This window comes from Mus pahari, chromosome 12 (genome assembly GCF_900095145.1).
Source record: "Mus pahari chromosome 12, PAHARI_EIJ_v1.1, whole genome shotgun sequence".
Lineage (NCBI taxonomy): Eukaryota > Metazoa > Chordata > Mammalia > Rodentia > Muridae > Mus > Mus pahari.
This window is the reverse complement of record NC_034601.1, coordinates 1,089,646-1,155,595: the sequence shown is the minus strand read 5'-3', so window position 1 is coordinate 1,155,595 and position 65,950 is coordinate 1,089,646. Positions and strand designations below refer to the sequence as shown.

The 65,950-nt window shown below is 49.1% G+C and overlaps 3 protein-coding genes across 10 annotated transcripts in view; 1 reads left to right on the top strand and 2 right to left on the bottom strand.

Moving 5' to 3' along the window:
• Mgrn1 (mahogunin ring finger 1) overlaps window positions 1–11,544 on the bottom strand; it is a 51,316-nt gene extending 39,772 nt beyond the window's left edge. For all 8 annotated transcript variants that reach the window (XM_029544305.1, XM_029544303.1, XM_021208871.2 and 5 more), the window contains exon 1: window positions 11,344–11,544. In XM_029544305.1, the coding sequence (XP_029400165.1) occupies window positions 11,344–11,431 (88 nt within the window). In that variant the 5' untranslated portion in view covers window positions 11,432–11,544. The remainder of the gene's footprint in view (window positions 1–11,343) is intronic.
• A 5,754-nt stretch (window positions 11,545–17,298) lies between these two features.
• On the top strand, window positions 17,299–22,816 carry Ubald1 (UBA like domain containing 1). The gene is made up of 3 exons (XM_021209573.2): window positions 17,299–17,948; window positions 21,199–21,258; window positions 21,740–22,816. The coding sequence occupies exons 1-3, from the start codon at window positions 17,829–17,831 to the stop codon at window positions 22,088–22,090; spliced, it is 531 nt and encodes a 176-aa protein (XP_021065232.1). The 5' UTR covers window positions 17,299–17,828; the 3' UTR covers window positions 22,091–22,816.
• A 6,382-nt stretch (window positions 22,817–29,198) lies between these two features.
• Window positions 29,199–60,276, bottom strand: C12H16orf96 (chromosome 12 C16orf96 homolog). The gene is made up of 16 exons (XM_021208852.2): window positions 59,857–60,276; window positions 46,114–46,218; window positions 44,397–44,477; window positions 44,119–44,205; window positions 42,622–44,047; window positions 41,782–41,867; window positions 41,374–41,484; window positions 39,478–39,552; window positions 38,506–38,670; window positions 35,092–35,210; window positions 34,578–34,640; window positions 33,339–33,431; window positions 32,112–32,283; window positions 31,838–31,931; window positions 30,184–30,264; window positions 29,199–29,415 (listed from the first exon to the last, which is right to left on the bottom strand). Exons 1-16 carry the CDS (start codon window positions 60,274–60,276, stop codon window positions 29,237–29,239), a joined length of 3,357 nt encoding a protein of 1,118 aa, XP_021064511.1. The 3' UTR covers window positions 29,199–29,236.
• Between the last annotated feature and the right edge of the window lie 5,674 nt (window positions 60,277–65,950).

Here is a 65,950-nt window from a genome sequence, read left to right as displayed (position 1 = left end):
TGAGTTTGAGGCCAGCCTGGTCTACAAAGTGAGTTCCAGGACAGCCAGGGCTACACAGAGAAACCCTGTCTCGAAAAACCAAAAAAAAAAAAAAAGTAATGAAAAATAAGGTGCTCACCACCACTGCCTGGTGTGTGGGGGTGGCAAGCACCTTAAATCTCGGCATTCAGGGTGCAAAGGCCGGAGGGTCTCTCTGAGTTTGAAGCAAGTCTGCTCTACAGAGTGAGGTTCCAGGATAACCAGAGCTACACAGAGAAACCCTGTCTGGGGGTGGGAGGAAACCTTAAACTTTTTTTTAAAAGAACAAAAGAGTGAGAATGAGGGGCAAAGCCTGGAGTACCAGCAGGGGTTAGGGCAGATTATTGAGCAACATCCACTCAGAGACAAGGAAGGAAAGGAAAGACCAATTTGCAGGGAGCTAAGGACAAAGATCTGGAAGGGTCCGCAGGAAACCTGTTGACAAACCTCGGAGGAAGTCACAGGAGCATGGAGGTGTAAGACAGAAGAGCCCCATGCGTTTTGCAAAGCCAACTGTACTGCTAACTCTCATCCACTCTCATGGTTTTATCTAACTTATCAGAGAGAATCTGGGATTAGGGAGGAGGTTCCTGGTCTAGACCCATGGTTCTCAGCCTTGCAACGCAGCTCTCCATGTTATGGTGACCACAAACATAAAAATATTTTTGTGGCTACTTCAAAACTGTAATGTAAATATTTAATCTGCAGGATGCCTAATATTCGGACCCCTGTAAAAGAACATTCAACACACAAAGGGATTAAGACCCACTGATTTGAGAACTGCTGGTCTAAACCCTTTTAAGCATTTGCAATCAAACCAATAAGCCCCTTGATCAGACTGGGTTGAAGTCACTTGTCAGAAAGGCCTTTCCCAGCACCCTCAACATTTTCTCCTGAGCGTGAGGACAGAGGCCCTGCATCTGGGGGTGAGGTCCTCTCATCTTCATTTACTCTAGACCTACATGTCCCAGGAATGCAGGCTCCTGAGCCAAAGGGTCCAACCAGTTTAATTCCCTCTTCCTTATACTCCAGGCACCCCCAGTGCAACAAATATCACTGAGCCTGGCCCTACGCACCCCCTCCCACCCATTGACTTTGCCCTCCTCCTGCCCAACAGACTGTGCCTGCTTTGGACTCCCAAGTGAGGTCAACCTCAACCACCTAGAGGCTGCTTACTGTCAAGGCCTTCCTGCACAGCTCTGACTCACAGCATGATGGCCTATGCAGTTAGAGGCCAGCACACACCAAATAAGGGAAGGCAGAGGGTGTGTGTCCAGTGTTTGACTACAGAGGAAACTGAGCACACAGGGAGGTCGTACACTCAGGTCATACACCCAGGTCATACAGTGATGGAACGCCCTTCCTAGCCACCTGTGCCCTTGTCCTTCAACCACACCAAGCAAAATGCTGTGACAAAGCCACTTAGTGTACATACCCTAAGAAACAGAGCAACTCCTCAGGAACATGAGGGAATGTAAGCTTGCTAGGTTTCCATCATTACCTCACTCCAAGGAAGGAGCAAGAACTGCAGAAAGAAGGTGGCTGTCATCCATGAGAAATTCCACTGACCGTGCCAGTGTGCTGACACACTGCCCCTAAACCTATGATGCAACTGGGGCAACCTGCAAGATCAGAACATCATAAGCCCTAAAGAATGCTGCTCTCAGGAACGCTCCCCAGGCCCCAGACTTCCTGCCAAGTGGGAGGCAGTGAAGGCAGCTGCCCCACCCACCACTTGCCCAGTCATCTGTTCTCTGAACACTGGACTGTGCCTATCTATACACATGCACAGACCAGCATTTCTCTATGCTCCGCATGGAGCGTCCCAGGCTCTAGGGTGCAAACTCTTATGTAACCTGGCACAACAGGATGGGGTACTGATTGGGCTGGTGCCACAAGGGAAGTCACCCCTAGCTGAAATCTTGACTCATCTGCAGACCCAGATAGCACCTTGCCTCACTCAGGACACCCAAGGACTAGCAAGTGAAGACACGTGTGGCAATGTTTCTCAGCCTGTTTGCTGGATGGACAGCCTGTAGCTCCCCACTAGCAGCATGGAGGAGGGAAAGCAATGGTAAATCAAGCACAGGAGTGATTAAGAAAGATTCTAATTCTAGCTGCTGTGTCTCCACAAGCTTAGCCTAGATAGCTCTTATCTAGTGAAGGTTTCCATCACATGCAGGATGTTCCCAACTGCTGGCACTGGAGGTGGCTGAGGGCACAGCATGTGCTGGGGTAGCTGGCAAGTGGGTAATTCTTCAGTTTTCTATGCAAAGGTCCGTAGGATAATACAGCAAGAATATGAAGGTAAACAACGTCCCCAAGTAACAAAACAAGCCAGAAGCAAGTGTCAGGTCCCAAAGAAACTCAGAACAGGTGATTCTCACCCTCTTCTCCCACCCTAAAAACCTTGGTAGGAAACCTCAGTAAGCCCTCAGCTCTGTTTGCCTTTCCCTACCTTCTGACTCCTATAGAACCAAGCTATTTGGTCTGGTTTTCTAGGTCCTCTGTTCTGGCTTCTGATCTTCTCTCCTCTCTCTCTCTCTCTCTCTCCCATTTCAGTTCAGTCTAGATCTTTCCAGATGCCTCTGGCTGAATTCTCCTTATATGTACAGTAAAAATCTCCTCAATCATACCTCTATCAGTCATGTTTTCATTTTCAATTATCTGGTACCAAAACCTAGGAAAGGGATGTCTGAGTCTCCCTCTATCCTCTTTGTCTAAATAGTGTTTCCCACAACATCTATCTCTCCATCACTCTGGCTTCTACACCTTCATGGGCATCTCTCTACTAAGACACCCAGGATAGAAATAAGAGCCTGGTTTCCATTGCAGTTATGGAAACGCAGGCCCAGAGAGAAGCAGAAACTTAGACACAACGGCAGCAGCTCACCCCAGGCAGTTTGTCTGCACAGACTGAGTCGGGCCAGGTCCCTAGTGACCTCTAAGTAATGTACTCTCAGTCTTAACTACCTTAGCAAGAGAGGTGAGCAGAGCCCTTTAGGCAAGAGCAGAATTCACCACTGGGGAAAGGTCCCTTTTCTATTTATTTGAGAAGTCTCAATATGTTGTCCAAGTTGATCTCATTTTGTGGGCTCAAACCTCCTGCTCAGCCACTCAAGGAGCTAGGTTACACTTTGCTTTTATACTTTTGCAGGTAGGTGGGGATGAAACCAAGGCCTCACACAAGAGCCTCCCACTGGACTACATACATTCCCACACAACAGGGCAGAGTTCTTGGCTTCTGCCTCTTACAGAGGCCTCAACCTCATCTAAGACAAGGTGGATTTGGCTCTGCCACATACATGAGGAAAGAGGAACACCTTCTCCAGGTAAATGGAGACAGGGAAAGAGAGCGTGGCTACCCATACCATGGAGGGTTTCTCAGCCACAGAGATGAATGGAACTCACACACCACCAGAAGTAAGGTGACCCCCTAACCCCTCTTCCACAGGTTCTTTTTTGAGTGACCTGGTATGTTTTGTTTTCTTAGGGCAAGGGAGTCAGCACCACATGCCAGTCATTTAAGTCTGCGCTTAGTGACTTCACGCCTGCTTTGGCCCTTGGCTGTGTGAGGAAATGAGCAAGGGCTGTGCCTCTGCATCCACAGGAGTGAGACAGGGCTTGATGAGCAAGCTGTTAGACTCTGAGTAGGCAGGTCCTGAACTCAGGACATCCTCACAGCTGCTGTCACCACGTGGACCTAAGGACTGGGGTTCCACAAAAGCCAGAAGGGAAACCTGTGATAAAACCAGATCCCTGTGTCCCAAAGACCCCACACTTCCCATTTAAGCATAAAAGTTCCCAGACTTGGGCTCCCCTCAGCCCAGTTCCTGTCTGATTCACTTCCTGAAAGGAAGGGCGAGTGGGCATCCCCAGAGACACACACAGGACTGTTATGTCACCCCACTCTCTTCCCCCACAGCAGAAAGGGCACACCGCAGGAGGAATCTTCAGAAAGTTCGCAGCTCTACGAACCTGACCTGGTCACTTTGTATACAAAATGCCAAATCAGAGGGACCCTACGGAAAAGAGCTGCAGTGCCTAAGGCTGATGTGTTGTGGCTACCGAGTCCCTTACAAGCAGGCTGTACTGGTTAGTTTTATGTCAACCTGACACAAATGAAAGTCATCTGAGAGGGGGAACCTCAATGAAGAAAATAACTTCACAAGATCAGGTTGTAGGCAAGTCTATGCAGCATTTTCTTAATTAGTGACTTATAGGGGAAGGCTAGCCCATTGTGTGTGGTACCATTCCTGGGATTGTGGTCCCGGGTTCTATAGGAAAGCAGGCTGAGAAGGTCAGTAAGCAGCACCCCTCCACTGCCTCTGGGTCAGCCCCTGCTCTCAAGGTCTGGCCCTGTGTGAGTTTCTGTCCCGGCCTACTTCAATGTCAGGCTATGGAAGTGTAAGCCAAATAAACTCTTTCCTCCTCATCTCGCTTTTGGTCATGGTGTTTTAACACAACAACACTAACCGTAAGACACAGGCCATAGGGGCAAGAAGGCATAACCAGGACGGGGAGTCAAGGGATCATGGCACGTGATCCTGACTGAATCACTTCTACTTCTGGGCCTCAGTGTCCTCAGACAATGTGACCATGTGACAGTGACATTATTCCCCAAGCTGAAAACATTGTATGATTAACTTGTAAGTAAAGGGGCTTTTATCATCCCTGGACCAGAGAAGCAAATACCACTTACTTTTAAAGTTACCTTTTAAAAAAAAAGGGGGGGGGGACAAATTGGTAAGATTTTCAAGGGGTGGGAAAGGAAACAGGGTCTTACCAAGTAACTCAGGCTAGCCTGAAACTCACTCTGTAACCCAGGCTGACCCCAAACTTGTGACAATCCCCCTGCCTCAGCCTCCAGAGTATTAGAATTACAGCCATGGATTACCATACCTGGCCCCTGCTGAGAAGACTTAAAGATTTAAATAGATGTAGAGCCAGACCAGCAGAACATGTCTATAATCTTGGAAAGCTAAGGCAAGAGGATAATGAATTTGAGCCCAACCTGTGTTGCAGGGCCTATCTCAGGGATAAAATACACATACATTACAAAAGAGCGAGATCCATCATGTTCATGGGTATAAGCAATCAGTGTAGAGATGGCAATTTTCCCTAAATTGATGCAAAATTCCTACCCAAATCCAACTGTTTTGTTTTTGTTTTTGTAGAAACTGACAAGCTATAAAATTTCTATGGACTTATGTAAAAGTAACTTTGATTCTCCTATTGTAATTATTGTCTCTGCAGCTTCCTGCCTCAGTCTGTTGACCTAGTCCCGGAAGCTTCTAGCCCTCCGTACAATCTTATTTAGGCCTAGAACATTTTCAGCCTCTGAGACTTACTGCTGAATATATATACTCACCCTTTCTAGTTCTTTCTGAGCTCTGGCCAGTTCAACTCAGCTGTTCTGGCTCAAAACTCCTCTCCATGCTAACTAATTCAATCTGGCTTCTCTCGGCTTCTCCTGAATTGCTAAAATTGGCCACAAACTGCCTTTGGCAATATGTTCTAATCTTCTGGCTCCTTCTCAGTCTCTGGCTTGTTCTATCTTCACCCGTGTCTAGCTTGTTCTCTCTTCAACCTGTTTCTGTAAAACTCTCCTGATGGTAAAACCACCTTCTTCTCCTTTCCTCCCTCTGCATCCTCTTAAGTAGCTTTCCTTTCCTCTCTATTCTTATGAGAGTTGGGCAGATCCTGGTCTGTCGAATCTTTCTCTGATTCGTCACTTTGCCTGTCACTCAATTAGACATGACTTTCAGACATGGGTGCTTCCTTCTACAAACTAACTTTACCTTATTGGTTGGGATTAAAGGTATCTATTAAGGGTAAGTCTGTATTCTAGCCAGAAGGATTAAAAGTGTCTGAAACACACCACAACTAGAAACAGGTTCTTTTCAGTAAATAACACAATCCTGGGATTCACAATGTGATCAAATATCCTGCAACAGGCATATAAAGGATCCCAAGTAACTTTAAGAGAGAATCACAATAGAGACCTTGTGCTCTTACCCAGCCTCTACTAATCACGCGCTGTTGGCAGTGTTAGGTAGATGAGGCTTTCCCAGCCTTAGCACGTAGGGCTCACTGGACCCTCCAAATTCTGTTTTGGGGAGTGTCCTGTGAGTGTATCCATTAGATAAATAACACATACACACCCTGAGCTGTGACAAACTATCTCTAGGCACTGACAAATACAAGCCCCAGGAAGTGTAGGGGTATGGGGGTGTGAGGACAAACTTGTCTCAGTTGAGAAACACTGGGAAAGAGTTACACAGCAAAGGAAGAGAATGCCATCCAGAAATAAATCCCTTCACATTTATGGTTAGCTGCATTTTGAGAAAGACACAGAGGCACTTTGAAGAAAAGAGGGTGGGCTTTATGTGAAATGGCACTGGCAACATGGCTCAACTTGCCACCATGTCTGATGACCTGAGTTTAATCCCCAGGACCTACACAGTGTAAGTAAAAAACCAACAACAGCATATTATTCTCTGATGTCACACTTAAACTAGAAAAAATAGGAGAAGACTGGAAAATGGCCCAGTGGATCAAGGGTTTGCGTGGCACATGTGATGATCAGAGCATGGATCCCAGCCTCCACATAAATGCTGGGTGAGCGTAGTGACCCATCTGCATCTCCAACCTCAGAAGGTTTAGGGTACGTAAGAGCAAACTGAAAAGCTAAAATCATCAAATCTGGCCAGCTCTGGGTTCAAGTGAGAGCTCCTGCCTCAACCAATATACAAGGCAGGGAGCAGATGAGGAAGGGAGGGTGGGAAAGGAGCCTCCACACACTCTATAAGCACACACACTGCCTCACACCAACCCTCACCACCAATCCCCAAAAGAGAGAATCTGTGAACTTAGGCTAGGCAAAGAGTTCTTAATTATTACTCCAAAAGGGGTTAGTATTCACATTAAAAACTGTTAAACTGAGCCAAATGTGGTGGGTCCTGTCTGTCACCCCAGCATCAGGGAAGTTGAAGCCAGAGGATGTTCATGAGAGAGGCCTCGAGGGCAACACATTTAGTACCAAGCCAGATGGTCTCCAAAGCAACTCTGCTGGAAATCAAAAACAAAATTCCAAACCAAAGAGCTCGAGAGATAGTCCAGCAGTTGATAGGGCTTGCTGCTCTTACAAAGGACCTCATAGTGGCTCCCGATAATCTCTAACTCCAGTTCGAAAAGGTCACACGCATTCTGACTTCAAAGGGCACCGGGGGACTCGTGGTTTATACACACATGTAAGCAAAACACTTATTCACATAAACAAATCAATTTTAAACATTTTTTTAAAGTACTTAAGAGCTGGCTGCTCTTCTAGAAGACTTCCAGGGAATTTGCCACCCTCTCCTGGCCTCCACAGGTACCAGACAGGCATGTGGTACACAGACATGTATGTGGACAAAACACTCATAAATATAAAATTAAATTAATTCCAGAACCTAGGAAGCAAAGGCAGGCAGGTCTCGGTGAGTTTCAAAGCCAGCCTGGTCTACATAGGCGTCAAGGCCAGTGAAGGGGACATAGTTGTAGGTGGCATGGATATCTTTGTGCTACAGATATGCACTAGGGAACCCAGAATGTTAACCATTTCAACATTCCCTTGAATGTTCCCGCTTCAAGGGAAGGGATCCCAGAAACTGAGACTGAGAAGCTAGATCCTGAGTCCTAGTGAGCACAGGCTACATGGAAGATTCCAAGCTAACTTGATGAGTATAGTCTCCAAAAACTAAAAGCATTAAGTGAAAGAAGCCAGCCACACATACAACAGCTCTGGATTGTATGATTCCATTTATGTGAAATATCCAGAAAAGAAAAATTGCAAAGACAGAAAGCTGAACACTGACCACGCTACTACACTGACTCCAAACCATACAAAGGAACCTCGGGGAGAGAAAGAACCTCTGGGAGAGAAGGATCCCAAGTGTGGTTGCACAACCCTACCACTTACTAAACTCCACTCATGTTTACAATGGGTCACTAACATGCTGCACAAATTATACATCAACAAAGCTGTTAAGTGTAAAATAAATGGGATGGGAGCAAAGCAGGTATTATTGAATTCAAGGTCTCATTGTTGACAGCACATGATAAAACTCCTTAAGGAAGAAAACTGGACAGCATGAGGTGCTCAACTTTACTTGGGGGAACTGGAGAGATAGTGGTTAAAGACATCTGCTTTTACAGAGGACCGGGGTTCAACTCCTAGCACCACATGGTAGTTCCCTCCAGTTCCAAGAGATCAGATACTCTCTTCTAGCCTATATGGGCACCAAGCATTCATACAGTGCATACACACATACACACACACAGAGAGAGAGACAGACAGACAGACAGACAGACAGACAAAACATTCACATGTAAAATAAAAACTGAATGCATCTAATAAAAATTTGTTTAAAAAAATTGCTTGGGTTTTAACAATGGCTCAGCAGTTATGAGTACTTCTTGCTCTTGTAACTGACCCAAGTTCAGTTCCTGGTACTAACATGGCAAATAACAAGTGTCCATCCAAAGGATCCGATACCCTCCCACAAGTACCACATGCACAGGACACATGGATACAACATAAAATAAAAGCAACACTTTTTTTTTTTTTTTTTTTTTTACATAGGATCTCTCACTATTCAGCCCTGTAGACTAGGCTGGTCTAAAACTCACAGAGATCCTCCTACCTCTGTCTCCCAAGAGCTAGGACTAAAGGAGTTCACCACCTAAATAAAAGTAGCTTTAAAGAAAACAACAACAAAAATTAGCACACTTTTCCTTGAAATTCAAATAAAGAAAACCAGCAGAAGGCTGAAAATACAATTTTGTACAGATGAACAGTTCATGGGAGTACCCTTCAAGTGTTCCTCACATTCCTCTCATCCCCAGATTCTGCACAAGATCTTTTTTTGTTTGTTTGTTTTGTTTTGTTTTGTTTTTTTGGTTTTTTCGAGACAGGGTTTCTCTGTGTAGCCCTGGCTGTCCTGGAACTCACTCTATAGACCAGGCTGGCCTTGAACTCGGAAATCTGCCTGCCTCTGCCTCCCAAGGGCTGGGATTAAAGGCGTGCGCCACCATGCCCAGCTCCTGCACAAAATCTTTAGGACCCCATGGTAAGTAAAAGACTAGGACAGAAGAACAAGACACAGCCGGGCGTGGTGGTGCATGCACTTTGGAGGCAGAGGCAGGCAGATTTCTGAGTTTGAGGCCAGCCTGGTCTATAGAGTGAGTTCCAGGACAGCCAAGGCTACAGAGAAACCCTGTCTCGAAAACAAAACAAAACAAACAAAAAAACAAAAACAAACAAAAACAAAAAAAGAAAAAGAAAAACACACATTGTTCATATTGTTATCCAGGAGGGTATGAAACAGAGGACTCTCTAGGTGCCATTGCCAGCACCTAACACATTCGGCACAAACAAAACTCAGCAATGTATGAATGGCAGCCCAGGTGGGCCATGGAGCCCACCTGCTGTGCCAGTAACCCCATCCAGGTTAGAGGAACATCTGAACAAGCGGAAATGCCTGCTTCTGTGGATTTGTGGTGTGTGCACAGGCCATGCATTGCTGTTTTATGCAACTGCCTAAGTGAAGGGGCATTAATAGTACTCAGGCACCAGGTGAGGGAAGCTAGCTTTCCAGTATCTGCCACATCACTGCCAAATACAGGTATTGTCTGGACCAATTGCCTAGCTACCTCTGAAGCAGTTATAGTAGCCAACATTTACAGAAGAACTCTTATGTGCCTGGAGGAGTTCTAAGCACCGGTTTCAGAGAAGAGGAAACTGAGATGCAAATAAGCAAACTTAACCAAGGTCACTCGGCAGAAGACAAACTAGGACAACCTCAGCGAAGGGTTAGCAACAACTGTTGTCTCAGATGTGCAGACACTAGTCCTTCACGTCTCCAAGGGAACCTCTGGAGCTGCAGCCTGTACTAGCAATGCACAAAGGCAAGGAGGTCTCCCTACACTGACATGTGATTCCATCCCATTCACTTAAAAGGGTCACTAAATAGTGCCAGTTTCCTGTTCTTTCATCCTGGGAGTTCCCAGATCTTCACACTAACAGAATATTATCTCAAACTTGAGTGGGCATCAAACACACCGAAGAAAATTAGCTTAAAATGCAGATCCTTAGGGCAAAGCAAATCTTGAAGCACAGCCTGAAACGTTTAATAAGCTGTCCAACTAATGGGAGCAGATTCTTCTCAGTCACACAGGAAATCTGGCCGGCTTGGTCTGAAAACACCTCAGGACCAAACATCACACTCAACCCTTAGAAGACTGGATCTAAAGGCCCAGTGTTCTACCCTGCCAAGAAATTGTGTAGAAGTAAATGTAGCTGACAAGGCACCAGGCATTGCTGCCTGTAGCAGGACACACCTGTAGTCTCAGCACCTAAGGCTGGAGAACTGAGTACCAGGCCAGCCAGAGCTATACAACAGGGCTTTTGTCTCAGAAAAAGGCCTGGTCTAAGAATGTGACTAAGTTAATATCATGCTTGACTACCATGCACAGTGCCCGGAGTTCGAGTCTTCAGCACCTTATAAAACTGGGCCAAGTGGTGCACATTTCAAATCTCAGCACTGAGAGGGTAGAGGCAGGAGGACTAATGTTTGCTCAATGTCACTCTCATAAGGAGTTTGAGCCATGTTATCCTTATTTTAAACACATATACAGAGAGAGAGAGACAGAGACTATGAATGAGAATAGGAGCAAGGCTCCTCTGGGATCCCACATCTGATGCTGGTTCTAACTCTGCCCCAATCCAGGTCCCATAATCTACCAGTGAGTCTCTGCCCTGAATGAGAGGGGAAGGACAGTAGTTCTCTCTAACCATTCCAACCATTACCCTGTCCTCCAGTGGAACCCAGCACCTCCCTTTCCATCATCTCCCTAGGCCAAACACCAGTGTCCCTCACTCGCACGGGAAGAGGAAAGCCTGGGTCCAAATTCTAATGAGTTGTCAAAATCCGGGGCCAGTCTTCATGCCTCCAAAGCCGGCGACCCCGTGGGGTGAGGCAGCCCTCACTACCAATGCAGTCTGATCCCAGAGATGCCAAGCACCGGTGCAAACACAGGCTGTGCAAAGTGAGTGGCCCAAGGTCACCAGTTAAAAAGAGGCCGCGTAAGGTGCGTCTACGGCCAGCAGGGCTAGCCAGGGCCGCAGCCACGCCTCAAACTCCACAGGTACCGGGAAGGGGCACGGAAGGAAGGTCCGCGGCAGGGCAGGGCAGGGCGCTCGCGCGTCTGGTCCCCGGGCCTCCTGGCGTCCCCAGTCCCCGTTCCAGCCCCCTTCCGCGGTGCGCGTCCTCGGAAGCTCACCGGACTTCGGAGGGTAGCGATAGGCCGAGTTGGCCTGAATGTCGATGTCCTCCACGCCCGCGATGCGGCGACTCAGGATGGAGCCCATGGTGCGCGTTTCCACCGGCCAGCCGGAGAGGAGGGGTGACGGCTGCGGCGTCCTCACACGGACATGGCCCAGAGCAGGCCGCACCGCCGCGCACCCGCCGCCGCCGCGGCACCTCTCCACAGCCCCCGCCCCCAGCCGCCCCGGCCTAGGCCCGGCGCCCCGCCCCCGCCCCCGCCCCGCAGTGGGAAATGGAGACCGCGCCGGGCCGCCAATGCGCCTGCGTACTACGCTTCCCAGCCTTGCCCCCCCCCCCTTTCACGTGAGTGGCCACAGTGGGACGAACCAAGAGGCCCGGGCTACCGGGGTTATCGCCTTCAGACGACGCTAACCTCAGCGGCCCGACTGGATACTGAAACCGGAATGCCTCAGTCCCTTCATCTTCTGCCTACGGTTAGACACTCTCAGAAGTTCGAGCGTCTCCCATGTGAACCAAGTCTGAAAGTGTCGGCATTTCTACAGTGACTCTCCCCCTCTTCCCGAGGTTCTTCTCCCGTCCTCAGCCTCAAAGGGAATACCTTTAACCTGAGGACAACTGGGTAGCTACCAAGCCTTGGAAGGAGGTAGAGCCTTGGTCAAGAAGTCAAAACATTTACAATGGACACGTAATTTTCAGAAGACAGATTTCTCCCCATTGACACATAGAGAAACTGAGGCACAAAGCAGGGCAGACCGCAAGTAATATGCTAAAAGCAAGTTCAGAAAAATCAGGATACCGACTGCAACATTACAACTTACAAGCTATGCCCTGGCTTCTCATGCACGCACAGCTTTGACGATGCCAAGGTATGATTTTATGATTCTCAGAGGAGTTGAGTTTCTTAGAAGTGCCTCCCATCTTGAACCTGCTGTTCCAGGAGAGCAGCTAGGGAGACCTGCAGATAATGAAGTAGCAGGTGGTGAATTCACCATAGTTCACACTACACTATACTACACCTGAATGTAAAGTCCTCGAAGATCCTCCCACTGTCCCTTGTAGGTAAGGTGAAGTGCATAGGCCTTAAGTGAAGACCTCAAGTGAGCAAGAAAATACCCTCGCTCGGTGGGTGCGGCCTGGTATGGGCCATGTCCATGTGAGGACACCACAGCCGGTCACCCCCACCTCTCCCGCTGGCCAGCAGAAATGCACATCATGGGCATCCTGAGTTGGCGTGGTGAACATCGACATTCAGGCCAACTCGGGCCTATCGCTACCTCCAAAGTCCAGTGAAGGCAGAGAAAAAGTATCAACAATTGATAGGCTGAGAGCTGTGTGATGAGGTGATCAAAATGGCTGAATGATGGAATAATATACGTAATTGAATATAATAATATTCAAACCATAAAGGGCTAGTGTCATTCACCAGAGACAAGACTGAGACCATGTTGTTGAGACCTAGCTGGGAACCTCCAGGACACCAGAGGTCCTCCAAAGTTCAACTAAGGAGCAGCAGAGAGGGCATCCTAAGAAGCTAGAGGAGCTACATTTCCTGGCTGGAAAAACTGTCCTCTCACACTGGAAGCAAAGATTCACAGTCTAAAGCGGAATCTGTGTGTACCGCCTGCCGTCCACCTCTACTGTGCCTCCCACCAAGGCGACCTTCCATCCCTGAAGAGTCAAGCTTTTGGCTAGTCTTTGGCTAATGCTACTCTAGAGTAGCTGTGTAAGAGATCTCTCAATTTCTTCAAACTCAAATTAGCACTATGGACCAGTTGAGAACAAAAACCATAATCTCTTCATAAACATATTTAGAATCATAAGGCTTAGCACCCACTAATGACTATTATGAAGATGTGCCTAGACTAATGGAAACAAGGCCTGATTATGGAGTTGCACAAAGGATGCAATTTCAATACATCTAGCTCACAAGCTGTGCCTGAGGGAGTGATATCTTCTTGAACTCTGCATTGAAGACAGTCACTGGAAATGACATAGCTTCAGCATTGCACCATCCTCTCTGTGACCACAGCACACACTGCAACCAACTTAAGCTGCAAAGGAACCATGACTGCCTGGCTCAAGTGTGTCAGCCACCACAAAGCTGCATAGCAACATACTCTTGACCGGCAACCTGTCTGATGCATGGGAGAAGTGAATCCACCGACAACTTGGGTCAGAGCTTGCATCTGCAGCTGTACCAGGATATCTCAATCAGAATTTCAATTTCACCAAGAATCTGGAAAGCTAAAATGAAATGACCCATATGTCACTAGGAAGCGTTCAGGTGTTGGATGTAGCCTGAGCCTATCTATCCTATAAGATCTACATTGGCGAAACAGTTCTCCCATCCCCCATAATGCCTGTCTACAGACATTATGACTCAGGCTGGCCTCTAACTCATAATTCTAAGTGCTGACTGTAAGTATGTACAACCACACCCACCTCAGGACCAAACACTTTTCATATGCTGTCATCTTGCCTGAGGGAATCTATATATTCTCTTACTTAGTACTCTGGCGTTCCATTTTCTATTTTCATCCCCAATTTACCCAAGAGGAATGTACTGCACATACAAGTAAAATGCCCCTACTCCAGTCACACAGTTGATAGATAGCTAGTGCTAATTGTCAATCTAATAGATCCTGTTCTCCTAGGCATGCTTGTGGGGACTGTCTTGTCTTCATTGATGTAGAAAGACACATCTTAACTGTGCTGAGTGGCAGCATTCCTTAAACGGGACTGTGGACAGCATAAAATAGGGAAGCTAGAACCCAGATAGTAGAAGGCAATTGACTCCACAAAGTTTTGCTTTGCACTCCACATTTACACCATGGCATTCACACACCCACATAAACACACAATAAATAAGTATAAAACTAAATAGAAAATAAGTTGAAGGTAAACTGAGCGTTGATCCCATTTTCCTGATTTTGGATGCCATGTGACCAGCTGCTTCAGCTCCTGCAACCTGACTACTCTGCCACAGCAGACCATACCCTGCAACTGTGAGGTGGGACAAACTTTTTCTACTTAAATATGTTGAACTCTTTGATCAATGAGCTTAAGACATCTGAACCTGGTATAGTCTTTAAAAATAAAAAAAGTTCTTGTGAAATCCTAACACTCTTATGCGTATTTCATGGTATATATGCTACATGAATGTTTTAACAAACACACACACACATGCACACACGCGCATGCACACACACACACATGCACACACACACACACACACACATGCAAACGTGCTCTGAATTCAGTTTACTGCCTTCCCTGATCATAGAGAGGGGAAGTCCTGAGGGCTCTGATTGTCTCAAGAAAATGGAGAACCTAGGCACAGCAGGTGTTTTGCCAAGCAGACATCTCACTAAACATTGTTCTTCAGAGTTTGAATTCAGAGCCGGGCGTGGTGGCGCACACCTTTAATCCCAGAACTCAGGAGGCAGAGGCAGGCAGATTTCTGGGTTTGAGGCTAGCCTGGTCTACAAAGAGAGTTCCAGGACAGCCAGGGCTATACAGAGAAACCCTGTCTGGGGGGTGGGCGGGAAAGAGTTTGAATTCAGGAGTTCCAAACCCCTCCAGCAATATCCTTCTGTGTTTGTCCACTATCAACATTTGAATGGATTAATTTTATTCAACCAATATTTATTGTGCAGCTACTATGTGCCAGGTGGTGGGTAAGGCAATGGAGATCAACTGACAGGAGAGAGGGGCCTGCAGACCAGCAGCAGCAGCACACCTCCACTGACTAGCTGAGAACATGCCTTTATTTCTAGGAAGCATCATGCATGTGCATTATTATAGGCAAGGCCAGCATACAAGGAGATGACAGTAAGAGGCAGCTCTGATTCCACTGTTGCCATGGAGACTGTAACAAAGCCTGAAGGAAGGTGGGTAGGTTGGTAGCCAGACAGACCTGGGTGGCATTTCTGACTGCTGTTTCTTCGAAGTTCCACTCTTGTGTGGGAACTCTCCTCACTGTGCAATGTGGAATGGATGAGCATGACGGCCCTAGCAAAAGGCCTGGTACCCTGTGGATGGGGACATTTCTGAACCCCAGGTAAGTGACGGCTGGAAATGCCCTATTCTCTCTCACATTCTCTTCTGGCCCTGTTCCCAGGCCACACCCCAGACTGCTAAAAAGTCCAAAGTCCACCGTGCAGCCAAGCAAACAGTGGCTGCAGACAGTGTTGCTCTCTTACCCTGCCACGGCTGGGGAAAACAAGCTAGCTGGGGTACAGTCACCTGGCAGGGTGACCGTCCCTTCTGTCAGCTCCATTTGTTCTGCTAGGGCAAGGCCTGCATGCAGTAGCTCTCTCTGGGCTGAGCAAGCCACTGAGGTGACTAGATAAGGTAGAGGGGGGTGTCTGTCTGTCTGTCTGTCTGTGTTCCTACATCCATGAACAAAAGATCCCCCAACCCAATACTCAGCTTCCTTTGCCAGAGAGATGTAGCTGGCTCACTGGGTGCCCGGTCTTTTCTTTTAGCTCTAAATGTCACAAGTATAAGGAAATCCACCATCAGCTTGCTTAATATAAAAATGGGAATGACACTCCCTAGAGTGGCCAAGGCAGGATTCGAAGAGAGATGCATGCCAGGTCTTACACAGGGTACCAGGCCTTTTGCTAGGGCCGTCATGCTCATCCATCCCACACTGCACAGTGAGGAGAGTTCCCACACAAGAGTGGAACTTCGAAGAAACAGCAGTCAGAAATGCCACCCAGGTCTGTCTGGCTACCAACCTACCCACCTTCCTTCAGGCTTTGTTACAGTCTCCATGGCAACAGTGGAATCAGAGCTGCCTCTTACTGTCATCTCCTTGTATGCTGGCCTTGCCTATAATAATGCACATGCATGATGCTTCCTAGAAATAAAGGCAAAAAAAGGGTACTGTTGCTTTGCAAAGAATACTGCTGAGTGATTCCCCCAAAGGCAGCAAAGAGGCTGAAATCTTACTTCCTGTGGACAGATGGGCAAGACGCCTAAGAAAGGGAGACACTCACTAGTCCCGCTGCTACCCATAAACTAAACTCGCAGCTATAACTCAGAGCCTTCCTAGCATCCCATCCTCCTTTCTTCCATACAATACTACCTAGGGACCTTTCAGTCCCTGCCCACCTCCTTTCCATCTTCCTCCAGCCACCCGATCGGAGAGCCCCTAGGAGTGAAGAAGGGCTAGAAAGAACTCCATTTCCCTAGGTATCAACTGGGCTCCACACCTTTACGACCTCAGCGGTCCTAGCGAGAACAAGGGATCAGGTGTATCAAAACGTCTCAGGAGCCGGCAGTCGGCTTCCGGGCCTGCGCCTACTTCCTCGGGGCAGTGTCGGTATAATGAATGCCCCATTTGCTCACGAGTTTTCCGACCTAACGCCCCCTCCCGGCTGGTTCTACAGAGGGCCAGGTCAAAGGAGCGCACGGCGAGGCCAGGCAACGTCTCTCAGCCGAGGGGACAACACCAACCCTCTCCTCCTCCAGCTTCTGGGCGGCTCTTCCGCTTCCGACCGACCAGTCTCCCATCCCCGACGTCAGCCGGAAGTGGCATGTGCGGGGCTGTAAACACGGCCTGCGACACCTCACACCCAGCTCCCGACCCCGCCCCCACACCACGTGACGCGCCCGCCCTCGCCGCCGCCTGATTGGGCGGCCAGCTTTGTTTACCTTATATGGCCAGGTCCTAACACCCCGTGACGGCCCATTGGTACAGTCGCGGCCTCACTCAGGTGACGTCACCGGGACAGAACGATGCAAATAAACCGGGGCATTGTGGGAATGGCAGTCTTGGCCGCTTCCGTCCGTGCTCCGCGCGGTCCTTTTGCCAGCAGGCTGCTGCAAGTTTTTCTTTGGCTTGGGAAAGTGGGAGTCGAAGGAAAGGGGACGCCAAGGCTCCAGAGCAGGGGCTGTCTTTTTTTTTTTTTTTTTTTAAAACGCTCTTCCTGCACGACGGGCCAAGAGTCAGGCAAAGATGCCTTCCGAGCTCTGGAAGGCTTCCAGGAGGTGGTGATTTCTAGCACTTGAAAGGCAGATGCTCTGCTATACCGAGCGTTTTCTAGGTCTCAGGACTTTAGGAGTGTTTCAGCCTAGGGCAGTGGAGTAGGACCAAAGCTATCAGAGAGTCCCCTAAGAGCGCGCCTATTAATATTGTGATGCTAAGCACAGCAGGACGCAGGACCTCCGGGGCCCAGTGAAAGGCAAGCTTGTGCTATGGTCCCTGGTTCCCAACTTAGCCTCCCAGCCTGGGGCAGGAGCTGCGCGCCCCACTGAGATCCGCTCGGGAGAGGGCGTCTACGCTCCTCCCCGGTCCGTTCGGCGGGGGCGTCGCGGACTACACATCCCAGCATGCTTCGCCGGCCGCCGGGCAGCGAGGCGCGGTGAGTCAGAGCGCACAGTAAATATTTGTATTAGCCGGGGCCGGCTCGCTAATGGTGGACGCGTGAGGCTAGCGCGCAGGGAGGCCGGAGCGGGCTGCGCGGCGGCGCCATGTCCGTGAACATGGACGAGCTCAAACACCAGGTCATGATCAACCAGTTCGTGCTGACGGCGGGCTGTGCGGCCGATCAGGCGAAGCAGCTGCTGCAAGCGGCCCACTGGCAGTTCGAGGTGCGTAGGGGAACCGGGGACGGGCGCGGGCGGCGTGGACACGTGCCGGGGTGCGGGATGCGGGCTTCACCGACCGCCAGGCCAGAGCCCCGGAAACCCCGCTATCAGGACGGGATACCCTTCCCCCGATCCTGGTAACGGCCGAGGACGAGACAGACCGCCGCCTGGAAGACGCCCAGGGCCAGGCCGGAGGCGGAGTCGCTGGGAGCGAGCGGTCCCAGGGTCGGTGTGCCGGGTGGGCGGCTTGCGGCAAGTGTGCACACGTACATGTGGATTTGTATTTACGCACGCACCGCGCTTGGGCGTCAGCAGGGCACATCGAAGGTTGTGGGCATGTGGGCGCGTGTGCGGACTCAAAGCCTGGCCCGAGTGCGTGTCTGATACAGGATACCCTGTGTCATGTTTGGTTGTGTGTGCAGCGTGTACATAGATAGTGGTTTGCTGATGGTAGCCGTGCTGGGTATGGTGTGTTTAGATACAGCATGGAGTGTATGGGTGGTGTGCTGGATCCTCAGAGGAAATTAGGAGAGTCTGTATATGTATAGCCCACTCCAAAGGTGTCACTGGGGCGGGATCCTTATGAAGGCCTGGGTATCGCAGGGCCTGACGAAGGAACATCCCACACCTTGGGATGGTGTACTGTATACGGTTCACTTATTTTAGGGCATTTTAGACAGAAGATGGGAAGGCCAGTCTGGCTCCCTTCTGCTCCGGGTTTCTTTTGACCTGTAGGATAATGTGCCCAGCCTTTTGTGTTACTGGGATGCCTGTGTTCCTCTAACTCAAAACCCCACTTTCACCACTTGTGGGCATCTTGAGATGAGACTAGAGGGCTTGGAGCTGTGTCCCTTACACGTGTGAGTCACAACCAGAGCCAGCCTAGTAGTCTGTGTCCAGTTGGAGTCCCCAGAGCTTGGCTTCCCAGTGGGAACCATCCCATTTTCACTAGGAAAAGCCAGGAAGTGGAGACCAAGGCTTAACTTCCTGATGCAGGATCAGAACCTCCCCAGGCCGGGAAGCCGGTAGCCCTTCCAGCTCTGTAAACCAAGCCTTTGCTCCGTTTACCTGCTCCCCGCTAGACTTCCAGGCCAACGTCCCTACGCAGGAGACTGGAGGCTCCTTCCTCTAGCCTGGATTTCCTTACCCCTGGAGTTAGCAGTGCCTCTGAGGCCTGAAAGCTCTGCCCTCTGTCCCCTCCCCCTGCAGCCCCACCCCAGGGAAGTGCCTTACTGCTCAGCTCTGCAACAGTCTTAATCTGCCCTGTTGTCTCTGGGGTTGGATGTGGTAAAACTTGTAAAACCACATTCATGGCAGTTGCTGGAGCCCAGTGGCTCTGCTTGCAGGTCCTTGCCTGAGGCTGGGCAGGCAGGTGTCTCGTGGGAAATGGGCTGTGTGGAAGACTCAGCCCATCGCTCTGTGGGACAGGCTGGAGGGGATGGACTGAAATATATGGCTACCAAGATTAGGGGAAACTGTCCCCAAGAGGAGCGGGGACTTCCTGCAGCCTGGGGACAGGCTGACTGACGTGGGTGGGTTCTCTGCGCTCTGGGCTTGCAGAGTCTCCCTGTCACCAGGTACAAAATGAAGAATAAGCTGTGAGCTCCCCTTGACCTGAGGCATCTGCCTAGGCGTGAGGGGTTCCTCATGGTTAGCCCTCCCCCACCCTCCAGGTTGGTAGCATACTCTAGGCAGTGTTTCTGGGTCACATTCTCAGATTCAGGTGCTAATGGGGGCAGAGGCGGGGGGGGGGGGGGGTGGGGGGTGGGGACACCTCTGTGTAGTTGGCCAGATTCTTCTCCGTGGAGAACTCAGTGCCCTTTGGAGGACAGTACCAGGTGTGTCATGTTGGGGTGCTGGGCTAGGGGAGCAGCTGCCCCTGCTAGGAGGTCTTGAGTGACCCCAGGTTCATCCCCACTCCACTGTTTGAGAACACTGGTGTTGGGCACCACCAGCAGGGTATTCCCAGAATAATTCATTGGAATATACTGGAAAAATAAGAGAGCAAGCCCAGTCTCAGCCTGGGTCTCTGGTGTGACATCAGAGGCAAGGGGCTCCCAGTCCTGCTGGCTGTCCTGACCTCCTGCTGCTCTGGGTTGGAGTGAGGAGTGGTACTGCCTCGGCTGTGGCTTAGTGGGATCCAGAGGACCCCTCACCCACTTGACAGCCATGCTCACCCAGCACTTTCACAACAGCATCCAGTTTCCTCTTTTCCTGAATCTGGCCAAGGCAGGATACGGTCAGTACAGACACCATCCTTTGGGTTCCCTGAGGCCACCCTGGAGCTCCCTTCCCCAGTGACACAGGCTTTTACCCTAAGTCCTCTTTCACCACACTTTTTGGCCAGTCCTGTGTGTTAGCCTAGAGTCCCAGTTCAGGGTTCTGTTCCTATTCCCACCTTGTGCTAGCCCAGGGTCTTAAGCCACTTCATCCTCAGTTTTCCTGTCTGTAAAATGGAGGACACCGGGGGCTGGTGAGATGGCTCAGCGGGTAAGAGCACCCGACTGCTCTTCCAAAGGTCCTGAGTTCAAATCCCAGCAACCACATGGTGGCTCACAACCATCCATAAGGAGATCTGACTCCCTCTTCTGGAGAGTCTGAAGACAGCTACAATGTACTTACATATAATAAATTAAAAAAAAAAAAATGGAGGACACCAATTCTAGCCTCTAGGTTTGATGGTATGCCCCTATTTTGATAGAGCTCTGCTTGGAGAAGCTGTAGCTCAAAACAACAGGTGGCTAAGGAGCTGTCCCAAAAGCTGTCATGGGAGCAGTCTTTAGTTTCTGGGTCACCCGCTACCTGTTCATGTTAGGGACATCCCTCCAGAGATGAAAGTTATGCTAAGAAGTCTCCACCCTCTACACTGAGATTCACTCTTTGAGAGTCCCCCAGTACATATATGATACAGAGACTCAAAGAAAGGTGGGGATTTTTGACACACACACACACACACACACACACACACACACACACACACCCAGTTGAGGTGACAGACCCAGGCCACAGTAGAGTCCAGAAAAGCCACAGTGACAATGTTAGGGTGTGGGGCAAGGGTTCATGAGGCCCCAGCTACCTGACTGGTGGGAAGCAATATCGTAAGCGTCTTTACTTCCCATCCAGCCTGCTGGGAGTCCCATGAGACCTCCTTGTGTGGTGGTCACAGACACACTGCTGGACCTCAGTTCGCCCTGTCCCTTGGGGATGGTTGGACAGGCCTTGGAGGGTAAGCACAGCCTTTCTCTCTCTGCAGACAGCCCTCAGCGCCTTTTTCCAGGAGACCAACATCCCCTACAGCCACCACCACCAGATGGTAAGTGTCCCCTAGAAACCCAAAGTGGCAATGCTGGTGGCTCCCAGTCCAGGCAGGGGGAGGCAGAACTTACTGGCTATACCTAGGGAGGTGGAGGAGGGTGGTCACTGGAATGAAGGCGGTCTTCGAGTGAAGTAGGATCGTGTGGGCAACTCGGGCCCTGCAGAACCTGGAGAACACTGGCTCTTGGAGCTCCGCTCCCACCAGGCAGTCTGCCAGGACTGCCATACTGACCACGGGCTGGAAAGCCTCAGGGCCGAGGCAGTGGGCTCTGTGCCAGGTGGTGTGGTCTCCCTGAAGCCAGGCTAACCCTCTGTCTAGATGCCTTCTCCTGTGAACTCTTCCCTGGGTGGTGGGCCAACTGGGGCCAGATGCAGCCCAAGTGACTCCCAGTAACTTCTGGGCACGTCTCCTTTGTAGAGGCAGCAAAGGCCCCACCAGAAGGGTGCTCAATCCTCCGTCTGTGCTTTCTCCCCAACAGATGTGCACTCCCGCCAACACCCCTGCCACGCCCCCCAACTTCCCTGATGCCCTCACCATGTTCTCCCGTCTCAAGGCCTCTGAAAGCTTCCACGGGGGTGGCGGCAGCGGCAGCCCAATGGCCACGTCGGCCACGTCACCCCCACCGCACTTCCCCCATGCCACTGGCAGCTTTGCAACACCCAGCTGGCCAACTGCAGCCTCACCCCCAGGAGGCCCACAGCACCACCAGCCGCAGCTGCCCCTGTGGACTCCAGCACCCCCTTCCCCGACTTCACACTGGCCTCCCCTGGCTCCTCAACAGGCCACCTCAGAACCAAGGGCCCACCCTGCCATGGAGGCAGAGAGATAAGGGAGGCCCCTCCCCCCTCCCGGAGGCCAGAACCCCGTGGGGTGGGGGAGAGGATGTCTCCGTGGGCCCCTTCACCCCTCCTCTGTCTACACCCCTATACCCCAGAGCCCTGGAGGGGAGAGACTGGACTCTAGTCAGGCAGTCTTGTGCCAGCACGCACAACTGCACGCACGTACGCAAGTTCCCAGTGCGGGCACCCCCAGCTCACATGGATCTGACTCCAAGTGGTGTGGGTGCCTGGCGGGCAGCACCTTGGAGACCATGCAGCCATCCCAGCAAAGACTTACCTGGCAGGCCCCACCGCCTGGAGTGCTTCAGAGAATCACTTGGTGGCAGGCACATGGCTGACTCCTGTCTTGGGCCGTACCCTTGAGAATGAAGAGCCTTCTCCGCATGTGTGGGTGCAGCTGTGTCTTATGTATTTATATGTATGTCGCTCTTCAAAAGCAACCTAGTTTATGGGGCAGCTGGACTTTGCATGTTAGAGTGAGCCCCAAGCCCCTTGGCCCGCCACCCCATTGTCTGAAGGGCTCTGCCTCACTCCACCTCCTTATCTGCCAGCATTGCTGTTTCCTGCAAAGGATTATGGGAAACTCCAGGACTCTTCTACCCAGCTCCTGCCTGCAAGGGTTCCCTGCATGCCTCTTCCCCAGAGCCCAGGGGTACCTGATCCCCATTTCCTACTCCTCTTTTAACAAAAGAGAAAAGAATTCCAAACCACCACCAGGCTCTGTAGTCTTGCCTCATATATCCTGAGTGTTGCTGGCTGGCTCTAGAAGGGGGTGCTAAGCTGAATAGGACACCCCATTCTCTCCTAGCTCCACACTCCTGTCTGGCTGTCCTGTCTACATGGTCTGAAATCATCTTGCCTACCAGAACCTCTCTCTGCTAAGTTTCCTAGCTTTTGTTTCCAAAATTTCACCTCTTAACCCCTTTCCTGATGAAATGGAGGGGTCTTAGTCCTGGACCTTTGGCCTAGCCACCAACTGTAAGGCCTGGTGAGGCTCCTTTATCAACCTGGATTCCTACCTATCTGGAGATAGAGAATGAGACGGGAAGGAGGACGGTGTGTTTGGCCCAAGTCTTACTCTACAGCTTCCCCACAGGGATGGTAGGAAACTCTTCCTAGGGGATCTGATCCTAGTGCCACCTGCCATGTAGGGTGGCCCTGTGGGCTATGTTTGATGTAGTGCATGAACTAATGTCAGCTTTGAAATGCCCAGCAGCCCCTGTGTGGCCTGTGGTGGATCATGCCAGCCCTGCTTAAAATGCTGTCTCATGGCAAAGTGGAAAACAAAACCCTAGACCTTGCTTTGTACATAAAATCTCAGTGTGCAGCCCACCCCCAACTCAGAATCGAGCAGGAGCCCCTGCTACTAAATACACAGTGAAGCTTTTTGCCACTGCTCTCCCACCCCCAACAAGGTCTCTGTGTAGCCCTGGCTGTCCTGGAACTCACTGTAGACCAGGCTGGCCTCGAACCCAGAGATTCACTTGCCTCTGCCTCCCAAGTGCTGAGATTAAAGGTGTGTACCACCACCTGGCTGTCATTGAAGTTTTAAGAAGTACCCTTGAGATATCTAACATGCTGGAACGGAGGCCGCCATTGAGCCTAGCTGTTTGAGGAGGCTCCTGAGAGTTGGGCCTGGTGATCTCAAGTGGTTACACACATGAAGGCAGAAGGGACTTTTTATCCTTAGCACTGTTAACATCTGAGCACATAGTATCCTTACAGTAAAGGCCTTCCTATATACAGTGTGATGCCCAGTGTTCTAGAAGCCTGCCCAACAGATGAGGTAGCACCATCAGGTAGTGGTGATCAAAGCCCACTGTAGACACTGCTGACATCCTCTCTGGAGATGGCCATGCTAGTCACATACATGGCTCACATGCCTAGCTGCCCAGCCTGAACAGATGCCAGGTCTCCACACCCATCTGCACCAGTGCTGGGAAGGGTAGCAGGTCAGCAACAGTGACCCCTCTGCCCACAGTAACAGCCATTCACTCACACTTGGAAAAGGTCAGCTTTCTGGTGTGTCAATTCTACTTAAAAGCTGTTACTAAAAATAAACAGGTCCCACTACCAGGTGGTCCTGATGCAGCCACTAAGCACACAGCCACCAGTCTCCCTATCTCCAAACTCGGAGAAGATAAGGGTATTTTGAGTGCTGCAGGGGGTTTTGTTTTGATGCAGGGTCTTAATGTGTGGTTCAGGCGAGCTTTGAACTCCCCTCCTAAAGGCTGGAATCACGGATGTGAGTCATTTTAACCATTTTTAAGTGCTTGCCAAACATCCTAGCTTCCAACCTTTTAAGAACCACCTGGGATGCAGGTCTTAGATACTTGAGTTTGTAGGATGCTGGAGCCCTGCTGGTAGGACACAGGGCTGGAGCACTAGTCTGAACAACTCAGAATCAGGACTAACTTGGGAGAATCAGATGTGACTAGTGACAGTAACACAAACCCTGGGCCATCTTAGAGCTTAACAACCAGGAAGCTGAGAAGCAAAAAGGAAAGATAAACAACGGTCTGTGTTCAGAGAAGGTTGGCTACAGAACAAAGGACAACTCTGGTAAGCCATCCATAGCAGCACTTCATCTCATACCTCAGCAGCCTGGGCAACAAAAGCTCACCAGCTCAGTTTAGGATGGGCTGAGGTGGGAGTGCTTGCCTAGCATAGAGGAGGCCAGCGTTGTGATCTCTGCCGCTGCGTAAACCAGCAAGGCATGAGAGCATACAGCTGGAGCTTCTCAACTCTAGAATGTGGAGGCAGGAGCCTCAGAAATTCAGGGTCATCCTCAGATATATATTTAGTTGAAAGCAAGCCTGAGATACAGGAGACCCTGTCTCAGAATAACAACCAAAACCATCCTGTTAGAGTTGATCATGTCCTACATGCCCAAATGACTGGTGTCTAAGTGATTTTTCAAAATTCCACTCTTAAAATGCTATTTGCATCTATGAGGTTGCTTTAAAGAATGTTTCAAGCTTTGTGACTGATTCCCAAAGGACATTGTGACATACAGAAATAAGGGAAAACATGGCTTTGACAGTTGGTGGCTGTACCCTCCCTATGACTGGAGGAAGACAGTTATCTCAAGGGCTTAAGAACTTGTCACATGCTCACACTGGTGCCTGGTTTGCTAACTGTGTCAGCATTTTTAAAGTCAAGAGGTTTGATGTAAGAATTCTCACGTCTGACTTACCCTGGAAAACCCACAAGTGGCAGGAGCTGGCCAGCACACTAGGGACATGGCCTGGCCCACTTCTGCCGGGTTAGTCCCCTCCATTTCATTGGCTAAATACATTTCCGGCTGCTGTCCTGAGACTAGCCAGCCTCTGTCAGGGGCCTTGCTTTTCAAACTCGGCAACTGCAGAGTAAAAGCCTGCCACAGATGGGTGGAGGGCACCGACCAATGAACCCAAGTCTAAGCTCCCTTCTGTAGCTGCCAGGACTCCTCAAACAGCCTCTGAGAAAGACTTGTTCTTTGAGAATCTTAGATGTGGGGCCACACCTAAGACTGTTCGGCCTCCCCAGGGTCTGTCAAGTGGCCCAGCCAGAGTTCTCTGAGCATACATTCATGACCAACCCAGAGAACCACACTGTTCCCAATGCTGGTTGTGGTCCTAAATGTCTCTAAGGGGCTTTTCACAGCAGTCCCTGTCCAGCAGAAGACAGATGAATCCTTTGACTGGGGGTCTCCTGGTTTGGAGAGGCCTCCTGAGTTGACTAAAATGAAGATCTTTTGGTGGAATGCCATTTCCAGTTCCTATGTTTGCAAAGGTGTCAGTGTGTACCTACCACGTGTGTTTAGGAAAATATGTACCTCAAATAAGCCTTAAAAACTGTCTTTGTGGTTCTTCCACTCAGCACCAGTGTCTCTACCAACCAGCTCTTGGCCTTCAGCACTGTCGGTGGCTCTTTCCAATGCAGACATTGACTTTGTCAGTACTTTACACTTTAGGTTAACAAATGTGTGGTCTTAGACGTGGAGAAAGATCCGTCCTCTTCAACAGCAAACCCAGGGGACCCTATCCTCTGCAGAAGGCACCCCCTTTTGCCTGGTCCCCTGTGCAGTTCAACTCTCCACCACCACCACCAGTGTACCGCCATCTCAGTCTTTGTTGGTTAATCTTCTTTTAATGTGGTTGAATGTTTTGCCTGCGTGTGTAGATGTGCACCACAGGCCTGCCTGGAGGCAGAAGAGGGTTTCAGTCTCCCTGGGACTGAAGTCACGGATGGTTGTGAACCACTATGTGGGTGCTGGGACTCAAACCTGGAGCCTCAGGAAAAGACCGTGCTTTTAACCACCGAGGTTCCTCTCCAGTCCCTCATTTATTGTTTTTTGAGACAGGGTCTTTTGTAGCCCAGGCTGGCCTTGAGAATGTTCTCAGCTATAAATACCTTTACCTTCTAATACCCTACTCTCTATTTCCCGAGTATGAATATTACAGGTGTGTTCAAACGTCCCTGGCCACCACCTTAATCTTTAAACACAAAGGCCAACATAACTCAGAGATGCCCTGTGCCAACTGACAAATCCTGACTGCTACCTGCTCCCAGCCTCCAACCCGCAGGCCTTTCACTTTTGGACCAGACCTGTCTTTGAAATTGAGCTCCCAACAGCATTTTCCACAGTAGAAGGATGGACACTGAGCTGCAGGACTGAGGACGTGCCTTCACTCTCTGGGCTGTAAGAACCAGCTCAAGTACTGACCACTAAAGGTTCTTTGATCTGCAGAGGACCCTCAGAAGGCCGCTTTGAAATGACCAGCTAGACATGACTTTGTTAGAGTAGGCCTTCTTTGCGAACCAGAGATATGTGCACAGGCGCAGTCCAGACCCCACTTGCTCAGCAAACCTCCTGCAATGGAGGACAGGGTAGTATAGTGCCCAACAGTTACATCCTTCTACATGAGTCAGAGCTGTGTGACTTTGAGCCCATGGAGCCCCCTTGATCTGTCTACGGAGCTGAAGCAGCTCAGGGAATATGGCTGCCCTGGTGTGAACAGCTTTCAGGACTCTGCAAACATCTCATGTTCTAAATAGGGGCACCGGGAGGCTGAGCCTCACTGTTAGTGACCAGAGGAGGGACCATCAAGGCCCACTCACGTGGAAAGAGGACAAGGCCACTGCCTACAGACAGCTCCAGGCCAAGCCCTCATCTAAAGTCCAAAGGAATAAGACTTTATTCTGGCCAGAAAATGCCAAAAATATGTATCTGTGGTATGGTGGTGGGGTCTCCAGGCAAAGATAAGTGAGTGCCTGTGTTGGGACTGGCCCAGCCCCATTTGGACACCTTTGCAAAAAGGTGAGTTGGCTGGGGAGTGGCCTCAGGCAACAAGCTGGTATTGACTAGAGGCCATAGGACACGTTGGAAACAGAAACACACAGCATCCTACATATGGATGGCCTCCCAAGCCAAGGGTTTCTGTCCTCCACACCAAGATCCCCTCTCCCCAGCTCTTAGGAAGCACCATCCCTCCACCACCACCTCAGCTCCTCACTCAGCCAGAACTGTCTGAGGTGGGCAGGAGTCATGCCTGGAGCCTGCGCTAAGGAGAGGGGTGTGTGTGTGTGTGTGTGTGTGTGTGTGTGTGTGTGTGTGTGTGTGTGTGAAGTGGGGTGGAGCTGTCAGCATCAGAGAGGGGGAGGAGCGGACTGTGAGGAGCACGGACTAAGGAGAGGTGTGTGTGTGTGTAAAGTGGGGTGGAGCTGTCAGCATCAGAGAGGGGGAGGAGCGGACTGTGAGGAGCACGGACAGATGGTAGGAGGACGGGCCCAGCTTGAGCGCCCGGGCTGCACCTCCACTTCACATCTCATCTCACCACTGTTCGTCCTTGGGCTGTGAACCCACTGGGCTTGGAGCAGTCTTGGAATACTCCGCCTTGCAGGGCACCTGCAGTCCTAGACCACACCTAGACTATACTAGTCTTCTTGTGGGTTACTTAAAACATAAAACTAATCAAATGGTTAATTAATTCAAGAATGGGAAGTATAGCTCAGTCGCTAGAGTGCATGCCAAACATATCAATCCTTGGTTTGATTCCCAGCCCTGCAGAAACGGCAGTGGCCCAGGCCCGTAACCCAACATCCGGGTGGTAGACACTGAACTGTCATCCCTCAGCCAGCCCGGGATACACCAGACCCTATCTCAGAAACGGAGCCAAAGAAATAGCTTAAAAAGTAAGTGTGCCTGATGCATAAATGTGAAGATCTGAGTTCAAATCCCTAGAGCCCATGTAAGAAGCTGGGTGTGGTCTTGGCCACACCTGTAACCCCAGTACTGGAGAGTAGAGGGCAGACAGGAGGGTCCCTGAAACAGCTTAGTTCCATGTTTAGTGAGAGACCAGTCTTAAGGGAATAAGGTAGATCGTCTTTCTGTGGCCTCTGTACATGCACAGGGATACCCCACATACACACACATGAGCTTACCCTACAGCACACCCTCTCTCTCACACACAGACAATTCAATTCATAATAATGGTCACTGGAAAAAAATGATCACAGGAAATAAAAATAGTGCATGGTGGAATTTGCTTCCCGTGGGAAAACTAATGGCTTCTAAGGAAGATACAAGGAAGAAGCGAGTCCTAATGATGCCTTAAGCAAAATGCCAAGAAAAGGGATTTCTGTTTTGTTGTTTGACACAGGGTCTCATGCATCCCAGGCAGAGCTGACCGTGAGCTCACTGTGTAACGGAGGCTGATCTTGACCGGGTCCTCCCTCCATTAACACTGAAGTGCTTGTATCACCAGGGTATGCACCATCCCAGCTTCTGTGGTGCTAGAGGGTCAGACTCGAGGCTGTGCTGCTGGCAAGCGCTCTGCCGACCCAAAGGGGATTGTTTTAGAACTGCTTTGTGCTGTTGGGGAAACTGCTTAAGACAATCAGTTGGCCCTGTAAAAACTTCACTCCGAGGCTCTGTTATCTATGAAAAGGTTGGCTGGGGAGGGCTGCACGGCTTATATTTTAGATACATAGTAAAACGCTGAGTCATGGGTCCCCTGTGCAGACCTTCCTTCCCCTGTGTCCAGGATCTCTGCACCCTTTCCTGGGTCTGGTCCAGGGCTCCGGGTCTCTCTTTAAGTGAAGGGGACCCTATGGTAGTTGGGTCTCAGGCTTGGGTTTCACAGGTTGGTGTGCTACAGCCGTGGAGATTTCAAGCGCTTGGCAGATCCAGGGGCCTCTTGGGTATCCCTTGAGACAGGGATCAATGGTGGTAGCTGTGGCACTGGTGGCAGGGATGGTGGCCGTGCCGTCGTGATGTTGGTGGCAGAGTGTAGAGTGGTGGCAGAGGTGATACTGGTGCGGGAGACCAAGGCTGGAAATGAAACAGGAGAGACCCGTGCTGTGTGCCTACATCTCTGGAAGGAGCTGGCCTTATGGGGTTCTCCCCACCAGGGAACGGGAGCTGGAGACTGGAGGTACACTGTAAGCCATGGCAGGACTGGCCACTGTACCTCTGGTTCTGCTCCTAAACACTTCCTCAAGGGTGACTGAGACACAGAAAGTCCAAGATGGGTGCTAGAGTTCAGAGGTCCACCTTGGGGAGGGGCTCAGGGTTTGGGCACAGGCATCTGGGCTAAGCCTCAACTACTCTACCTTTGACAAGAAAAACAGCACCACCCTGCTGAACCAGAAGGATAAGAACCAGAAGAGACAGACAGTAGGAAGTGGTGTTCTGTGAACATTAAGGTGCTTCTAGAGGGCCAGAGATGTGAACCAAAAAGCTCAAGGACTAAGTCCTCTCAGATTGATCCCTGGCAGCCCCGGCCAGGAAGCTCAGAACTAGAAGTGACTTCATTTGCCCCACCTCTGCAGCCAGGGTGACCTCTGGGGACAGGCTCCTGCCAAGAAACTCGAAGAAGCCCAGAACAACTGGAGGCCCCAGGACTTCCCCTCCCCTTCCATCCCCCTCCTCCCAGCCAGACGAAGGTGACTGGCAGGGTGTGTGTGGGCAAGGCAGGCATAAAGGTAAAGGGGGGTGGGGGGATGAGTGGAGTAAGATCTGGGATATCAGTGAAAGGAATGGGGAAGGACCAGGAGAAACTGGAGGTCTGCCAGAGCACCAGGTGGGTCAGGTACTCACGTGGATAGCCCGGAGCAAGTAAGGATCCTGGGCGCACTCGATCAGTCAGGTTTGGAATGGTGTAATATGAAACTTTCACAGCTGAGAAGGAAAGATCTAAATAGCTGGAGCCCTGCCCAAAGTTCTGACTCCAACATCAAGCCAGACTTTGCATCCTGGGGGTTTCCAAGCAAGGTGAAGCCTTTGAGCTTGTCCCAACCCAAGCTCCGCTATATAATCTGTTTCTTACATACCATCCACTGAGAGGAAAGGCCCTCGGGCGATCCCTGTAGAAGGTCTTCAGTGATGGAGATGGCATTAAGTGTCTCCCCACTGGTCCACTCGTCTCTCCTGAGACCGCCTCACCCAAGCAGACCTCCCTTGTTCATTTGTGAAATGCCTCACCTGGTTGCTACGGGCAAGGTTTCTGGAGAGGCTGGCACAGAGGTGGGGCTCATCGAACATTAGCTACACTGCTTTCAGATCTGCAATGTGGTTGCTGAGCAGTCAATTTCTGCCAGGGCAAAGGGCCTGGGAGATGCTGTTCTACCTCCTTGGAAATAGGGTAGGGCCTGTGAGTGCATTACATCGTGGGCTCCTAAAAAGTACATTCTGTGGAACTTACAGAAGTGACCTTATTGAAACAAAAGGTCTTTGCAGGTGTTATTTCAGGTCTTGAAATAGGATGACCCTAGGTTACACTAAGCCTGAAGTTCAGTGACAAATGTCCTCGTGAAAGTCAGAAGAGAAGAAAGCAATGGCTGCTGGAGTGACCTGGCCCCAGCCAGGAGGCTTCAGCAGTCACAGGAGCAGGCTGAGACAGAAGAGACTGGGCAGCTCTGAGGAGAACACAACTCTGCCAGCACTGTGTCTTAGGACCTCAGTCTTGAGAGCTGGGAAAACCATCCTGCGGCTTTGGGCCCTGGGCTGTGGTGGTTAGCTCTGGCAGCTGCTTTGGGGCGTATCTTCAGTTTACCATAGCAGCACAGCCAAGTCTTACCTCCTCTGCATGTCTGAACTAGTGCTCTGGTCCATGGGCAGCCCATGGGATTACTATAGGTTAGATGCCCCAAGGATCCCGTATCATTCATGATATAAGAGCTGCTTTAGACATCCCCTTCCCAGGGGAAAACATCTCCAGGGTGTGCAGAGAAGCTCCGTTTTTGTATTACTTTACTACACAACCAGTGGTGAAATCAATAATTTCCAGGTCTTAGACTCCAGGGTAACCATAGCAACCAATTCAAAGTGCAAAAAGGTTGGGGTCTCTTACTGGTCTGACCCTTGGCCTCCTGGGTCTGGCCCTGTTCAAGGTTCTTTACCCTTACCCTAGTGTTTATGCTCCAAGAAGATTCATCTCTTCCTACCCATCCTACCGCAGGACCTTTGAACCTATATTCCCCCAACCTGGACCACACCCCTCCCTCTCCTCCCCTTCACCAACTAAACTCCTGTTCCTTTTTCGAAGGTGTTCAAGGAACTGTCCAGTTGATCTCTGTGGACTAGCTTTGCCTGGCACAGCTCTCATTACCAGCCCAGCATCCCCACCCCCTCTGCCAGTCTTTGCCAGGGTCCAGCCAAAGGCAAGACCAGCCCTGAGTCCACCAGCACCCCCTTGTTCTGACCAGCAGAGTCAGGTCCCACAGTGGGAATCCCAGGAGACACCAGTGCTTACCTGCAATGTCCTTCTCCCCAGCCCGAGTCCCAAACTGGCTGCTCATTCGGCCTTTGTACAGAACTCCGTCTACTCCCAAGATGTCCACCTCCGCCTGTGGGATGGCCCAGGTCCCAAGTCAGGGTCTCCCCTGCCACCCCCTTTCCTTGATGCACACAGATGCCCAGAGCCGGAGTACAGCTTCCTCAAGGTACCCAAAGATCAGAGCTTCATCTCACACCTGGGCTAGGTATGCTGGTGTCTAGCCTCCGGGAGGGGACACAGCCAGACTCACAGTGTCATAGTCCATCAGCTCAGGGTCCCCATAAGGATAGAGTGTTGACAGGTCATGTGACTTGTGCTTCAAGATGTTCTCATTTCGGGGCCCATCACCCCAGTCCTTCTGGAAGCCCTGACCCTCCTCATGGACTCCAAAGTTCTGGAAATGCAGCTGCTGCTGTTGTTCCCTGGACAGGGCAGAAGATCAGCAGCCACATGGAGACCCCTCTACCACAGCAGAGACTCGCACAGGGCTCTGGATAGTATCAAGGAAGGTGGGCAGAATGGCAGGCAGGCCTGGGGCGTGGTGAACCAATACAGACAAGGACAGTTCTGGGAGAGAAATAATCCATACTCCTTCCCTGAACCAACCACACCTGCAGGCCTGCTCTGGCCTTGCCACACACATGCACACTCTGACCTGGGCTCCAGCCATCAGGCACAGTATGCGAGCCAGCATAGGTGGTTTCATTCTTTCCCTGGCACTGACTACCCCTTCAGTTGTTCACTCCACCAACCCGGCCTCACCCCTGGCCAGAAGCTCACATAGGCTAGGCCCTGGAAGGACCCCTGCCACCCAAGGATGAAGGAGATGGCAGCTGGCTAGGCTAAGTGAGAAAAGTGATAGCAGGTAAGACTCCCCAGCCACTCACTGGCTGTGGTCTTGGGCAGGTCACATAGTCTGAGCCTCAGTCTCTTCAACTGTGAAGTGGGATGATAATAGACAGTACTTCCCCAGGAAGCCCTATAACCCAACAAAGTTTCAGCAAGGGCTCCCAGAGGATCCAGTTATTCACTCACAGGAAACAAGCATGGTAACCCTGGATTCCAGGGCTCATAAGCCTTAAGGCGAAGCCCTCCTGTTTACAAACACCCATTCACTCAGCAGTGCTAAGGATTCATCCAGGGCCTGTGCGTGCCGGAAGGAAATGCTGTCACTGAGCTATGATGCCAGCCCTTTCGTCTTTACTTTGAGGCAGGTTTTACTATGAAGCCCTTATGATACGTTTGCCTCCGTCTTGTGAGTAGCTGGCACAATATGCCTCTGCGACAGGGCCCAGCTAAGTTCCAGGTCACAGTAGATGCCAACACAAATGTTGGTTCCTCTGCTCCACTGCCTTATCGGCCACACCACAACCTCCCAGACGGGCATCCTGGGCCCTCATTGGTGCCTGCATTGAAGGAAAGTTTCTCCAGGGCAGGGGTCTTGGCTCTCCGAGGGTGGGGTGGACATAGCCCTCACCTCATCAGCTGCCGCTGCAGATACTCGTAGCTGTTGGCACTGGCTGGCCTTATTCGGGACAGCCCAGGGGTGTTGCGGATGGTGATCAGCTGTCTGCGGAGGCAGAGCAAACCAGAGTTGTGAGAGGTGGCCGTGGCCAGCAGGGGGCCCCAGGCTCCCAGGCCCTGAGAGAGGAAGTGGAGTACTCTTCCCGCTCCCAGACTGGGTGTTTGCAGCTCACAGCCCAGAGCCCACAAACAAACCGCAGGACCTCTGACAACTGGGGGACTGTAGAAACACCATTCTGGATATAAAGTCAAAACCAAGCCAGGAGTAGTGGTGCACCTGTACAAGCTCAGCCCTTGGGAGACTGAGGCAGGAGGGTAGCAAGTTCAAAGGTAGCGTATACTATTAGTACAAACTAAGTTCAAGGTTAAGCCTACCTTTGACCTTTGGCTATATAGAAAGGCCTTGTCTCCAGTAATAAGTAAGTAAGTAAATAGTAGTTGAAAACCAAAGGAAGGGGATCCTAGAGAGAGGTTGCAGGTAGGTGTTTGCCAGGAGCTATGGGTACATGGAGGGGAGGCACTGCTCAGAAGGGGTGTGGTGAAGGGCACAGACGTGCGAGAGCATGGCAGCTGTACATCATGGACGCGTAACTGTGGCACGCACCTTCAGATGGCTAAGGTGGTATCCTGTGTATTTTGCCTCCAAAAGGAAACAAAAATAAGGAAACCCAGAACAGCCTTCCAGGAATCTGGGCCCGCTCCACCTCTCCATCTGAGCTGTGTGGTTAAACACGCAGAAGTGTCCTTACATATAGATGGAAAGTCGCAATGATGTGTGCTCAGCGAGACATTGGCTAGCATTTTATAAAACACAGGAAGGCACCAAGGAACAAGCCTCGTAACCAGAGATAGGCCTGGACATTCATATCCTTCCAATAGTTCTCCCTGTTTATGTAATTTCCCTTAGTCTCTGGAACAATGCCCTGACAGCGTTAAAGATTAGAGGACAGACCTACACCCCCATCTAGGGAACCACAGAGGTGGAACAGGTGGTGGCTATAGAATGGCATAGAGGGATGGGTATATACATGGGTGGGTGTGTACATTTGCATATGGAACAGCTGTATGTGCTTGAGGCCTGCAGGGCGGGGTCAGGGTGTTTACAGGTGACTACAGTAGAAAAGCACACCGGGCCTACACTGTATGCTGGATCCTGCAAACCTGGAGGGCGCCCTCTGGCGGCAGTACTCACGGGCCAGTCATCATCTCTACGGGCCTGTCGCAGGAGATGCACTTCACCCTCTCGAACAATTTCCTGGAGGACAAGGAGGTCAGTGGCCTTTGGTTAACAGGGCCTGGACAGGGGGTGAGGTGAGCTTAAAGTCCCTTAGTCCCCTTTGTCTGTGCCTGTGGCCCCGGAACGGAGCGCTTTGGTTTCCCGCCCACTGAAGACTCAGACAGCAACATCACATCTATTTTTTTAAAAATGCCCTTGGTGGAGGGAGATATGTGGAACCTGATCGCGAGCCTGCCTGCCTGGGGACAGGAATCACTGGGCCTCAGTGTCTAGATAGGTCTGCCAATTGTGTAGGCTTGTCCTGGTTCCCTTCCCCTCTCTGAGCCTCAGTTTCCTCATCTGAAGAGAAGGCTAGAAGCGCTCTGCTCCCTCCCTTCCTCCCTGCCCCCCTCCCCATAGCTGAGATCAGGAATTCTAGACTTTCCTCTGTTGGCAGGAGCATCAGCAGTACCACCCTTGGTGAACTCACTTCTTAAAGCCTGCAGCGCTGTCAGGGTCAAATCTGAGACCTTCTAGCAGAAGCTTCCGGACGACCTTCCAGACCTCTTCTATGTCCTTCTTCAGGCTATTCAGATCGCTCTGGACTAGCTGCCAATCACAGGGAAGACAGAAGGACAGTCAGTGAGCTCACCGGAACAGCCTGTGGAGTCATACACAGAAGAAGAGAAAGACATCGAGGGCCTTAGGAAAACCATTTAGCGCATGGCTTTGCGGGTGCTCTTGACACAGGGAAGTTGCAAGGTGAGATTCCCAGTGGCCATTGCAAGAAATGACATCAGTTCCTGCCTCCAAACCCACTGTTCTGCTCAATTGCAGGGTTGGAGGCTGGAAAACTATTTCTCTAGTGAACACCATGCCCTGACTTTCACAATCTGATAAATATTTATGGAAACTGCATGTAAAATGGACAGTTCCTTTAATATACTCACAAAGTATGTGTAGTGGCTATTCCTTTTTTTTTTTCTTTTTTTCTTTTTCTTTTTTTTTTTTTTTTTTTTGAGACAGGGTTTCTCTGTGTAGTTCTGACTGTCCTGGAACTCACTTTGTAGACCAGGCTGGCCTCGAACTCGTAGTGGCTATTCCTGGTTGTCAACTTGACTATATCTGGAATGAACTACAATCTAGAAATGGAAGGCTCCCCAGCGACCCTAACCTGGAGGCTGGGAGATAGAAGTTTCTGACCTAGACCTTGGCATGGAGATCTTGAGGCATAGTGGCTATGGATTCCAGAATATTAAGGCAGGGAGATCTCCAAATTCAAGGTCATCTGGGATTAAAGGTGTGGTGGCACACACCTTTAATCTGGGCNACACCTCTGCTGGAGACCATATAAGGACATTGGAAGAAGGAAGACTCTCCTTTGCCTGCTTGCCATGTGGGACTGAGCAACTGCTAGATCCTTGGACTTCCATTCACAGCTGCTACTGACCATTGTTGGGAGTTGGATTGCAGACTGTAAGTCATCAATAGATTCCTTTACTCTATAGAGACTCCTCATAAATTCTGTGACTCTAGAGAACCATGACTAATAAAGTATGGAAACATCACAATCAAATATTACTACTACTGCTGAGGTAGGCTCGCTCTCTCTCTCTCTCTCTCTCTCTCTCTCTCTCTCTCTCTGGTTTTTCAAGGCAGGGTTTCTCTGTATAGCCCTGGCAGTCCTAGAACTCACTCTGTAGACCAGGCTAGCCTCGAACTCAGAAATCCACCTGCCTCTGCTTCCCGAGTGCTGGGATTAAAGGCGTGTACCACCACACCTGGTTTGCCTCTATCTCTTAAGAGAGATTAAAGACATTAAAAGATTAAAGGCATGCACCACAATGTCTGGCAAATTTATTATTTCTCTTTTTAAAAAGAGTTGGTTGGGGCTGGTGAGATGGCTCAGTGGGTAAGAGCACCCGACTGCTCTTCCGAAGGTCTGGAGTTCAAATCCCAGCAACCACATGGTGGCTCACAACCATCTGTAACAAGATCTGATGCCCTCTTCTGGAGTGTCTGAACACAGCTACAGTGTACTTACATATAATAAATAAATTAAAAAAAAAAAAAGAGTTGGTTGATTTTTTTTTTGTGCGTTTCATACCATGTGCTCAGTCCCGTTCATCTCCCTGTCCTCTCATCTCTGCCCTCCACCCTCACAGTCTTCATCTCCCCTAAAGAAAATTTAAAAATTAATAAATAACAAAAACAAATCTCAACGTGGAAGCTGCAGTGTGTCCCACAGTATACCCACACATCTGTACTTGCAAATAGTAATTCCAATGAGTCTCTGGTCGGTTTCAAGGCCTCTGGCTTCTGCTATACTTTTAATACTGAATCTTCATGGGGCTCCTCTGGAATATTGTTATTGCCCTGTGCCATGGGGATGCTGCAGATTTGGGTCTGTAGGACAGGCCCCTTCCTCACATGTTACACAGTTCCTAGATGGGAAAATGTTGAGGTGGGCCAACTCTGGGCCTGGGTGGGAGCTGAGCTGGTCAGCACACCATCTTTCTTGCACCTACACTACCAGGGCAAGCCCTCTACTGCCCGGGCTAGCTCACCCAAGTCTACAGCTCACAAGGCAGGACAGCTCTCCCAGGCCCCTGCCCTGCATGGCTGTTGAGGGTGGGATTGGTTGGGACCAGTTAGGAGTGGATGATTATTTCTTTTGAGGCACTGCTTCACTATGTAGCCAAGTCTGGCCTGGAGCCCACTGTCTTCCTGCCTTAGCATCAGAAGGGCTGAAATTGCAGCCTCATACCTCCACATCTGCCTTCACAATCCACTTTTAGAACATCATTCTCCAAGGAAACTCCATTACCAGTCACCCCTATTTCTTCCCAAATCCTCAGCCCCTGGCAATCAGTAGCCTACTTTCTGCTTTAGGATTTGACTATTCTGGATCCCAATTTGTTTTCCCTGTAAGACAAGATCTTGCTATATTACCTCGGCTCACTCCAGACTCCATAGCCCAGACTGGACTTGAACTTGTGATCCTCCTGAGTGCTGGGATTACAGGTGTGCACACTCCACCCACATCCCAAGTACAGTGAGTTATATGATAATTCCTGCTTGGATCACATTGCCAGCTTTAGAATCAGCTCCATGTCAGCAAGAGAATCATGGGTCACCTGATCTGTGGATGCTATGGGGTTGTGACTTTGCACTCATTTGGATCCTTTCTTTGATGAACATGTCACCACAAAGACAGTGTCCCCATCTGCTTGGCTCACTGTTTATCCAGCAAGGAGCACAGGGGCTGGGACTCTCTGTCTACGTTCCCAAGGTGTGGCACACCGAGGTAGTCACTGAATGATAAATGAACAAATGACAGGCATGGAGAAAGCCCCAGCCTACCAATTTTCTTGCACCACCCCAAGCATTCTGGAAGTCAGCCTCCAACATGGCTCCAGATGTGGCTGGGACTCACCACTGGAGCCGGTGTCTCTTGGCATTGAATGGGATCAGCTTCTGTAGCCAACAGGCTAATGCAGAATGATGTAAGTGATGTAGACAGTTGTGTAGCAAAAGACATCGTACATTCTTCTTACTGTCTTGGGTCACTGGGTCACTGGGTCTGTGTGTGTGTCAGGGGAAGTTGGCTGCCATGTTATAAGGCCCCTTAATTGGCCCTAGGAAGGAGTCATTAAATGATAAACTGAAACACTTTTCCAACAGTCACATGAGGGTACAATCTTTGAAATGGCTTCGTATAGCTCATTCAGATAATACAGCCGGGAATGACATGTGCGTCTGACCTTGTGAGTCACAGATCCTGAATCACCCGGGGAAGCTGCTTCTGAATTCTTGTTCTTCAAAACTATCAAAATTGCTCTTTGAGGCTGCTAAACTCTGGGACATTTTGTTAAGTAGCAAATGCTAACTAATACAGGCTCACCTTAGTGTTCATGTCCTTCCTGATATGTTTCAGAGCCTTCTTCCAGTCAGACTCGTAGTTTGTGATTTTCAAGAGCACGCTGTGAATCATCTCATTCAGCTCCATCGCTGCTGTCTCCAAGTCCACTCGGTTTGCCTTGCTTGCCAATGCGTCCCTGTTAGCTTTCTAGGGAGAGGGGTTCGGGGCAGCAAGACTGCTGGGAGGTGAGCCCTCTTATCCTTGTGCTCAGTTTCTCTAGCTGAGGGTCATGGATGTATAGCCTTGGCTTAAGTTCAGTGTTCATGTCTATATACGCTCAAACACAACTGTGGGATCTGAGCCAAACAGGAAAGTTGACGTGTGATTTTTTTTTTTTTAAGACAGAGTCTCATGTATACCAGACTGGCCTTGTATCCCATAGTCCAGGATGACCTTGAATTTCTGATTCTTCTGCTTTCTGTGGTAGAATTATGGGTACCTGTCACTATGCACAGTTCATGTGATGCTGGGGATTGAACCCAGGCCTTCATGCATGCCAGGAAGGCACAAGACCAGTTGTGCTACATCCCCAGACTGATTGATACCTGATTTTATTTTATTTTATTTTATTTTATTTTATTTTATTTTATTTTATTTTATTTTATTTTTGAGACAGGATCTTGCTATGGAGCCCTGGCCGGCCTGGGACTCATTTTGTAGACTAGGCTGGCCTTAAACTCACAGAATCTACCTGCCTCTACCTCCCAAGTGGCATGTGTCTCCACACCTGACCCGATGCCTGATTTTTAAAACAATAGTGTCACCAATCACCCGTCATGGAAAAGAGGGGTGGGTGGGTAACTTTTGAGAGGAGTGGGATTTCCTGAGTGAATAAAGGCCGAGCGAGCGCTCCTGCAGCCTCTGCCCGGGTGCTTCTGCTCCCCTGGTTGGCAAATCAGAGGCTGGAGAATGGCAGGGAGAGGAAATCGGGGCTGGGGGGAGGTCTCTGCTTACTTCATTCAGCTCCAGATCCATCACCCGTTTATCTGCCTTAACCAGGTCCAACCTTTCGATCTCTGCCTTGAGGACCTAAGAACAGAACACAGGCAAGTCAGCCTCTGTCGTGACCTTGAGGGTAGCAGCTACTCTGTGCTTCTGACTTTGCCACGTGGACAAGAAGCGGGTGGGATGATTAGAAGGCTCACAGGCAGCAGGGACAGGAGAGGGCAAGAGCAAGGGACAAGCTGATCCTCGGAGGGAGAGGGTGTCAACCCCAGAGCAGCACAGACCAGAGCTAGTGATTCACTTCCGTTGGTGTGGAAGGCCAGTTCACCTTGTCTGATTGACAAGAGGGTCCACTACTCACAGTCCACACATAATTTCACGAAATCCTCTGTTAGTGCTGGCCTGTCCCCTACTAACCTATCCCCATGACAGGAACAACAGATTGCTTGCTTGCTTGCTTGGGAAGAGCCTCCCTTGTCCCCAGAGCCTAGCATCACTTTTTCTCTCAGGTCTCACATTGTCTTCTCTCTTCACTTCTGGTCTCCTTCACCCATAGGAAAAATTCCCAACTTAACTACTCAGTTGAGGACCACAGTCTTCAGCTTGCCTTGCATTTATTCTGACTGGGATGTACATGATGGTCAGTGGGTATGTATGGCTAACCTTCTTCACCCACCCTCCCTGTGTCCTAGTAGTGCTAAGGATGGAGGGCTCTGTGGATGCTGTCGAGCACTTTCTACCTCACCTACATGTCCATCCCGTACCCTCTTTGCCACTGGATTGAACATAAGAGTTAATGATCAGAGACCAGCCATGATGGTCCAAGTGGTGACATTATGAATAGCAGTCACAAAAAACTAGAAACTGCAGCTTGTGTCTGCAACACCAACGAGCACCCTACCAGCTCTAAAGCAATCTCTTGAATTTTTTAATGTGAAAGATAAATACATCTGTATTTTAAGTAGGTTACTTGGGGATTCTCATGTTATTTGAAGTTAACCTCAACTGTAATTCACGCCAAGTCATTACCACATCCATCTTGTCCCCAGATGGTTTTCCAAGGTCACCAACAAGAGAGGTGGGTGTGGCAAAAAAGCCCCCAGTTTGGCCTCTCAGTTGCTTTCTCTGGCCCAGCGCTAGCCTGCTTGCCTAGGATGCCTGAGGCCCCAGGTTCTCTTCTCAACCCCGAGGGAAGAAGAACTGGTTCAGGGAAAATGTTATGAACATAAATAACTGTTGGTGCAAGAAAGCCCCTTATCCACTCACTGATCCCTTCAGCAAATGTCACGAAGCCTTAAATCTGTCCTTCTACCCTCAGGTTGATGACAAGATTGGACTCAAGATTGGACACTGTCCAAGCCCTTTATGTATGGGTGATTCTTTAAAAAAAAAAAGTATGTATATAAATGTTTTAGCTGTGTGTATGTATGAGTACCACAGAGTGCACGGTGTTCCCGGGACCCAGGAGAGGGCACTGAATCCCCTGAGGCTCGGGTGCTTGTGTGTATGGGTTTTAGTTTTGGTTTGGTTTGGGACAGGGTTTCTTTGTGTAGCCCCAGCTGTCCTGGAACTCGATCTGTAGATAAGCCTGGCCTCAAACTCACAGAGATCCACCTTCTCTGTCTCCTGAGTGCTAGGATTAAAAGTGTGTGTCACCACTGCCCAGCTTTGGAATTATAGTTTTAAGCTGCCATGTGGATGCTGGGACTGAAAGCCAGGTGCTCTGCAAAAGCCAATGCTCTTAACTCCCTCCAGCCCCTGGGATTTATTTTTAATTGAAGTATAATTTATGCAGAATAAAATGTTGTCTAGTTCCCTCGTATTTTGTAGACCCTTAGGGGATGGTCTCACAGTCCCAAGGAGTAATTCTCCTGTGCCTCCCTCTTGGTCTTCAGACCTCCGAACCTTCAGGTCATCCATTCGAATCTGGAGCCTTTCCACTGCCCTGTCCAGCACTGTGTAGTGACTCTTCATCGTATCTATCTGGTGGCCCCAAACTCTCTCCAGCTCTTCTTCCTAAACAGGAGAGACAGTGACAGCCAAGGCCTCTGCTTCTGATATTGCTGCAGGCAGAAGGGTCCTGACACCAAGAAGAGATACCAGGCCTGTGTACACCAGTCTGACATCCGACAGCACAGGAAATACTTATTGACAGAGACAAGAGAGCCCTCGGATTAACTCTGCATGGATGCAGCTGCTGTGCCACCCCAAGCACTTCTTCCGAGCCTTACTGGGAGGGTGACAGGAGGCTGGATCCTAGCTCAAGCCAAGCCACCACCTTCTCAAAAGTCCTTCTGTGACCACGACACTGACCTGCAGCCTGGCCTTCTGAAGGTTAATAATCTTTTCTTCCAGCACATTTACTGTGCTACCAAGTACGCCAGAGCTTCCCATGTTAGCTGAAAGTGAAAAGAGGGACCAGCTGTTAAAAGGAATGACGGAGGAACGTGGCTGGAGAGAGCTCCCATGTTTGTGCCATGTCCATATGACATATGAGTAAGTCTGGGGGCACTTAAAGAGAATGATAGATTTTTCTATTACAGTTTTTTTTTTTTAAGATTTATTTATTTATTATATGTAAGTACACTGTAGCTGTCTTCAGACACTCCAGAAGAGGGAGTCAGATCTTGTTATGTATGGTTGTGAGCCACCATGTGGTTGCTGGGATTTGAACTCTGCACCTTTGGAAGAGCAGTTGGTGCTCTTACCCGCTGAGCCGTCTCACCAGCCCCCTATTACAGTTTTTAAGAAACTCACAAAAGAAATTCTTTTGTGAACCAAGCATGGTAGTGCATGCTTTTAATCTTAGTGCTCAGAGGAAAAAGCAGGCAGATCTCTGAGTATGAAGCCAGCCTGGTCTACAGAGTGAGTTCCAGGACAGCCAGGGCTTCCAGAAAAACCCTGCCTTTGAGAAAGAGAGGGGGGAGAGAGAGAAAGAGAGAGAGACAGTGGGAGGGGTAGAGGGAGAAGGGATGGAGGGAGAGAGGGAGGGAGGGAGGGAGGGAGGGAAAGAGGGAGAGAAATTGACTAGTGCTTAAGCCAAAGGAGTGAGTAGCAAATGTTTGAAAACAGAGTTTATGGAGGAAGCCTGAGGAGGCAGGCTACAGGGAGGATCGAAGCCTGCGCTGCCCTCCCCTGATTGGCCAGGCCTACCTAAGTAATTTAAGCGTTGGTTTAAGGTGGTTGACAGGTTTGTAAACTCTTCCTTCAGGGAGTTATGCCTGCTGGGCATCTGGGCAATGTGGCTCATGGAGTACTGCACAGCCTTTTTCTTTTCTTCAGGACTCGTAGCCTGCATGGCATTTATCATGGCCTGGGACAGGACCGGTTTGGATGTGAAGGGGTTAAAGGGTGCTGCGAACTCTTCAGGAAACCCTTCCAACTCACCCTCACCGAAGGGTATGCTGGAAGTGGCCCCGTGGCCAAATCCTGCACCCAGGAAATCTGCAAAGGCCCCTAAAGGCCCTGATGATGCAATCAATGCTGCCTTGGTGGCCAGCTGGCTCGCAGGAACGTCCTGGATGGCCTTCACAGCATCTTTGGCAAGCTGGGCAGCTGAGTTTGCGTGGGCCGCGTAGGCAGCTGCAGCTGCTGCAGCTGTGGCAATAGCAGACTTCAGCTTCCTTATGGCAGATGAAGGGCCCTTATGGCGTGGTTCCAGGGCCTTGTCCTTCTGAGGTCTGTCTTTGTAGGCCACCTTTTTGAGGACTTTGACTTCAGGAACCTCATCTTTGGTGTCTGAGTCTTCGGGGGTCACATCCTTGGGGGCTTTGTGATAGGAAACCCTCTCCTTGGGGATTTTGTACTTGGGGACCTTTCCCTTGGGAATCCTCTCCCGAGCTCTTCCCTTGGGAATCCCATCCTGAGGAACCCCTTCTGTAGGGACCTCTTCCTCAAGAGCCCCATACACAGCCATCTCTTCCTGGGGAGCCTCATCCATGGGCATCTCCTCCTGATAGCCTTCCAGGTACTGTTCCTCATATTCAGTCCCTTTTTCTTCAGTTTCTGGGTACCACTGGGGCTCTTGGGGCAGTGACTGACTCCATAGTATGCCACTTCCCATGGCTGGGAAGGGAACCCTGGGCGTCGGACCCATAGGCTGAAGTGGACCTTGGCCAGGCTGGTAGGGACCCATATTCCACATAGGCTGAACGTTACCCCTAGCCCAGCCTCTTGGTAAGGCCCATGCACTTGGGGTAGCCATTCCAGGTCTAGGCCCATAGACTGGCATGAAATCAGGCCCAGGCACAAATACAGGGACAGGGACAGGGGTGGGGGCGGGGGCGGCAGTGGGGGCGGGGGCGGCGGCAGGGGCAGCTTGTCTCAGACTCTGTGTCAGAGACACAGAGGCCTGAGCCCGCTCTAGCCTCTGGGAGTCAGCAAGTTCTTCAGCCCGAGTGAGCTCCTCTTCCCTGAGGGCTCCTGTGGTTCCAAACTGCACCATGGTGGGCACAGGGGTGGCACTGTGGATGGGGATATGGATGTAGCCAGCATCCTCAGGCTGCTCCAAAGGAGACTCTGGCAGAGAGACCATGCTCTGCCAGACTCCGGACTGCTCCATTTCCAGCTTCTGCTGTTCCTGCAGGGGAAGGGGCGGAGCTCATTGGTCTGTTCCCATCCGCAGTATCCCAGTCGTCCTTTTCCACTCACCGGACTGAACATGGCCTCATGGAGGCCACTCCAGAGCACCATCTCCTCAGGTTGGGGGACAGCTCGAACCTTGTTCTGGAGGGTAACCTGTGTAGTGGGGTGGAGAAAGCGAGTGGGTGGCAAGTTAGGGCAGGTTGGGGGGGGATAGCATGTACGGCTCCCACACCTGCTCTTGGAGATTTGCCTGCTTGCTGAAACCCTTCCCATAGTGTGCTGTCCTCCAAACTCGTTGTAGCCCCTAGTGCGCTGGGTAAGAGACTAGAACCCAAAGATCTTACCACTTCCCGCTGCAGGGCACCCAACTTCCGGCTCTGTGTTTTCAAGTCATCACCAAGAAGTTCCAATTTTTGTGGGTTTACCTGTCCAAGAAACCGAATCTGAGGCTGGGGTACGGGTTCTGATCCCATCCTGGCTACTTCTCACCATATTAGCTAACAGAGTGTGGAATGGAAGGATGGAATTCGCAGGAGAGAAAAGGGGTTCCATTAAAAAAAAAAGTTTTGAAAAATGTTGGGCTACACAGTATTTGACAGTCTCTGAAATTTTCAGGACACTGAATGGATAGCTCATTAAGAATCTGCAAAAGCAGCCGGGTGTGGTGCACGCGGGAGGCAGAGGCAGGTGGATTTCTGAGTTCGAGGTCAGCCTGGTCTACAAAGTGAGTTCCAGGACAGCCAGGGCTACACAGAGAAATCCTGTCTCGAAAAACCAAAAAAAAAAAAAAAAAAAAAAAAAAGAATCTGCAAGGGGGCAAGGTCACAAGGCTGGCGGAGCAGACGTGCAAGGAGGGCTGGGAAGTAAGCATGAGTGGGGTGTGTGACATGAAGTTCACAGAGAATCAATAAAAATGTTATGTTATAGGGGAAAAAAAGAATCTTCAAGAGGAGAGATGGCAGTGTGGCTGAGTTGGTGACACCACCAAGCATATCCAAAGCCTTCAGCTTGATCCCCGGTGGTGCATAAAACCAGGAGTGAAGGTGCTTGCTGTGATGCGGAGCGGGAGAGTCAGTTCTAAGCCAGTCTCTACTACGGGAGGCCAGGCCGGCCTACAAAGTACAGAGCAGATTAACATTGAGGACACTGAATCTGCAAGAGATGGCTCAAGGAGGAATTATTTCTCACACATACTTGCCCCAAGGTGTCCTTTCTAGCATATTGTGGTCCTGACCCAGCCTCAGATGAGCCCAAAGCCCAAATGTTACATTAAATCGCGTTCTTTGGGGCAAATGGCCTAGCTGTAACACTTTGTGACTCCAACTGGACTTCACCTGCTGTGGTCTAGCGGCTGCTGCCTCTTGCTTCAGGATTCTGTGTAGTTCCATGGCAGGCTGCAATGTGCTCATGGCATGGAGTAGGGGCTCCTGCCCCTGTGCTAGGTTTAGCCTGCTTTGTAGAGTGGATAGTGAAAGGGAAGCTAGTGAACCTGAATTCTGCAGTTGCCCAATGCTCGGGCAACCCTGAGCTACATGGCGGCTCCCAACCATCTGTAACTACACCTTCTTCTACTCTGCATGCACCAGACACACATATGGCACAAAGACATGCAGATGAGCAAAACACGCATACACAACACATTAAAACATACATACCTTCCACCCATCCTGCACGCCCACCCATTCCCCACCCCACTCCCACCCATTTAAAGCAATTTACAAAGTAAAAACACAATAAATTCTATTATATTTCCTTTTTTTGTTTGTTTGTTTGTTTTTCAAGACAGGGTTTCTCTGTGTAGCCCTGGCTGTCCTGGAACTCACTCTGTAGACCAGGCTGGCCTCGAACTCAGAAATCCTCCTGCCTCTGCCTCCCAAGTGCTGGGATTAAAGGCGTGCGCCACCACGCCCGGCTGTATTTCCTAAGTTAAAATGAAGTGGGTTTCTGCTATTAATACCTGAGGGGTCACAGAAAGTTCAGGGGGACGGGGCAAACAGTTCTCTAGGGCAGCTTAAGCCTTTCTCCTCCCTTCCTGGTGAGCAAAGGGACAGCAATGACTACCTTTTCAAATATAAACTTGATTGTGTCCACATCCTTCTGAATAGTCGCCACAGAGCTCTTGAGGACATGAAGGTCGCTGAGCAGATCCTGCAGAGTCCTGGTAAACTGAACAGGGAGAAAAGGGAGGAAGCCATGAAATTTGGTGTAGAAAGAATTAGTCACATCAAAAGCTTTTGGTGCCGGGTGTGGTGGCGCACGCCTTTAATCCCAGCACTTGGGAGGCAGAGGCAGGCAGATTTCTGAGTTCGACGCCAGCCTGGTCTACAAAGTGAGTTCCAGGACAGCCAGGGCTACACAGAGAAACCCTGTCTCGAAAAACCAAAAAAAAAAAAGCTTTTGGTGACAGCCACGTAAGGGATCTTCTTGGTTCTTGAAAGGCCTAAAATGGATGTACCCAGGGACCAGCAAAGGGAACAGAGAGCAGCCTGGGTAGGGAAGGCACACATATAGTTCCTTCTCCCTCTCCTTTGCCTCTCCCCATCCCACTCTGTGTCTTTGTGTGTGTCTGTGTGTCTCTTTGTGTGTGTGTGTGTGTGTGTGTGTGTGTGATGTATAGTGGACATGAAGGCTCTAGAGAGGCAGTATAAATAGCCCTCATGTGGGAGCCCTTGGAGGCTTGGAGCAAGGGAGATGGGACTAGACTTGCATATTTATTTATTTTATTTTAAAATTACAAATTGATTGGCTTTTTGAGGCAGAGTCTCACTTTGTAGCCCAGGCTCTCCAGGAACTTACTTATGTAGCCTATACTGACTTAGAGTTCTGCATCTGCTACCCAAGTCCTGTAGATTCATAGTTTTAAAAGATCCTTCTGGTTGTATGTAGAGACTAACTCTGGCCGGTGAGAGAGGAAGTTACAGGGTCATAGCTCAGCTCACAGTGACTGGTGATTTTCTGTGACTTTCTAGGTTTTGATTCTTCAGTTATAACATGAGTGGGAGTGGAAACACAGTTATGTGTGCAAACACCCCGAAGTGTGGTTAGCTATTTCACACATAACAAAATGGCACAAGCCAGTACTTCTCTACAGTTACATGAAGAACAAATGTATAATTTATATATATTATAATTTATACACATTTTAAGGATGGAACTTCCTGGTAAAAGATGAAGAGTGGCAGAATGGGTAACAATAAGATACAGTTATGCCAGGCATGGTAGTGCATGACTTTAATCCCAGCACTCGAGAGGCAGAGGCAGGCAGATCTCTGTAAGTTCAAGGCCAGCCTGGTCTACAGAACAAGTTCCAGGACATCCAGGGCTATACAGAGAAACACTGTTGTGGAAAAACAAAAACAAAAACAAAAATCCAGCTACATGCTATGTAAAGGGTGTGTGTGTGCGCAAGCACACACGTGTGCATGTGTGTATGCACATGTGTGCATGTGTCAGTGCATCTCTGTGTGTATGTACCTCAGTCACCATCCACCTTATTTTTTGAACCAGGGCTTTCAGTGGGATCTACAGATCATTGATTGGTGTAGGGCAAGTGGCCGGCAGTCCCAGCTTTCCTCTGGGTTCTGCATCTCCAGCACTGGAATTCCAGGTGGAAACCACATGCCTGGCTTTTCATGTGGTTGGTGGGGAGTAGAACTTAGATCCTCATCCTTGTGTGACAAACACATTACCAATTGGGGTATCTCATCAGCCCAAGAGTGCCACACCACTTCCAGTAGGATCTGTGTGACAAGTTCCACAGACTGAGGCAAGTGACCTCAAAAGGGGGAGGCCTCCTGAAATCAATTGTGGAGAAAAAATATTGAGCCGTAGTTCTCATGGCAGTCTATCTGTTTTGTTTTCTCTTATTCCTTTTCTTATTTACATGTTCCTGGTAGCCTAGGCCAAGATCTTAAGAGAGAATAATGGGTAAGAAACCATCCCTAGAGATGGGGCCACTAACATGACCTTACCCCCAGGGAAACCAACGCTTTACTTTCTAAATCATTTACAGAACTATTATAATAAAAATTTCCCCAACAATAAAATTTCATATGGCTATATGTGTGTCTTCGGAGGTGGGTTTTGGTATATGGTAAAGAAAGCCTTAATTAGAAAGAATTAAAATAGTTTAAATTTACATATTGAAGAATTATTTTTAAAAAATCAGGCACTAGATGTTAAATAATAATCGACCATGGGGCTGGAAAGTTAGTTCAGTGGTTAAGAGCACTGACCGTTAAAGATTTATTAACCTGCTCCCAAATATATGCTACTAACCTTAGAAGACATCCCCCACTGAATACATTCTTTTAGAATTGTTATATTTTGATGATTTATATTAATAATGTTACCTGTTCTGTTTGTGATTTGCTGAATACATAGTTTTAAAGTTGTAATGCTTGGATGATTTTTGTGCTTTCCTGTACAAAATGATTTTTGTTGGTATTTGTGAGCATTTCACTGGATATAGTTTCTAAGAGATGTAATGTTTGTTTTTTTAATGTATTAAAATCCCCTGCTTGAGAGCTGCAAAATGCACTCAGATTCAAACTGTCTCTGGGTTTATTTCTGCTTGTCACTGCCAAATCCTTACCCACCTAGCTTCGAGGACCCTCATTCCAAGGACCCCTGTACCTGACTGGGGTGGTACTTGGCGCAAGAGCACCACAGCTATTTACTTATTTATTTGAGACACATTTATTTATTTGTTATGCATACCAGGCTGGCCTTAAACTTAAACTCCTTTGCCTCAGCATCAGGAATGCTAAATTTCCAGGCATGAGACATATTTCAAACTCAAAGTCATAAATAAGTTGAAAAGAAAAGAAAAAGATATTCTCTGAGAACTGTGACCTAAAGAAATCTAGAGGTACCAACCCCAAACAAATGCAACGGATCAGCACTTACCAGATGCACAGAGGCACTTATTGTAGCTACCAGTCTATGTCACTCAACAAATATCCCCATGCAGTCTTCCATCTTAAGACATTGGAACAGCTGGTAGCGATGGCTCATGACCATAACTCTTAAACTCAGGAGGAGTAGAGGCAAAGGGAGCAGGAGTGTAAGGTCATCCTCAGTTACAGAACAAGTCTGAGGCCAGCCTGGGCTATGCAAGACTGTCTCAAAACTAGCTAGCTGCTGTTCATGGTGATGTATGCAAACATAGAGTCCTTGTCTCAACAAACAAACAAATAAACAATCCCCAGTGGAATCTTAAAAATCAAGCAATGTGTGAGAACTGTATGCCATGGCCAACTTGGATTAATCGCAGTGGTTCAATCAATTGCTTCTCTAAAAGTCATTAACACCAGTTTAAAAAAAAAAATCCTATCAAAAAGCAATAAATTTTAGTGTGGTAGCTCATGCCTTTAGCTCCAGAACTTTGGAGGCAGAGAGAAGCAGGCAGGTGTTTATGAGTTCGAGGCCAGCCTGGTTTGCACAGTGAGTTCCGGGCCAGCCAAAGCTGTGTAATGAGACCCTGTCTGGAACAACAAAGCAACCAGCCAAACAGAACCAAGCGATAGTGCATCATCTCAGCTGAGTCACGAAAAAGCATTTATTAAAACCCAACCCACTTTCATGGTAAATACAGGAGATAGTTAGAACTTCCTCAGCTAGATAAAGCCCAGGGCCAAAAGACCTAGATCTCAGTACCAGGGCACTCACCATGTGTGTGAGGCCGCCAGCAGCAGCAAGCCAGCAGACAGACCAGCCAAACAGCAGAGTTACCATCTCACCCCATGCATCTGGCCAGCATGATTAGGCCACAGACAGGAATAAAAAACATTTGATTGAAAAAGAAGTTAGACTAAGTGCCTTTGCTGGTGACATTATCTTTATCTAGAAAATACTAAAGGGGCTGGAGAAGTATCGCAGTGCTTAAGGGTGCTCCTTGGTCTTCCAGAGGACCTCCATTGTGACCATTCACAACTGTCCTTAACTCCACTCCCAGGGGACACTCTCTTCTGACCTCTACTGACACCACACAAGCATGTGGTACACATAGACGCGTACAGGCAAAACCCTGATACACAGAAAAGATGATAAATCTAAAAAAAAAAAAAAAAAATTAAAGAGAAATTGATGATTAGAACTAATAAATTAATTCAGCAACTGTGTGGAAATATCATTTCAAAAAAAGCAATTGTAATCCCAGGCTTCCCAAAATGAAGAAAGCAATCTCATGCCACAGTAAAGAAGACTACAGTTGGGGGCTGGTGAGATGGCTCAGTGGGTAAGGTCCGGAGTTCAAATCCCAGCAACCACATGGTGGCTCACAACCACCCGTAACAAGATCTGATGCCCTCTTCTGGAGTGTCTGAAGACAGCTACAGTGTACTTACATATAATAAGTAAATAAATCTTTTTTTTAAAAAAAGAAGACTACAGTTCTGAGGAGGAAATTCAATAAAACAAATGGAAGCCTGGAGGCCTGAGCAGGGTGACACCAGTAGTCAGCACTTGAGAAGCAGAGACGAGCACACATAGAAACTGAAAGTTCAAGGTTATCTTGTGCTTCAGCTAGTTCAAGGCTGGCCTTGACCAGAACAGCAGAACAAACTCAGCAAGAAGACCTGAAGGGAGGGACTCTGGCCTGCCGCCCTTTTGTCTGTGTCTCCTATTCCCTGACCTCTGTCCCTCTGGAACAAATGAATCTCCTCTGTGCTGAGAACATGGTCTTGGAGGTCCTTTCACTAGACACTTGGGTTCCATCCAGTCTTGGCTAGTTAGGTAAATAAAGATTTCTCAAATAATTAGAAAATATCCTATCCTCCTGATTCTGTCTTAAAATAATTTTATTTATCCTTTAATAATTTCATACATGTACACAATGTATATGTGGTAAAACTGTAAAACATTTTTACCTATTTTTCTATGTATGGGTGTATTGCCTGCAGTCTTATCTGCCTGGTACCTTAGGAGTCTAGAAGAAGACATCAGGACCCCTGGGTCTGGAGCTATATAGTTAGTTGTGAGCTGCTTTCTGGATGCTGGGGATGGATTCTGGTCCGCAGGAAAGGCAGCCAGTGCTCTTAACCACCGAGCCCCAGACTGTACTGTTAAGATGGCCACACTCTCTAAACTTGTCTACCAATGCATTCTAATCTCATCTGATCCCCATCGGGTGAGTTCACAAAGGTTGATAAACTTGCAGTTCTTGTGGAATCTCATGGCTCCAGAATAGCCAAGGCAGCTTTCAAGAGCAACCTAGGAAACCTGTGCTGGCAGATTTCAAGACAAGAGTCGTGAGCACAGTGTGGTGGAGCTGGGACCAGAGGTCAGGGTCAGAGCACTAGTCCAGTATCCAAAAAGCCCTGGCTTCTGGCTCTGATATAGCAAAAGAAAAGAAGTGTGGTGTTGTCATGATGTCAGATGTTACAGGTCAGCAGAATAAAACTAACAGCCTGGAGAGAGACTGACAGGCTCATATTTAACTAATTTGTAAAATTTTATTTATTTTATGTGTACGAGTCTTTTGTCTGCATTTATGTCTGTGTTCCACATGTGCATATGATGCCCCTACAGAGACCAGAAGAGAGCGTCAGGTTCCCAGGGACTTGAGTTAGAGATGGTTGTGGTCACCCTGTGTGTGCTGAGGATTGAGTCAGGGTCCTCTGGAGCTCACTGTGTAGACCAGGCTGGACTTGAACTCACAGAGACAACCCTATCTTTGCCTCCCGAGAGCTGGGATGAAATGTGTGTGCCTCCATTGCCAGGCTTGAGATAGGTTTTGAAGGCCCCATGCACTTGAGATTGGCAACTGTTCTTCAGAGAAACCTGTGCTGTATGTGGGTGCCACTGTCTAGTCCTGCTTCCTCTCTCCTTCTCCTTTAGAACCACTAGGGGACCAAACTCCTCAAGCAGGAATAACCTTTCCCAACAAACACAGCTAAGTGCCAGGTAGGGCCACATCTGAAATCCCAGTACCCGAAGGCAGGACGTTCAGGAAGCCAAGATCATTGTCTGCTGCAGAGCAAGTTTGAAGCCAGCCTTGGCTGTAAGAGACCCTGTCTAAAAACGAAACAACAATAAACAATAAGCCTTCCAACAACAACAACTACTACTACTACCCCGAAAAGAGGGCTGCCCCATGAGTAAGGGCTCAAAACAGAAGCAGGGCTCTGTTCCAGCTGAGGGTCTGGTCTGTGACACTGCATCGGACACTTTCCTATAGCCAATAACCCCACCTGCTGCCTCTCATGCCTGGGATACACCCTGCGGTTGAGAGGACTGAGTTAGCCAGAGCCAGGCTGACTCCATGACAGGCTGCAAACTGGAAGTTTGGAAGACTAGGCCTAAGTTTGTTTCCCAGAATTGAGAACCCCAGGATCCAGGAACCCCTGGTCAGTCAACCACAGCCGCGGGCAGCCAATCCGAGGGCACCTTGTCATCTGGCCTGAAGTAAGAATAGGTAGCTAGAATGAGTAAGCCACCACCACCCCCGGGAAGTCTCCAGAGCCAATTATAGAACCAGTCAGAACCCTAGAGATAGAGCTAAACCATCCAGGTAAAGGGCACGTAGCCCTCCCTGGAATCCCCTAACTGACAATAAAGGCTGGGCCTGTGGGCCCACCAGAGGTCTCCATTCCCAAATGGGGAGACCCCTGCATGCAGGAAGTTCAGCTGAATAAATGCTCTGTGCTTTTGCATATTATTTGAGTCTGGGGTATCGTTCTTCAGTGATTCTTGGATCCTAACAGGCTCAAGCAGCAGTCAGTCACAAGTCTGGACAAGCATGGTTTCTAGGACCTTAGGGGAAAATTCTCCCTCTGCCCAGGCACTCAGGCCACAGACTGGATTTGGATGGAGCTGAGTTTACAGGGAATCAAGTCAGAAGCTAACCAGCCTGGCACAGGCACTAGCAGTCAGGTGTGTCCTTTCTTGTGATGGTTCCCTCTCTATAGAGTTCTCAGGCCATACGGAGTACACTACAGGGACCCAAAGCAACATCGTCTTGAGCAATCAGCCACCAAGGCTGACATGGCACATCCATGTGACTGATGGGAATGGAGACTGAAGAACAGCAAAAGTGCGCCTCAGTGTTCTGGGAAGGGTAACGACCCAGTCCATAGCACTCAGTGCCCTTCCAACAACAGCGTCAACCCTGAGTCTCTGCAACCAACACCTTTAAGCAGCATTATACAACCCCCAAATCCAAACTGATTGCGAAGTCATTTTAATTTGTATGATGTACAACAGGCACACTTTGGTTGTGGGAGAGAAGGGTAGGGAGGCCATTTGGAACAACCTTAAAGACAGAGGGAGGGCGAATGCCATTCTTTTCTCCTTTGAAGCTGGGTGCCAGAGTCATTCTTTAAGAAAACCAGGTTCTCAACCAGACAGGGACCAACAAAGGCAGCTTTCCAGGGAGATGAGGAATCTGGGGGCTCAAAAGGGGCCCACAGTCTGGGAGAAACCTGCTAAAGGGAGCTGGTGTGGTAAATGCTGGGGCTGGTTGGGCTGGTGATAGACCAGGCTGGCCTTGAACTCACAGAAATCTGGCCATCTTTAAAAGTTTGCTCCACTACCACCTGGCAGTTTTCTTCTTCTTCTTCTTCTTCTTCTTCTTCTTCTTCTTCTTCTTCTTCTTCTTCTTCTTCTTCTTCTTCTTCTTCTTCTTCTTCTTCTTCTTCTCTTCTCCTCCTCCTCCTCCTCCTCCTCCTTCTCCTTCTTCTTTTCTTCTTCTTTGTCCTTTCTTTCTCTCCTGACTTCTCCCCATCCCTCTCCCCTCATCTCTCCTTTCCATTCTCCCTCTCTTCCTAAGACAGGGGTCTGGCTATCTAGTTACACCTTGAACCTGATATGTACACCAACTTGACCTTGAAGTTAAGGTAATCCTTCTGCCTCTCCAGTCCTGGGGTTACAGACATGGGTCTCCCACCCATCCCCAGCCTGGAGCCCAGGTTTCCTAACCCAGCAGTCCTTACCTGGGTGGTGGGTGTCTGGCAGTACCTGGAGGTGTTTTCGGTGGCTGTAAGAGGGTGGCACTCAGTACCCTCCGATGCACAGGGCAGTCTCAAGCCACAGAGAGTGATCCTATCCACTAAGTCAGTTGTATTGGGATTCGGAAACCTGACAGCCTAACCCTGCTAATGAGTTGTTGTGGGATCAGTGTGCACTGGCCTTGGACCCACCGTGGGGCAGGAGGCCTCTGGTGTCTCTGTTGGTTCTTCAGGCACCCTCTGACTTTTCTGGGGTGAGTACTGACAGCAACAGCCCTTTCTTGTCTCTTTGAGGGGTGATGACTAAGGGTGGCAGGGTATGATAACCCCAGCATCCCAGAGAAAGGGAATGGAAGGGTGTGGCGGGGGCAATGCCAGCAGCTCTGTGACATCTGGCTGCCACCCTCACTCAGGCAGACACTGACCTAAGCAGCTCCATTGTTCTTGCACCAGGCACCATGGCAACCTCATCTAGTGGCTCGCTGGCAGCATGCTCTAATGGCCGGAACACTCCTTAACGGTACAGACAGTCCTCTGAAGGTTACAGTGCCAAGTCTGATGCTGTCCACCGGGCTTCTCCTGAGCAGAGCAGGTGATCTTCCGTGGCTTCTCAGGGCATGAGAGAGTTCTAGAAGCCTTTACTCAGCAAGGTCAAAGACCAGGGAGGCAGACTGTGTCCAGGACTCCCAACATCTGTGCCCACCTGTCCTGCCATGAGGCCCTAGGCTATCAGGGGCAGCCTTGTCTCCGGAAGTGTTGTCTTGAAGTCCAACAAAGCTGATGCTAGCCCAGGCACATGTGCTCTATTCTATTCCTGAACACACACTTTTGCATAACTTCAAGACATTTTATTGCCCTGAAAGAGAATTCTTTCACCATCAGCAGTCATTCCTCATGCTGCTTCTTCCTAGAAACCACAGAGCCTCTCTCTGGCTGTTCGGATTTGCCTCTGCTAGGTACTTTATATAAATGGACTCCCAGAGCATGTGGGCCTCCCCGCCTCTTCCTCTCCACAGAATGACTGGCATTTCTTCCTGTACTGCTTGGCTCTTTTGCCTAGTTTCAGACCTGGCTGTGTTGACCAGATGGGGTTTCTGTGCCCTGCAGCATGCCACAGCCTCAGGCCCGTGTTCCCACAGGGCCAGCGCCTCCTGGCGCCTGAGATTGTATCCTTGTTTCCCTGCCCCAGCTAAATCTCTGAATGGTGATGATATCAGCCGCAGGCAGGGCACCTTGAGCACCTTGAATGTGGCACTGTATGATTTACAGTTAGTGGGGAATTTTTTTTTTTCGAGTCAGGGTTTCTCTGTATAGCCCTGGCTGTCCTGGAACTCACTTTGTAGACCAGGCTGGCCTCGAACTCAGAAATCCACCTGCCTCTGCCTCCCAAGTGCTAGGATTAAAGGAGTGTGTCACCACCGCCCGGCAGGGAAAATTTTTTTAAAGGTGGACTTTTATGTGGTCCAGACCAGCCCTGAGCTATTTATCAAGGATGACCTTGAACCCCAGAGCTTTCTGTATCACTCACATACTGGAATGTAGCCTCCATACCTGGCTTATGTGTTGCTCGGATAGAACTCAGAGCTTCCTGCATGCTAGGTGGGCATTCTATTAGCTGAGCTGTCTCTTTGGCCCCAGTTCATGTGAATTCCAACTACAATCTTGGAGTAAAGGAACATCCACCAACAGTTATCAAGCCCCACCCTTTCCTGCCAGCAGAGTTATTCCACCTGCCCCCTCTGCCAGGTTTTGATGGCATGTCTGTTTCCCAGTGTAATGATCTCACATGACTCAGTTAACCTGTACTTCCACGTTACCATCTGAAAACTGGGATTAATAAGCCCATACCTGGTAGGGTGCTAACTGGGGCAGTGTATAGCTCACATGGTATTCAGTGAGCACTGTTCTCCTGGCTAGAAAGCAAAGAGAGAAGGAAGTGGGACAGGCCAGGTGCACAGCCCAGGACAGTCATGGGACACAACCCTGAGATAGGAGGGAAGCTTGTTTCTGTAATCATCTCTACAAACTCCTGAGTTGAAGATTTAACACCCACAGCCCCTCGGTCAGACCCAGAAGCCTGTCAGTGGCTGGTGTCCAGTTTAGGCTCTTATCTGAGACTTGCTGGGTGACTGGTGTAACTAATGACTCTGCCACACATTGGGGGGGGGGGGAAGAGCCCTTCCTATCTCTAAACCCATCCCAAGCTAGTGGCAATTCTCTACTTCTCTCTAGTCTACAGTTCTTCTAACCATCAGGACACATAGACTGACTGGTGGAGACTGGAAGAGAGGAGTTCCTGAACACAGTGCCTCACTCAGTCTGGACCGCCTTGCTCCTGGCTCTCAAAAATGTCATCTTTCTTCTTAGCTTAAACTATATCTCCCCACCTCCTCCACCCCATGTCTCACAAGGCCTAGGATTTACTTAGTCCCAGCTGAGTGTCAAGGACCCTTCCTCTACACACCAGAAGCTCAAGAAGGAGATATAACTCTGATCTCCATGTCGCAGACCACGGAATGGTGGTGGAGGGTGAGTTGCTCAAGGACCATGGCTCAAAATGGCTGTGGGGCCAGTGCAGAAGTACCCTCAGCTGAGAGGCATCTGGGTGGCTTCTGTTAGGTACACCAGTGTGCAGGTGTTTGGTTGAATCTGGTTTGGTTCTCCTGATTTTGTACCCAGGAGTGGGGCTGCTAACACAGCTCACGCAGTTCACACGGTGACTTTCTGTTTCACCTCTTAAGACCTGTGAGCTGTGTTCCAGAGGAGCTGCACCTTCTTAGAGCAGTGGGTGAGAGAGAGTTCAGTTCTCCTACCAACAATCCTTCTTCACTGGGGACGAAGCCTAAGGCTATGCTTGCTAGGACAGTGTACTGCCACTGTGCTAGACCCTTGGCCCTTGAGACTTGAGTTTGATAGATAGTTCAGGCTAGCCTTGAACCTGAGCATCTCTTGCCTCGCCTTCCCAAGTGGTTGGAAAATACTCCTGGAAGTTGCATATTAATACATTATTATTGTTATTATTATTACTATTATTCTCTGTGTGCACACGTGCATGAGATTCTGGGACTTCATGGAGATCAGAGGATAACTTGCAGATTCAGTTCTCTCTTCCACCATGTGGGTTCCAGGGGTTCACCTTGTGTTGTCAAGCTTTACCGTCTGAGCCATCTTTTTTTTTTTAATTTTTATTTATTTATCTTATGTATATGAGTACACCATTGCTCTCTTCAGTCACACCAGAAGAGGGCATTGGATCCCATTACAGATGGTTGTGAGCCACCATGTGGTTGCTGGGAATTGAACTCAGTACCTCTGGAAGAGCAGTCGGTGCTCTTAACTGCTGAGCCATCTCTCCAGCCCCTAACCACTGAGCCACCTCTCCAGCCCCTAACCACTGAGCCATCCCTCCAGCCTCTAACTACTGAGCCATCTCTCCAGCCCCTAACCACTGAGCAACCTCTCCAGCCCCTTCTGAGCCACCTTAAAGGCTTTGTTTCTCTTTCCTTTTCATTTAAAAAAGTTTAAAGATTTATTCACTTTATTTCATGTGCAGAGGTTTTTCCTGCATATTTGTTCATGCCTGGTGCCCTAGAAGGTTAGAAGAGGGCATTGGAATGGGGGTTATGGGTGGTTGTGAATCTGGGAAATGGGAATTGAACCCAGGTCCTCTGTAAGAACAGCAAATGGTTTTTTTCTTTTGTTTTGTTTTTATTTTTGATCTTTCTTTCTTTCCTTTTTTTTTTTTTTTTTTTTTTGAGTTAGGTTTTCTCTGTGTACCCCTGGCTGTCTTGGAACTCACTCTGTAGACCAGGCTGGCCTCGAACTCAGAGATCTACCTGTTTCTGTGTCCTGAATGCTGGGATTAAAAGTGTTCACCACCAATGACTGGAGCAACAAATGTTCTTAACTGCTGATTTATCTCTCCAGCCCCTGGATTTCTTTTCTTATTCTTTCTGAACTGGTCTTGTTGATATAACTACATCCTAGAGTAGGTAGAACTGGAGCTCTGCATCCCATCTGAGTCAAGCACTGACTCACTCCTGGCTTCAGCATTACTGGCTGTGGAGCCTCCAACAAATCGTAGAGTTTTTCTGAGTATCAACTACAGCTACTCCTCACCTACAGAATAGGGATAACTATTACTCAGGTACTTCTCATGGATCTGTGTTCATTCATTTTATCTGTGTCTCTTGCCAAGTTGAAGCTCCTATTATCATGATGACTATAGTGTCTCCCTGATGATAGATCCTCATATTAATTGATTTTTGAGATAGCGGTTCTCTGTGTGTAGCCATGGCTGTGTGAAACTCACTCTGTATACTAGGCTGGCCTTGAACTCACAGAGAACCATCTGCCTCTGCCTCCCAAGTGCTGGGATTAAAGATGTGCACCACCACCATGAAGCCTCATTTTTTTTTAATTGAAGAGTCACATGACACAATACGTTTTGTTATTGTTATTTGACCTGGGGTCCTATGTACCTAGGCTGGTGTGGCATTTGCCTTGAACTTCTGACCCTCCAGCTTCTATCTCCCAAACGTTAGGCTTGCAAGCATGCACCACATGCTTTTATCTGGGGCTAAGAATCCAACCCAGGGTTTTACACATGTAGGCAAGCATTCTATCAACTGAGTTGCTTCCACAGCCAAAATCACCATTTAAACATCTGTATGAGGCAGGGCAGTGGTGGCACACACCTTTAGTCCCAGAACTCGGAAGACAGAGGCAGGTGGATCTCTGTGAGTTTGAGGCCAGCCTGATCTACAGAGTGAGTCCTAGGACAGGAAGGACCACACAGAGAACCCTATATTGAAACAACAACAACAACAACAAAACCCAACCCCCCAAAATCAAACTAAAAACAACAAAAAAGATCTTTGTGTGTTTATATATGATGCTGTGTAAGTGTGGGTACCCGTGTGCTGTGCACACAGGAACCAGAGGACCCCTTAGGTGTCAGTCCTCTCCTGCTACCTTTTTTGAGGCAGAGCCTCATTTCTGCTCTGATGGACAGACTAGCTGGCCCTTGATTTCTGGGAAATTTCCTCTCTCTCCTCATTATAATTGAATTGGAATTAGGCCTAGAAAGATGTCTCAGATGAAGAGCTTGTCTCATTCTTACAAAGGTCTTAACTTCAGTTCCCAGCTCCCATGTTGGGTGGCTCACAACCAGCTATAATTCCAGTTCTAGGGAGAGCTGATACCATCTTCTTTCCTCCAAGGGTTTCTTCACACATGTACACACACACACACACACACACACACACACACACACACACACACACGACACACAAGAAAGAAACAGGGAGGAAAAAATTTAGAAGGAGAACTTGAATTATAGAGACAGGCTACTGTGTCTGTCTTATATGGGTTCAGGGAATCTGAACTGATAGTCAAGTTTATATAGCAAACACTTTACCCATTGAGCCATCTCCCCAGTCCAAATTAGCCAATTCAAATAAACAATTCAGTGGTACTGACACCATAGACAAAGTTCAACATCCTTCACTTTGATGGAGTTTCAAACATCTTCATTCCAGAAGGAAACCCCATATCCAACTGGTTGCCGTGCCCTGTGCCCCTCCCTTGACTCCTGGAAACTGCCAGTCTGCTTTCAGGATATGAACATTTGCCTATTCAGAGTATTTTGCAACAATGGGGTCTTTAATTATGTTGTCTGTTGTATCTGGCTTCTTTCCTCAGTATACAATTAAGGACAAAAGCTTGGAACCTGAACTGTTCAATGAAGTCTCACCTACTCTCCATAAGTGGATATATCCCGTCCCAAGGGAGAAGAGGGGATATGGTGTCTAGGAGGAAGCAAGGTCTAGAGTGCTTCTCCAGAAGGGGGGGGTACCTTTTCTGTGGCTTTCTCATTGCCCTCTATCCTCTTCTGGATCTTGATATTATTCCACATCTCCTCAGCGGGCCGCTTGTCCCCATGGCTGTCCTCTACCAGCTGTGAGGTGGTGGGTATGTCCTGCATCTCAGCCAGTTTGCACTCTATCTTTTCGATTCGGTCTACCACTTGGTCAAAGATGTTGCTAAGCCTCTTCATTGGGTTGATGATAGGCTGGGCATCTCCCTCCCTGGGCATAAACACCGCTGGTGAGGATTGAAGGAAGTCCTCTTCCCCTGAAAGGACTTTCTTGAGCTCAGCTATTTGGATATGCTCCAAGATGCCCTGCAGCAGGAGATGAAGGGCCTTGAAGTTCACGACCCCACACTGTGGGATGGCTACGTTGACCAGCTCGGTGAACGTGATAGAGAAGCTCATCCTGCCAGGGGTTCGATTGATGTGGCAAGGCTTCTGGGTGTCCTTGGGGACACGTAGCGGCTTTCAATTATCTGAACTGCTACACCAACAGGTCCTGAGAGCCTTGGGGTGGCAAGTCACAGTGGTCAGCAAGAAATGGCCTCTGTCCTTGTGAGAACTCAGACCAGAGCTTCTGGTTGCTAGGATGCCAGAGAACATGGTGGAGTGGGCATGCTTCCGAGAACCCAGGGTGGGGTGGGTGCTCATAGGTGAGCTGGCTCAGAGGAGGTGTTCAATTAATATTTGACAAATGCTTAAGGAGTGAATGGCAGCTTTTCATTCAAGCCCTCTGGTTACATAAGGCTTATGCCTCTAAGTGACACAGAGAGGTGAGGAAAAGGAAGTTTCCTTGGAAGTCTCTGGAATCAGGACAGAATACAGTTTTCTTGGAGTCAGAAGGTCCAAGGTTTTAAGAAAAGAAGACGAGAAAAGAGCCTAAAGAATTAAGCTCATTTCTGGATATGATCAAAGACACCACCAGCCACCCAGACACTTCACCCTGAAGACAGAGAATACAATCAGGTCAGAAGGTCAAGGTATGTTCTAGTATCCAAGTGTCGTATGTTCCAGTAGCCCAGGTGATAAAGCCTCTTGAGTGTTGGGCTTCATTGCTCGCCTGGGTGGTGGCACACACCTTTAATTCTAGTACTTAGGAGGCAGAGGCAGGCAGATCTCTGAGTTTGAGGCCAGCCTCATCTACAGAGTGAGCTCCAGGACAGCCAAGGCTACACAGAAAAACAAAAAAAAAAAGGAAGGAAGGAAGGAAGGAAGGAAGGGAGGGAGGGAGGGAGGGAGAGAGAGAGAGAGAGAGAGAGAGAGAGAGAGAGAGAGAGAGAGAGAGAGAGGCTTATGAGGAGTTTATGAGCATTGCCTTTCGTGGTTATGGAGACTGACGTCCTATGACAAACTGTCTGCAAGCTGGAGACCCTTTACATGCATGCCAGGGATCTGAACTCAGATCCACATTCTTGCACAGCAAGCACTTTACCCACTGAGCCCTTTCCCAATCTCACCACCACATACCCTTTAATGAATGCCTCTAGGGTCCCCACTATGCTGAGAGATGTAAAACTTCAAGGGCTGCCTTTATACTTGAGTTACACAGAGTCCTTGACTTCCCTTGACAGAAATGCCTCATCCAAGGGGAAAGGCTTCTGTCTGGCTACTTCCTCCATCGGTCAGACCAGCTATGCTCAGATTTGCCTAGTTCATCACTAGGGTTCTCTTCATACCAGCTCTTGGAAAATATTTAAACAACCCACCACATCTTTCCGTGGGAAGCTGAAGGTACATTATGCCCCAGCCACCACAAAGCCTGCGTCCCACATGCCTGCTGGTTCCCTTTGCAACCAAGCACATTTATCTGCATGTCCTCACATGGGCTGTGAGTACATATGACTAATGAGCTCTGTCAGTCATACTCATCCAATATCACCAGTACTGGATTTTTGGCCATCTTGCATTATGAAGGGTGGCCAAACATCCATAGACTACATTTTGCCTTGATGCAATGAGACAATACCCACAAATTTGCAACTACAGGTGGTTCCAAGTGGTCCTGTAGGAGAGAACTGAGTTTATTAACTTAGGGCTATGTCTCTGTGGCCTAAGTCATGTGTTACAATAGATATTTAAGGGAGCATTCTCCAACTGGGCAAAGGCAGACAATGGGAGTGTAACGAAGTGAATTAGGTTATGCCTGGGGCCATACAAACACAGCTTGACCATTCAGAACCAGGCCGGGTACACATACATAGGCATCTCTCTCTCTCTCTCTCTCTCTCTCTCTCTCTCTCTCTCTCTCTCTCTCTCTCTAATTGAACTCAGGACCCCTGGAAGAGCCATTAGTGCTCTTGATTTCTGAGCCACCTCTCCAGCCCCTGTGATATCTTAATTTTAAGAATGTTAGTGTGCTTCCTCCTTATACAGCTCCAGGGATGGACTTGAAATAGAGGCAGCCAAGGAATGAAAACACACACACACACACACACACACACACACACACACACACACACAGAGAGAGAGAGAGAGAGAGAGAGAGAGAGAGAGAGAGAGAGAGAAATGCTGGGGTTAGATGGTTTGGGCTCTCAGATGGAAGGACCTTATCAGTCTGGATGCTCAGGGTGTGTGTTACAGAGTTGAACAGAAAGGTGGGGTTATTGCATACAACTGAACAAGGATAGGGGGGCAGTCTTCAGGCCACAAATGCCTTGGGAGAAAAAGCTATAATGGCTTTTCTACACAAGGGGACCAGAAGAGAAGGCTTTACCAACCCATCTGAGCCTCATCATTGGGGATAAGCCCCCCACCCCCACCCCTGGCGCCATTTCCCTTTGTCTTGATAAGGCTGTGTCTGGATCCACAGCATTTACTCGGAACTTCATTCTCTCAGAGCTTCCTCCACTCTCCACCCTTTCTTCTCTCTCAGATGTTCAGGATGGGTCTTCATGCTTACTCCAGGGGGAGCTCAATGCTGAACACCAGACCACAAGTCTAAGAAGGATCATAATAGCTGCTATGCCCATCAGAAACAAAATGAGTTTTAACAGATTTAAGGAATTGGAGCCTTGAAACTTGACAAGGCTTGTCAAAGATCCTTCTCACAACACTGGTGGAAGAAAACAATCTGATCACAAACTTTTTGCTTTTCCAAGATGTGCCCACATAATTGACCATACCCGTGATATGTCAGCTGGAGCCGCCCAGGAGATGGGTCCCAGCTAATTCACAATTATTCTGTCGCTATTACAGGGCTGTAGCACATGGAATAGTTAAACAGAGCTAATTGGGACTCCAGATGGTTAGAGCAGTAGCCCCCTCAGGCTCCCAAACAGAAGGACTCATCAGTATAAATAGGTATGGACGGATGTGACCAAGCTACTGGATGAATAAGTATCGACCCAGTAGGTTTCTCCCTTGATCGCCTTACATTTCGGGATATAAATATAAGACAGCATTTCCCCTTCATCTGACTATTCACAGTGTGCGCCTTCTCGCCCTGAGGAGGCCGCTGCAGCCACTGAAGTGGTTGTCCCCTGTGCGCTTGCCAACTCCCACCCCGATCTTGGCAAGACCGCGTAGGCTGCACTTAGGGGCTGGGCTCTGGAGGATCACGCTGCAGCTTGAAGCCCACGCGGCTGCCTGAGCCTGCACATATCCACCCCTGCTCGCTGGAATTTTTTTTTCTTCTCCTAAATGTAGTATGAAAGCAGTTAAACTGAAAGCAAAAAGGCAACATGCTCAGGTTCCAAAGCTGTGTACCCACCCCGTAATCCTCATATTTTAGAATTTATTTTTCAAGTAGCCAAACTCACCTCCCACTTCCCTAGAAACCAAGGGCACACCTCCTGACCACAGCCCAAGAAACCTTGAAGCAGCAACGGCCTCCATCTCACTTCTGAGTTTTCCCCAAATCTCTTTAACTTACTGACCTTCAACCCCCTTTCTCTGGGTTTTACTTATCTCAAACCGCTTTCAGAGTACTAACATAAAACTGCCGATCTCTTCCACCCATTCCAACCGCTTACAGTGGAGGCTTAGCACTGCTTGCTCCCTTCTTTAATGTGTTCCTATCCATCCAACGTTTGTTTCTTCCTGCCTATTTTTGTTTCTTCTTCTTCTTCTTCTTCTTCTTCTTCTTCTTCTTCTTCTTCTTCTTCTTCTTCTTCTTCTTCTTCTTCTTCTTTTCTTCTTCTTCTTCTTCTTCCTCAAGACAGGGTTTCTCTGTATAGCCCTGGCTGTCCTGGAACTCACTTTGTAGACCAGGCTGGCGTTGAACTCAGAAATCCGCCTGCCTCTGCCTCCCGAGTGCTGGGATTAAAGGCGTCCGCCACCACACCCAGAGTTTTTGTTACTTCTTTTACCTGTACAAGCTCTCTCAAGAGGGTTCCAACTTTCCCACTATGATGGACTGTACCTTCCAATGTAAGCCAAAACCAACCCAAAGCCCTTCCATAATACTGTTCTTTTGAAAATATTCTTTTCTCATACAGTATATTCTGATTACAGTTCCCCCCTCCTCCCACAATTCCTCTCTACTTTCCCTCTGCTCTACGTCTTCTTCTTTTCTGTCTCTCACTAGAAAAGAACCAGTTTCTGAGAGATAACAATCAAACATAACAAAATAAACACAATAAGATATAGCAAAAGCCATCGTATCAAAAGTTGGACAAGGCAGCTGGACAGAAGGAGAGTCTCAAGAGGAGGTACAAAAGCCAGAGACAAGGTCTGTGCTTGTCCAGTAACAGGGAAAACCTGAGAAACACAAAGCACCAGGCTTGGTGTTCATGGAGATACTTGTGATGTATGACCGACCAATGGGTTTCATTAAAAAGGGGTGGGGGCAGAAAGAGGTAAGAGGGTCAGAAGTTCAAGGGCATCCTTGCCACAAGGCAAATATGAGGCCAGCCTAGGGTGTCCATGACCCAGTCTAAAAAGAAAGGGGTTGGGGGTCTTAACTAGCTTTCATTCATTGTTTCTTGGAAATGTATTCTCCTCTCTGTATAATGATTATAAACATAGTGTTGGACTTGAAGACATCCTACTTTTCTCAGTACCCTTAGATGGATGCCCAACAGGAATACTCACATATAATGTAGAAGGGCATCTGTGACACCAAGCACAAGAACCAAAAATCCCCAGAAATACCCAGGATAGCAAAAACAAATTGGGCTGCGGAAATAACTCAAGTCTGGCCACTGGCTTTCAGTCTCTGCATCCACACAGTAAATGGGGAGAGCGATCCTGTAAGTTATCCTGCTGACCTCCACAGGCACCACAGCACTCGTGTCCATTCGTGCCCCTGCCCGTTTAATAACATAATAAACAATTTTAAAACAGAAAACCTGTGGCATAGTTACCCAATGGACACAGCACCGGAAGGGAAGATTCATAACTGTGCCACAACAATGGGCAACTTTCATGACTATACAAACAGGCAGAAGAAGTTCACATTGCTTGAGTCAGTTGCTATGAAACATACAAACATGAGCTGAGTGTGGTGGGACACTTCTTCAGTCCCAATACTGTGAGGCAGAGGCAGATAGACCTCTCTGAGTTTAAGGCCGGCATGATTTATATAGTGAGTTCCAGGACAGTCAGAGCGACACAATAGAGATGTCCTGTCTCAAAAAAAAAAAAAAAAAAGCCAGCCGCTGCCGAACCGGGCTGCGGAAGTTCGAGGGTGCAGGCTGAGTAGCAGCGGTAGCGGCGCTGGAGTTCCCGCAGCGTAGATCGCAGATGCGGGACTGAGTCCCTCCGACGCCCAGCATGGACCTGGAAACCAAAATGAAGAAGATGGGCTTAGGCCATGAGCAAGGATTTGGAGCCCCCTGTCTAAAATGCAAAGAGAACTGTGAAGGATTTGAACTACACTTCTGGAGGAAAATATGTCGTAACCGCAAGTGTGGCCAAGAAGAGCGTGACGTCCTCCTGAGCACTGAAGAGGACCGGAAAGTGGGGAGACTCTTTGAAGACACTAAGTACTCCACCCTGATCGCCAAGCTGAAGTCAGATGGCATTCCCATGTACAAACGCAACGTTATGATCTTGACCAATCCAGTGGCTGCCAAGAAGAACGTCTCCATCAACACAGTTACCTATGAGTGGGCTCCCCCGGTTCAGAACCAGGCTCTGG

Bases quoted from the DNA above. Each gene is read 5' to 3' on its own strand.
- C12H16orf96 (XM_021208852.2), bottom strand. From the start codon at position 60,276: ATGAGCTTCTCTATCACGTTCACCGAGCTGGTCAACGTAGCCATCCCA. The intron at 39,553-41,373 runs GTTCGGAGGTCT...TTCTGTTCTTAG, and splicing joins TTCGAATGGATGACCTGAAG to GTCCTCAAGGCAGAGATCGA. The intron at 29,416-30,183 runs GTGAGTACCTGA...TTTCATTTCCAG, and splicing joins ACTTGCTCCGGGCTATCCAC to CCTTGGTCTCCCGCACCAGT.
- Ubald1 (XM_021209573.2), top strand. From the start codon at position 17,829: ATGTCCGTGAACATGGACGAGCTCAAACACCAGGTCATGATCAACCAG. The intron at 17,949-21,198 runs GTGCGTAGGGGA...CTCTCTCTGCAG, and splicing joins CGGCCCACTGGCAGTTCGAG to ACAGCCCTCAGCGCCTTTTT. The intron at 21,259-21,739 runs GTAAGTGTCCCC...TCTCCCCAACAG, and splicing joins ACAGCCACCACCACCAGATG to ATGTGCACTCCCGCCAACAC.